This window comes from Vanellus vanellus (genome assembly GCF_965231255.1).
Source record: "Vanellus vanellus genome assembly, chromosome: 26".
NCBI classification, from domain to species: Eukaryota; Metazoa; Chordata; class Aves; order Charadriiformes; family Charadriidae; genus Vanellus; species Vanellus vanellus.
The window spans coordinates 2,511,454-2,580,710 of NC_138931.1; the positions used below are offsets into that span (position 1 = coordinate 2,511,454).

Genomic DNA, 69,257 nt, shown 5'->3' on the forward strand with positions numbered 1-69,257 from the left:
CCCCGGGACGGGACTGGGGGCAAAGGTGATGCCCGGGCAGGTGGGCGGCCCCCACCCCGCCCCATAGCTCTGCCCCATAAAGCCGCGGAGGACCGCCGGGGCCGCCCCCTCCGTCCTCCCCGGTCCTCCCGCTGCAGCCCAGCCCGGTCCGGCCCCCGCTGCGCTTCCCCCCACCTCCCGGTCCCCCTCCCCGCCCCCCCCCCCCCCCAGCCCCGGGATGATACGCCGTCGCGGAGCCTTCAGCCTGGAGCCGCTCCGCGGCCGCGGTGAGTCGGTGGTCCCCGGGAATATGGGGGACCCCAGCGGGTCCCCGGGGGGTGGGCTGGATTGGGGAGGGGGGTCCGCGGTGGTCCCGCGGGGTCCCCATCCTGCAAAGTTCGTGTTGGAGAGGATTCTCACGGGGTCCCTGGTTAGTGCTGTCTGTGCTGGAGGGGGTCCCTGGCACCCCCCAGTTAGTGCTGGCTGTGCTGGAGGGGGGTTCTGGTGGTCCCTGGCACCCCCCAGTTAGTGCTGTCTGTGCTGGAGGGGGTCCCTGGCACCCCCCAGTTAGTGCTGTCTGTGCTGGAGGGGGGTTCTGGTGGTCCCTGGCACCCCCCAGTTAGTGCTGTCTGTGCTGGAGGGGGTCCCTGGCACCCCCCAGTTAGTGCTGGCTGTGCTGGAGGGGGGTTCTGGTGGTCCCTGGCACCCCCCAGTTAGTGCTGTCTGTGCTGGAGGGGGGTTCTGGTGGTCCCTGGCACCCCCCAGTTAGTGCTGTCTGTGCTGGAGGGGGTCCCTGGCACCCCCCAGTTAGTGCTGTCTGTGCTGGAGGGGGGTTCTGGTGGTCCCTGGCACCCCCCAGTTAGTGCTGTCTGTGCTGGAGGGGGTCCCTGGCACCCCCCAGTTAGTGCTGTCTGTGCTGGAGGGGGGTTCTGGTGGTCCCTGGCACCCCTCAGTGCTGTCTGTGCTGGAGGGGGACCTGGGGCTCCATGGCACCCCCTAATTTGTGGTGTCTGTGCTATAGGGGGTCTCTGGACCCCCAGTTTGTGCCCCCCCCTCCCCCACTAAGGGGGGCTCAGAGTGCTGGCTGTGCTGGGAATTCAAACCAGGTTTTGCCTTCCAGTGTTTGGGCTGATGGGACTGTGCCTGCACTGGGGTTGAGCCACTGCGTCCCCACATGCGGTGTGGGGGTCCCAGAAACCCACAGCCCATCTCTACGTGCTCAGGCTGGGATGAACACCCCCCCACCCCCAGCAGCAAAGCCTGGGAGGTACCGGGGGTCTGAGCTGGATCTGTGGACTCAGGGGGACCCCAAGCACGGCGCCAGCCCCCATGGGGGAGGTTTGAGCTCTCCTGGTGATGGAGGGACCCCCCGCACCCCCCATTCTGGTGAGGTTCCAAGCCCCGGTGGTGGTGTGGAAGCCGTGGCCAGGAGCAAAGTAACCCCTCGGCACGTGGGGCTGTCCCCCGCAGCCCCCACAACCTGTGGAAATTCGGTGTGTGGGAGCGGGGCTGCCGGCAGCCGGCCGTGCCGGGGCGGAGGGGCCACCCCACGGCATTGCTGGCATTCATGCGGCCGCTGAACGGCGGGATTGTCCACCGGGCACCCGTGACCTCCCGGTGCCGGCTCGCGTGCCGTGGGGGCACCGGCCTTGCCAGCCCACCAGGGATGCGTGGTGAGTGGTTCCAGCCCCGGTTGAAGCGGTGTGGGCGGGAATTGGGGAGCAGCGGGGACCCCCCTGGCTGGTGAATTCGGTCCAAGCCGGATCCCTGAGCGGGGTTTCCCAAAAGCGGTGGGATCCGTGCGGCACCCGGCTGTCTGCCGACAGCCTGCCGGTGCCCAGACAACCCTCTCGCCTTCCCGGTTGGGGTGGGAAGGGAGCCCTTAACCACCGGCCCAGCCAGTATCGCTGATCCCAAATCCTGAAAGGAACCAGTTGGGAACCAGTCCTGTAATGAGGTGCCTCTGGATACAGGGCCCCCGTCGCCGGTTGGGGTGGCTATAAAAGGGAGTGCCGGGACGCGCGCCCGGCAGTCGGCTCCGGCTCTCGGCGATGTGGGGTGGCTCCCGCGCCGTCTGGAAGAGGAGGTTCAGCTGCTGTGAGTGTGTGGGGCGAGGGGGGAGGTCCAGGAGCCTCCGAGCAGGGGCTTGCTGGGGGGGGTGGGCAGCTCTGCACCCCAAATCGAGAGCAGGGAGGGTGCCAAAGCTTCGCTCCCCCCCCTCCCCGAGCCCTCTGCCGTGGTCTGGCCGGGAAGGGAGGTGAGCACCCGTGCGAGGAGGGCTGAGACCCCCCCACCGCCGCGCTTGCAATCCCACCCGGAGCTGCAGGGTGATGGTAGGCGCATCCCACCCGGTGATACCCCCCACGCTGCGGGGACAAGCGTGAGGAGCTGGTGGTCCCCAGGCCCGGGGGGAGGACGGACCCCGTGGCCCCGCTGCGTCCTGGGTCAGCCGGAACCGAGCCGGAGTGGGGTGCAGGGAGAGCAGCCGCTCATGCAGCCCCGGCCAGGTCGGGGTGAGGATGGTGGGTGCTCCCCCGGCACCTCAGCAGCGCAGGGAGGGGGGAGGGAGGATGGGGCTGGGCGCGGGGACATGTTTTTGGGGAGCAGCGATAACGCACTGCCGTCATACGAGCATCCCCAGCACAGGGCAGGGCTGTGGGGACCCTCCGGAGAGGGGTCCCCAGGCCGGAGGTGGGGGGCTGTAACTGCACGGCGGTGGGGAGAGCAGCCTCGGGCACGGTTGGAGCTGCTGTGGGGTGGCTCGGGGGGGGCTGGGAGGGGTGGGGGGGCTCATGCCTGGGCATGCAGGGGTGGCGAACACCCTGCCCTGCCACCCAAATCCGACACCTCCCTCGCCCCGCAGATGGTCCCTGGGAGACGGCGGAGAGCTGCGTGGTGCGCACCTCCGCCAGCGTCTACCGGCGGCTACAGGAGAGCCCGCGGCAGCCCCTGGGGGGGATGAGCACCTGGGGACCCCCCCCACCGCCACCCCTCTCCCACGGCAGCCCCCCGGCCAGCGGGCGGCTCCTCAAGTCGGAGTCGGAGGACTCCGGGGTGGAGATGGCCAGCAACGAGCACTCGCCCTCCACCCCGCTGGGCTCCGAGAGCAGCTTTTCCCTCGACGGCTTCCCACCGGAGAAGAGCCCCCCGGCAGAGGAACCGGGCACCGAGCCCCCCCGGCCACCCCGCAGCCGCTCGGCCAGCAAGAAGCTGGTGCAGGCGGCGCAGCGTAGCAGGAGGCAGCGCGTGCCGGGACGCTGCCTGCGACAGCTCGGCCGGCGCAGCGCCAGCGCGGCAGACCTGCGGGCAGAGCCGGCGAGGGACCCCCAGGAACCGGAGGAAGCCGGCACGGAGGACCCCGAGGGAGCAGTGGGTTCCAGGGAAGAAGCGGCTGCGGCTGGGGGGGCTCAGCCAACCGGCAGGTCTGGACCCCCCGTTTGCCCGCAGGCTGTGCCGGAGGCGATGCTGCCCGTGCCGGGGCAAGGGTTGCGGTACCTAGAGCACGTCTGCCAGATGCTGGAGCGCCTGGCCCGGTTGCAGCAGGACAACCGGCTCCTCCGGCAGCAGGCGGTGGATGCCCAACGCACCCGCCCTGACACCACGGTGAGGGCCGGGAGAGGATGGGGTGCAGGGATGTATATGGGGGTGCTGGGGGGGGGGATGGTGTGTGTGTGTGTCCCAGCTCACACCCTGCCCCTCCTCACCCACAGCCCACCCAGGAGCCCCCAGGGCACAATCCGGCGGTGTGGAGGGGTGAGCGGTTCCGGCCGCGCTCCTGCTCGGATAGCCAAGCACCAGGTGAGCAGGGCGGGATTACGGGGATGGCGGGACCATGCCTGGACGGACCCCCCCCACCGGCTTTGTCATCCCACATTCCCCCCACACACACACCTTTCCCCATGCAGCGCGTGACCCTGAGCCGTGCCGGCGGAGGTGGGGGCACTCAGCCAGCTCCCCCAGCCTGCTGGACCCCTCCGAGAGCGGGGTGGGCGCCCCGGCACCGGAGAAGGTATAGGGACCGGGGTGAGGTGGGTGGAGGGGTCCCGGAGGTATGTGTGTGTGACCCCCCCACCCGCTGACGACCACCTCTCCCCGGCAGGACGGCCGCTCGCACTGGGGGCGGGTGAAGGTGCTGCTCACCCGCCTGACCCGCCGCTCGCTGCGGGGCGGCCGCTGCAGGTAGGGCCGAAGAAGGGGGTCCCACCGCCGCCGCCGCCCCTGGATGGAGGAGCTGCGCCGCACCTATTGCATCACACCCCACCGTATGACGTCACGCCCAGCCGGGGCCGGTCCCCGGCCCGGCGCCGCCTCTTCCCCCCCACACACACCTCTTTTTTTCCCACCCCCCAATAAAGCCTTTTCACTGCCACAGAGGCGGCTCTTGGCGAGGTGATGTGCTGTTGCGCGGTGGCGTCACTCTCCTCAACCCGGCGTGACGTCACGCCGGGACGCGTCACGGCCGCATCACTTCCGATGGCTTTTCCGCCCCTTTTGTCCTCCCGGTCCCGCTCCCACCGCCCGGTTCAAGCGCACCCCATCCCCCCGGGTCTTCCCCCTGAGCCCCCTCCCAGGTCAGCTCCGGGGGGGTCCTGCTGCCCCGGGGGGGGGGGGGGTAAAACTTGTTCTTCCCCCCCCCCCCCCCCCCCCCCGACCACCCTGCTGAGCCCCCCGCTCCCCGCCGAGCTGCTGCGGGTGGGGAGGGGGCGTCCGGGGAGAGGGGGGAGTCCCCGCCGTCGGGGGGGTGGGGAGGATGCTCTCCCGGTCGCACCACTGGGGGGGGGGGAGGGAGAAGGTGGTCTTCCTCGGGGTGGTCACCAGCCTGCAGGAGCGGTTGGGGTGGTGGACCGGGAGGTCTTCTTTCCAGCTCAGGTGAGGAGGGGGCCGGGCGGAGGAGGGGGGATGCTATGGCGCGGTGTTTGGGTGCTGATGGAGCCCCTCATGGTGCCGTCGGGGCTGCGTGGCGAAGGGCCGGGTACCACAGAGGGAGGGAAAGATGCTGGTGAAAGCTCCCTGCAGCCCCGGCCGGGCGTTCTCCAACCAGGTGCCCCGTTATCCCACCATCCCCGCCTCTTCCCGGGGGATTTCCTACCGTGATTTCGTTTTTTTTTCTCTTCCCAGCGGCGTATCCCGCAGCCTCTCCCGAGAACCCCCCCACACACACCCCCCCGGCACCGCTCCCGCCTGTCCCATCCCTGGGCAGCAGCAGAGCATCCTCGGAGCTCCAACGCAGCTCCTGCTCCATCCTCCCGCATCCCGCCGCTCCTTCCCGGGAAACGTGAGTGCTCCTCCGCAACGTGGGGGGACGGATCCGGGCACCGGGGGGGCGGTGTGGGGGGATGTCTCTGGCAGCGACCCCGGGGAAGGCTGGCTGGGAGCACAGCGTGATGAGGGGATGCTGTAGGTCTTTAGGTTTTCTGGAGCAGACTCACCCCTGGGTGATGCCATGGGGTCTTACGACCTTCGTTCCCCCCCTCCCCAGCGGTGAACCCCTTCCCATCACCCCCATCCTCTCACCTGAGCCATCTTGGGGAGATGCATGGGGTGAGGACCGACGGGCAGATGGAATGACAGGGATGTGTGTCCCTGCTGTGGGGTGGGCATCTGGGCGGCCCCCTCCCCTGCCGCCCTGTGCCGCCTGTGCCTTTCGGAGCTCTAAACACTCACCTGGGCCAGGCACTAAGACACGGGACCCGTCCCTGCTGGGTGCTCTGGCCACGTAGTGATTTTTTTGGGGGGTGATATTTGTGGTCAGAGAGGATCTCTCAGGTTTCCGTGCAGGGCAGCCACCTCTGTGCTCCCACACCCCGTGCACGCAGCGTGCTGCCCGGGTCAGCCCACTCCGAGCAAGCCCAAACGCCCTCGGCGTGGTTCTCTGCCTCCAGCCCCTTCTGCGACGCCGGGGAGATGCTACGGCAGCACCCGGCTGCCCCGTGGCTTCTGCCACCTCCGCCTGGGCTGCCTGGATGCCTTCCCCCCGGCCGGTGGTACCCCAGCTGCATCCCTGGTGGCTGACCCCGAGGAAGATGCTGAGGCCGCTCCGGATGAGGCCGATTCTGCTTTCAGGGCCAAGGTGAGGAGGAGGAAGGTCTGCTCTCAGCGCAGGGGCCTGTGGCTGTCTCAACCCCCGGATGACCTGGAGCAAGGGAAGGCTGCTGAGCACCCAAGGAAGAAAATCCAGATGCGGACCCAGGTGTGTGCTGGACTTGGCAGCCCTGGTTAATTCACCCAGTTTGGGGGGAAAGCCCTTAGGTTTGGTGGTATGTTCTCACCTGCATTTAATGCTGGACTGGTTGTGGGATGGCATCTGCAAAACCTGGCCGTGTCCCCTGGGCGCCTTGTCCCCAGGGGGGATGGGGGCTTTGAGGAGGAGGAAGGCGGACAGTCGGGATGCTGCGATGCGACCGGGCTCACCGCCTGTCTCTGCCTAGTTGCTGCCGGGGAGGAAAGAGGACGAAGCTGTGCTCGGCGGCGGGGAACGGTCCCCATCACGGGATGGCCCCATCCTGAGGCTGAGCCCACGGTCCCGGTGCGCGCGGCCATTCGCACGGCACAAACTGGGCTGCACCCGAGTGGCCGCACGATGCGGTGAGTGCCACCAGCTCCAGCGCCTCTGAGCGGCGGCATCCCTTCCCTCCGCTTTTTGGAGGTCCAAGTGCTGACGTGCTTCACTCGGTGGTGCTCCAGAAATCAAGGCTGAGCGTGCACCGCATTGTAGAGTTAATTTTCCCTTTCTGCAAGCTCTCCCTGTTAACGTTGGGATCTTGTGGGTGGTACGAGAAACCGGTAATTATCCACTTTTACTACAGAAGATGGAGTCGTTCTCCCCAGCCCGGTGCGCAGAGTGCGCAGCGTGCGTCCCCCGCCGGCGTGCGGTCCCAGCCCCGGCGGAGGGCTGCTTGTTCAGGAGCGGGTTTTCCGGGCGAGAGGAGGGTTTGCACCGCTGGGAACGCTCGGGTTAAGTCTCCATCGGTAAAAATCCCTCTCTTGAACGCGGGGACGGCAGGAGGAGCTGGCGGCACGGAGCAGGAGCAGGGCTTTGCCGAGCAGCTCTGGGGCTGCAGGGTGGAAGGATGGGGGCACGCGTTGGACGCAGGAGCGGCAGGTTGGGGGGGATTAGGCGTTTGGGGAGGGCTGGTGGCCCCGCACGGGGGTGACACAGCGATGCAGACGAAGCCACAAGGGAAGCAAGGCAGATTTAGGAGAGCCCAGGTAGGCTTTAATCCAGCAGTGAGGACTGCGGCATCTCCGGGCCACGGAGCAGCCGGCCAAGAGGCAGCGCGGAGCTGCTGCCCGCCCAGGGCACCGCAGAACGCCCCTGCGGGGCCGTCACAGCCCTTTGCCCACTCAGGAGGTGGCACAAGGGTCTGGCAGGGCTCAGGTCCCCGCACGCCGCCCAGGGAAGAGCACGGCCCTCGCTGGGGCGCATGGGCTCGGCTCCTCGCATGACAGTTATATATAGCATCCCTGCTCCGGGTAACCGTGGCAACTGATTTTATTTTGCTTAAACCTGGCCCGGCATGTGATGTGGTTGGGAAGGAACAGCTGAGGGGAGATGAAGTTCTCCGTGCCGGGTGCTGGGGGAGGCGGTTTGGCTCAGTCCCAGCGGCGACTATAGGGGACCCGGGTGCGGGCTGGGCAGGGGACGCTCTCGGGCATCGCTGGGGGCTCGCTCTGTGTCCCTGCAAATGGCCCTGCTGGGGACAGTCACCAGCCTTTCCATCACCTCTCAGGGGCTCTCTGGTCCCATCCCCTTCATTCCCATCTTCACAGCCTCCCTGCTGGCAAGCGGGAAGGTTTTATGGCCGTCCAGCTCCCTGCTGGGCTTCCCGGGGCACCCCTCACCGTCGTTCTCCGCCATTGTCCAGTTTGCCAAATTCAAGTAATGGTTGGGAGGTGGTGGTGATGGTTTTCCTTCCTTTCCTCTTCCCTCCCCTGGAGGAGTGGGAAGCCTCGTGCCAGCCCAAGGCGGAGACGGGACCTTTGCTGCTTCCATCGCCGGAGGAGAAGCCCACCATGCGGCGCCCAGCACGGTGATGCCGGGTGCTGTGCCAGCTTGGATGGCCCAAAAAGGTGGTTTCACTTCTGTAGGCGCTTGGACAGGGCTGTGTTTCGGAGAAGGTGAGGTCCCACTCTGGGTGACAGCTCCCGGCACCTTCTCTTCCCTCCCCCACCTAAACAGGGCGGATTTTAGCAGGAGATGGATGTCCCCGAGCAGCAAGCGGCTGCCACGGGTACCACCGAGCTTCTGCTGGAGCCCGGGGAAGCAGGGGGCAGGCTGCCTGCTCCGACATCCCCCTCTTCACCCTGCTGGAGTGCAGGGGGCGGTGGGAGACGCTCTCCTCCCCGGTAGGCTCGGCACAGCCTGGGCGGGCAGGTCCCCTGTGCCCCTCTCCCTCCCCGGAGTGGCGGTGACGGTGGCTGAGCTCTTCCAAGCGATGCTGTGGCGGGATTTTTGGCTATAAGCACTACAAGGCGCTGCTGGCCCGGCCGGAGAAGGAAAAGCCGCTGGAGATCAGGACCCTGGAGCTAAGGGCTGCAGAGGAGGAGGAGGCCGAGCAGATGTAGGTACGTAGCCGGGAGGAATCCGGTGTCCCTGGTGCGATTCCGCACATCCCGGGGACCCTCGGCGCAGCCTGTACCCCGCTCCGCATCGCCGGGGTTTTGGGGAGCTCGGCCACTCCCATCCCAAGTGCAGGGCTGCGTTTCAGCAGCCCAAAGGCTCCGGACCCAAGCGCTGTCCTGCCCCTGGATGCTCTCCCTTTGTGCACTTCCATTTGAATTCCTGCGGCTACCTGCAGCCGAAGGGAAGAGGAGCGCTTCGGTGGGCGTAGGGATGATGGGGTATGGCGGAGTTTGAGCTGTTGGCAATCGTACGGTGGGTGATGAGTCGTTCTTGTCCCAGTAAACCCCCCTCTGCCGCCTCCTGCCGTGGCCCAGGTCTCCCACAACATCACGGTGCTCAACCTGGGGAAGCCGCTGGAGAAAGCAGAGGAGCCAACTCTACCTGGAGAACAAAATCCATGCGCCGGAGGTCATCCTGGGTAAGCCGGAGTGAGACGTGCCGGGACGTGAGGGGTTCCCTCTTTGCGAGCTGCCCATCACCCCCCTCTCCTCTCTTCTAGACTAATGACTACTTCGACGAAGAACCGGCATCCAGCTGATCTGCACCAGGAGAGAGCGAAGTCCCTGCCCGCAGCGGGGTCACGGATGGTGGCAAGGTCCCCGTGAGCCTGTTCCAGCCCGGCCATCTCCATGCGGAGCCAGGGCAGCCGTAGGGATGCGCAGCGTTTTGCTCTGAGCGGTTGTTTGTGTTTAATGGAAACCTCTTAAGTGGGAAATGTGCGTATGGGACACAGGGCACGGGCCACCTCGCTGCTCTGAGCTGGACACACAAGTTGGGGACAGACTGGCTCGTTTAGGATGGGGGGACCCAAACAGGGCGGCTGGTGCTCGCTGTGCTGGCAGCTTGCAGGGGGGGGGAAGGGTCTCTGGGTGCCGCCGTGCCCGTAGCCGGTTTTTTGGCTGCGGTTACCAGCTCTGGGCCCCGCCAGCCCCATAACTGCTTCCCAACCCCTTGTCCCGTGCAGCAGCATCTCATCCCGGGACGCGGAGGGCAGCGGCGAGAGCTCCCGCAGCCTCTCCGTATGCCGCAAGGCGCCAACTCAGCACCTAATTCACCCTGTTCAACCATAAAAAAAATTGCATTTCTCGTGCTTTGCTGCAGCCGGTTCCTTTCTGCGTCTCTTCGGGGGCCGTTCAATCCCCCTTTTCCCTTTCCCACCCCCCTCCAGCCCCTCTAATACCTTTCTTAAAATTACACCCCAAAACCAATAGTGTTCTGCTGTAGCCGGGGGGGGGGGGGGGGGGGGGGGGGGGGGGGGGGGGGCTGGGGGTCGTGCCAGCCCACGGGGGGGGGTGTTGTGTGTGTGTGTGTCCCTTCGTGGGTTGTCCCCCCCCGGTGCGGCAGTGCTGGCAGGCGGCGGCAGAGGGCGGCAGCAGCCCGGCCGTGGCCCCCGCGGACCCGCACACAGACCCCCCCGCCTGCGCTGCCAAAAACTTTATTGGAGGAAGAGCAGCGGAGCCCCCACGTGGGTGTCGTCCCCCCCCACCCCCATCCCACCACCCCCAGGAACCGATGGGGTGGCTACAGTCCACTCCGCCTGTGGACCCCCCCCCCCCCATCCCGGGCTTCCCCCCTGTATTTCCCTTTTGCATTCCCCCCCCCCCCCTTCTTCTGCTATGGGGTCTTGGACCCCCCCTATAGCGCTCGGTGGGTGCCTATGCACACATTGCATTACAGATGTGCACACCACCACCACCACCCCCCCCCCAGGCAGATGTGCACCCCCCCCAGCTGTGGGGCAGAGGCACTTTGTGCCGTTTCTATTTAAAACGGGGCAGATTCAGAGCGCAGCATCACTCCATGCTCTGGGCGGGAAGCATCACGCTCTCCTGACGCCCCAAAAAATGGGATTTGAATGATTTACCCTCCTTCGGAGGGGGGTGGGGGGGTGGGGGGTGCGCACGCGCTACTGGGTGTCTAAGGCACAAAATGAATGGCCCGGCAGCAGCCGCAGGAGTGACTCGGTCCTCCTGCCAGAAAGGCAAGGTCTCTGGGCCCGATCCGGACCTGGAGTGGGTGCGGGGAGTTTTGGGGTGTTGCTGTGTGACGGGGCATCGTTGGGGGCCTGGGAAGGGCCGGCAGCACCCAGCCCGCCCCCCCACTTTCAGCTGAGCGGGATGGCTCGCTTTCCTGCTCCACCGCAACCCCCTATTTACGGCAAAGCCTGGCTGCGGGGACGGGGGGGGGGGGGCAGAGACGATCCAGACGCTGCCTTCCAAAAATGGGTGGTGGTGGGGGTGACCCCTGTTGTGCCTCCCACCCCATCCCCAGGCAATACCTTGTCCTGGCAGGAGGGCAGAGCCGTGGGGGCAAAGGGAGCAGCCAGTGGCTAAAGCCCCCCGAGTCCATCCCCGGGAGGGAGGGAGGAGGTGGGGAGCTGCAGGAGCCGGGGAGGGGGGAGGTCCCCAGCCCCTTCCCCATCGTCAGCATCCCGCTGCAGCGCTCAGTCGTCGGCCACGATGGACAAAGCCCGCAGCTCGCTCAGCTTGGCGTCGTTCTCCTGCTCCCGCTGCTCATCGCTCAAGCCGGGCCGGTCGATCTGCGCCGTCAGGTCCCCAAAAATCTTGTGCATCTCCGTGTAGTAGACAACCTAGGGTGGGGGGAAAAGATGGGGGCGAGTGGGGCTGGGGGGGGGGGGATGGGGGTTTGTGTGTGTGTGTGTCTCCTTCCCCACCTCTCCATGAGAGCCAAGAGGTGCGGCGTGCCCGAGCCAGCCCCTCGCCTCAGCGGTTCTGTTTCTAAAATAGCTTCCTCCCATGTGTTAATACCACCCCCTTAGATTATTACAACTCAACACATTTTAATAACACGCTGCCCTTCTCTGCTCGCTTCCCATCTGGGGAGCTGCGTGCACGGGGCTGCCGCCGGCACCCAGCACCGCCGTGCAGCCGTGGGGCCCCGTGCCACAGCCGGGCTGTCCCTCGCCTGTCCCCGGTGGCACCGGTGGCACCGGCACCGGGACGAGCCTGCCCACGCCGCCGTGCACCGCAACAGGTCTCTGCTCCCCGGGGCAGGGGCACGGCGAGCGCGGCGAGCATCACGCCTGGCAGCGCCATCCCCTGCATGAAGCAAGGGGGAGGGAGGAGGGGGGTGTGTGTGTTTTAATAATGTGCTAATTAGCACCGCCAATTAACTCCGGCAGCGAGCAGCGCTTCCCGGAGTGGGAGCCAGTGGGTCAAGCTCAGGCAGATGGCACCGGGCTGCCTGCTCGGGCGCGGGCCCTCGGCGAAGGAGAGCCGCGGTGCCCGGCAGGCGCTGGCAAGCGAGCCCTGCCTGCGGGAGCCCCCAGCGCTGCGGGCAGGGTGGCAGCGACAGCTCCCCCCCCCCACCCCCCCAGCTCAGAGCGCTACTGTCCCCACGGGAGGAGGGCGATGGGGATGCCATGCCTGGGTATTCCCCCCTTCACACCCCCAGCTCTGGTGGGGAGGCACAGGAAAGCGTTACCCCCAGGGCCGGATGGTGCTAGCGTTGCCCCCATTTCACAGATGGGTACAGGCGAGGCTCGGTGGGCACCCGGGGGCCGGCCCCAGCATCTCCAGCAGCGCTGGTGCGGAGACACGCACAGTCTCCATGGAGACCGGCTCCCCTAATCTTGCTCAAAATGATGCTTATTTTTGGGCAGGGCCAAGGGGAGATGCTGGGGACCCGTGTGCCTTTGCCAGCTGCCTGCACGCAGCCCCCCCCCCCGGTTCCATCCATACCAGGGTGCAGCGGGGGCTGCTCCGGGGCTGGGTCTCCCCACGCAGCGGGTGCTGGGTGATTCAGCATCAATGCTCATTTACACAGTGACTAACGAACCCCGCTCGGCGGCGGCGGCGGCGGGGCCAAGCGGGCAGGAATGAGGGCATGAACCACCCCCGCCCCCCCACCACCACCAGCCCATTGCAGCCCCCTCCACCGAACCACGGTCCCACAACCAGCTCACCCCCAAAGCATCCTCCCCGCCGGCTGCAGCCCCAGTCCCACGCCAGCATGAGATGCTGCCCTGAGCGGCGCGTGAAGAAAACACCCGCCACCACCATCACCCCGCGGCAATGCCACGGGTGAGCGCGGTCCCCGGAGGGAGGGCTGTGAAGCCGGGCACCGGAGCAGCCCTCCATGTCCCTTGTCCCCAGCCCGGCATCGGATGGGCTCAGTTCATTCCAACATGACCAAGTGACACTGCCAATTCCGGCACAGAAAAGGCACCGGCACGTTGAGACCAGTCTCCAGGGGACGGCAGGGCTGGAGGCAGCTACGTGCAGCCAGGGGGGGGGTTGTTGCCCCCACCCCACCCCGAGGATTGCCCCCCTGAGCCCCGGGCACGACAGCATCCACAGCAGCATCTCCGCCGTATTGAACGGGCAAAGCAGAGCGAATATTTTGGTCGCTGCTCCCCCCCACCATCGCCCACGTGCCGCAGCCATCGAGCCCTTCCTGCGGGAGACAGCGGGTCCCCCAGGGCCCAGCGGGTCTCCTTGGGGATGCTCTTCTCCCCCAGTAGGACCCAGTGCCTAACCATTAGGCAGTCATCTGGGGCGCCGGCATGTGTCTCCATCCGAGTCTCCTGTGCTTTAGCAACGAGATCCCACAGGCATTGATCCCCCCGATGCTTTTCTCCCATTGAAATATGGGTGAAAACCATCACTGCCTCTATGGGGGTGGGGGGGGGGTGGGATGCACCCCAAACCGACGGGCGTTGACAGCCCCGGCAGCGGGGGGCCCCGTGGCACCGCAGGCAGCTCGCCCCACGGTCACCGTCACGGTACCCCGCGCCTGCCGGCAGCTCAGTACTTTTCCAGCTATGGATACCATATGCTCCGTCCCCGTCCCATCAAATCCCATCTCCAACTCGCCTTTGAGACCGCGCCAACGGCCCCGAGTCCACCTGTCTTGAACTAATTCTGTTTCGGGACACCGTGTTCCCCTGATTTTCTATAGATCGCGTTTACAATGCCACAGCCGGGCGGCAGCAGCGTGTGTGTGTTTCTGTCAGCCCTACACAAAACAAAAGCCCGGGGTCGCTGCCAGGGCTGGAGTGCAGCAGCTCGCCCCAGCGCTGCCCCACAGACAGTTCCGCCTCCCAAACCCCATCTTTTTTCCCCCGTTTCATTAAAAACCAGAGGAGTATCGTGTTTTCTAGCTGGCAAATAAAGCGCAAAGCGGGAAGGAAGTGCTGTTCACGCACTCGCACCAGCGACGGAGCTCCAAATCTCCCCCTTTCATCTTCATGTGGCCACTTCAAAGTCCCCCCAGCCAGGGAAATATTTGCCTCTGTTGGCTTGGCCCAGGCACGTGGGTGGACAGAAGTATTCGGTGTTGAATGTTACAGCCTCTGCAAGCTCGGGACATGTCACGCCGTCAGGAGACACCCGGCACCGGGGCTGGCGGCCAAGCTGTGCCATGGGAACCCAGCCGCCCAGCCAGAAGGTCTCGGAGGGTCTCCTTGGGTCAAAGCCATAAAGCTGCTGCTCCGGAGCTGGTTTGAAGCGGGGTCCTTCCCTTTGCCACGGCACGGCTTGTTGCCAGCAAGGCAGCCGGTCCGTGCATCGCCACGCTGGCCGGTGCCGCTTGTCACACACTTGTCTCACTTTAACCCCCCACCTCGGCTTTCTCCGGGGCTAAAAAAATAGGGAAAACTACACCGTTTTGTACCCGGGGCTGACTTTGAACGGTGGGTCTGACCCGGGGACACGCGAGCCCAGAGTCACGGCCCCCGGCACGGTGCCAGCCGCCGGCGGCCAAGGGCAGAGCCGACCCCAGCCTCCCAGTCCCCCGCCATCCTTTTCCTCGAGGGATGTGCGCTCGAGCCCCGTCGGCCAACCATCGCTCCTAGAGGTACCGGCAGAAGGGGCCGAAAATAGAAATTCCACTGGGTACCGCGAAACCCCCGAGATGCTGAAAAAAGAGAGGTACGGAGGGAGAGGTAACCCGGCAAGCAGCAGCGGGATGAATGGGGCTGGCCGGGGGGGGGGCGGCAGCACAGCTCGACCCCGTTCACATACCTCTCATGGCTGGCTCACACCTGGGATTGTTGGGATAGGGATGGGGATGGTCCCGGCATCACCGCCGCAGCCCCCCGGCTGCCTTCCCCTGCCCAGGTCCCTGCAGGTGAGCAGCCGCGGCGGTGAGTCAGGGCTCCCGGGTGCTATTCCTGGCTCGCCACTGACTCATTAAGTTACCTTCAGCAAGCCACTTCCCTTTTCTTTTTTATTTCAGCCACCTGCGATGGGGGAAACGCTGCGCAGCCACCGGGCAAGAGCTCCAGAATGGGGGGGGGGGGGGGACGATGGGGGGGACGGGACACAGACGACACAGCCTGAGCCCAGTCTGGGCACAAAGGAGTAATTAGGGGAGTGCCGAGCGCTCCTCTCAGCAGCGGAGATGCCGTGGTGCCGGTGCATCCCTCCCCGCGGGTGGAAGGATGCAGCCAGCACTGGGGAAGAGGGATGCAGCTCCCGTGTAGGTTGGCGGAGAGGGCGGGATGTGACATGCTTTAGCATCCATCTGGGACCAGGTTCAGCCTAGCCGAGGGGACACGCATCAGCTTTGCTGTGACGCCGCTTCTTGGGCATTCAAACCGAGATTTCGCTCGCCTTTCCTAACAAAAATCCTCACCTGGAGAGAGGCGGGGCAGACGGCCAAGAAAAAATAATAGAAGATTCCCAAGGAAGAAGAGGGAAAACAGCAAACGGCCCCGGCACCAGCACCCTGCCGCTGCCCGCTCGCACCTCCCGGTGCCCCCAGCGCATCATCGAACCGCTACGGTTGGAAGAGACCTTTAAGCTCATCAAGTCCAACTGTTGACCACCACTAAACCACGTCCCCGGTCCATCTACCCATTTTTTAACCCCCCCCCAGGGCTGGCGACTCAAGCCCTTCCCTGGGCAGCCTGTTCCAGTGCTTGACTGCATCATTCCACTCGTGGGGAGGGATGCACCGGCACTTTGGGGGAAGAAATTTTCCCTAATATCCATCCCAACCCCCCCCCCCGGCGCAACTTGAGGCCGTTTGCTCTTGTCCTATCGCCTGTTCCTTGGGAGAAGAGACATCGCTGCCCCCCCGGGGTGCTGCCACCCGCTCGCCCCGAGGTCCCGCCGAGGCAGGAGCCGGCCGGGAGCCAGCACGAGCCGAGCGAGGGACATGGTGGCCAAGGACAGAGGGGCAAAGCCGCTCTCTATGGAAACTGCCAGCGGCTCGCAAACACCCAGACACGGGCAGGCGGCATTCGGGTTTCAAGGTCTCAGCCAAACGACCCACCCACAGCGGGAGAGGGTTTGCTGGGGGGGGGGGGGGTGGGGTGGGGAGGGCAAAAAGGGCCAGCGAGACTTTGCGGTGGCTCCAGGGAGTCTGGTTATTTCGGCAGCGATGGCTGGAACAGGGAGCCCCGCGCGCCCGATTGCTAAGGGAACAGCAAGAACAGCATCCCCAGCACCCACCCAGGCGGCGGCAGGGTGCATCGGCACCATCTGGTAGGTGAATCAGCCTGCAGACAACTTGCTGGCAGCTCTGCGGTGAAGATTCCCCCCCCCCCCGGCCCCTCACCCCCCCTCCAAAAAAAAAAAATAGTCGGAGGTGAGATGAAACGTGTGCTCTTTGCACCTCCCTGCAGCCACCCCGCCGCACCTCGTGTCGCTCCGGCGGCTCCCTTCCGAAAAAATACACTGTAGGAAAACACCCGCGTGATTTCGCTCCCCACCCCTACTCTTGAAGCTGGACCACCCCGTGCTCCCGGGCACGACGTCTGCCTGCCCCCGGATGCCAAAAAGTTCCCAACTGGATGAGATTCCCCGTTACCGTTCCTCCCCAGCCTCAAGAAAAGGGCGAGAGAGTAGAAGGAAGATGGAGGAGGAGCGGCAGCACGGCGCGGAGGGGAGCCGGAGGATGGAAATTCAAGCAGGCTGTGGTTTATTTAGGCCACCCCCTTCCTGCAAATCCTCGGTGTGGAGATTACACAGCAGCCGCCTCTATCGCTGCCAGCGCGCACCGGCTCTTGCTTGCCGAGCCTTAAGACGAGCCCTGAGCATCTCATACCCTCAAACAAGATCCAACCCTGAGCTCAGGACTGTAACGCAAAGAGACGACGTACCCAGACGGATAAAGCCACCAAATGCCAGCGGCTGATGCGTAACCAGGGCTTGAACCACCTCACGCAGGTAATACCATGGGACAGGACGTCATACGCGCACCAGGAGTGACCTCGATATGAGGCAAATCCATATAAAAAAGTAAAAACTCACCTCCGGCCGTCCTTTCTACCCGACAGCCAACCCCGCATCGCCGCAGGTACCGGCAGACCTGCTCTTCTGCCAGGACAAGGTCCAAGGGTTACCTGCCCAGTGTCCCACCAGTCCCACCACTGCTCCCCGTGCCCTCTCACCGCTCGGTAATTAAATCGCCGGAGGGAACGGCATTTTGGGCAGAGGATCGCTGCGTGTTACCCACGTATAACGCTCAGGGCGAGAAGGAGCCTTGCTCTAAGAGCAATTCACCCCCAGGCGGGACCCCAGATGCTCCGGGGTGAGGACGCCCACCCAAGGGACACCTGGCAGTGCCCGGCTGATGGGGGACAGCATCTCACCTGCGCCCGGACCAGCGACTCAAAGCTGGGTTTGAAGTAATCGATGCGGCTGCTATAAAACTTGGGCATTTCCTCCAGGAGCTGCTTGTTTTTGGCTTCAAAGTCCTCCTTCACCGGCCTCAGCTCTTCACGGGCCTGGGAAAGGAGAGAGGATGGAGTCAGACAGCTGGAAAAATGCCCTTCCCTTGGGCAGACCTGCAGAGAGGCCACCCCAGGCCAGCAGACTGCTCTGCTCTGACCCGAGGACAACCAGTGACCACCTAAGAGAGCCTGGTGGGACCCAAGCGACCAGCTAACGGAGCCTGGTGGGACCTATACAACCATCCAGTGGAGCCTGGTGGGACCCAAGTGATCAGCTAAGAGAACCTGGTGGGACCCAGGTGACCATCCAGTGGAGCCTGGTGGGACCCAAGTGATCAGCTAAGAGAACCTGGTGGGACCCAGGTGACCATCCAGTGGAGCCTGGTGGGACCCAAGTGATCAGCTAAGAGAACCTGGTAGGACCCAAGTGACCAGTTAATTGAACCTGATGGGACCCATGTGACCCTCCAGTGGAGCCCAAGCTCTGACCCTGGACCATGGGGAAAGCCATGGGGCACCTCAGAGCCTGCTGCAGAGATCACAAGCCAGCCGGTCTTCTCTCCTTCAGAAGAACAGGGACAAAACCCAACCCCAAAGCTCAGCCAGGCTGGAGAACATTCCCATCCACGGCTGTGTCCCCTCGCCCTGCCATTCCCAAGAGCATCGCCAGAGGATCCTGCCCCCACCGTCATTTTCGCCCATGACCTTCAGCTCAGCGCGTCCAACTGGCTTCTTTAAACAGAAGCGTGGGGAGAAAGGGAAATGTCTCTGAGATGGTGTGGAAAAGGGCAGGAGGGGGTGGGCTGTGAAATATTAGACCGGTTCAAGTCTGCCACTTAATCCCGGTGCCATTCCGACGGGAGGGGGGGGGGGGACGCGAGAGAAAGCCATCGAGCCCAGCCCAGCCGCGGCGCCCGTCCCGCTCCCGGGGACAACACGCCGGAGCGATGGGACGGACAAAGCCTTAAATCATATCAGGCTTAAGTGGGTCTGAGACGAAAAGGAGCAAATTCATCATCTGCCATGAAACAAGGAGCGTTTAGATTCCCGGGGGGGGGGGGGGGGGGGGAATTCAGGTGGGGCACCAAATAGGAGAAGACTTTGAGCAAACGGCTCTGAGGGGAAGATGCGAATTTGCAGCTCAATAAAACCACCTGGATGAGATCAGGCTATTTCCCATCAAATCTGTGGACCCCTCCAATGCCGCGGGTGCAGCATTGCTTAAGGCTCCCGCAGGCGTTTACGCGCACGCAGTGGTTAGTTAAGATTAATTTTTTTTTTTTTTTTGGGGGGGGGGGGGAAGGGGAGGAATTAGATGACACAGAAGTTCATTAAGGGGAAAAAAAAAAAATAATATATGAAATAACTAAAACCTGCTTAATCACCAGGACAAAAGCATTCGCCTTTTTCCAGCCACAGCTTTAGTCAGGGAGGCTAAGCGAAGTAAGCGGCTTACTATTAAATCGGAGGTCTCTTTTGTTAAGGCTGATAGGGCTATTCTTTAAGGCAAAACTTAATTTTTGTGGGGAAAGCCATCAGAAAATGCAGGTTCTTTGCCGCCGAGAACGCCAACCGTTCCTTCGAGGATCAAGCCACGTTCTGCAGGAGCGACAGATTTGGGGAGAAACGCCGGTGTAGATTTAATTAAAAAAAAAAAATATTACGGTTTTGCTAAAATTTAGGGGAGAGAAAAGAATCTGGCAAAGCTTCCTGTTAACCAATTACTGCAATTTTCCAAGACGAATTTTGGTAACAGGTGGCAAACGTAAAGCCTCGAATCGCTCTGATCTTCCCCCTTTTTCCCATCCAGCTGCTTGCTCAGGCGGGGAGGTCTGGGGAGGGGGGGGAACCCCCACACACCCCCCCCCCACACACCCCCCTCCCCATGCGACGACTTCAGCGCGGGCCGCCCCTCCGAGCGCCCCCAGCTCCCGCGGCTTTTAGGCCGTTTTATTTCGGAAAAGCGCCTTTCCCCCTTCGCCGAGCGCTCCAATTCACCTTCCTCTCGTCGAGCGCCCGTGCGCGGCAATTTTACAGAACATCCAAAACGTTCCGTTTCATGGCATGGATGTCAAACGCCAGGAGAAAAGCCCTTCCCGAGTTTTCCCGGTGACTCCGGTGGGATTTGGGGTCCGCCAGCGTCTCGGTACCTGGTGCAGCTTGGCGAGGACGGGGCCGGTCCTCTCCTTCTCCTCGTATTTCTCCACCTTGGACTGCAGGCGCTTGTAGTCCTGCAGCGTTTGCTCCCGTCGCTTCACTGCCATGTTCAGGCTGGGGAACACGCTGCTGAACCTGGCGGAAAGACGGGAAAGGGTTTTTTGGGGTTTTTTTTGGGGGTGGGATATCTCGATCGGACGCAGCATCCAAGGCAAACTCCCCGCCAAAAGTTCCCGAATAATTCAGGATTCAGAGCAAAGCCACCCGGGGGTTTAAAACAGAGCCCCGTCCAAACACAAAAGCTTTTCACGGCGGTCCTCCAAGAGGTTGGAAGAAAGGATTAAGTCACATATAACGATTCGGGAAGCCTTTGCCAGGACAGGGTGTTTGAGAGGAGAGCTAGAAGCACATGCTTGGGGTTGGGTGGTTTGGGTTTTGGTTTTTTTTTTTGTGGTTTGTTTTTTGGTTTTTTGGTTTTTTTTTTTGTGAAGGTCAATTCACTTGTCCAAGGGTGTGTTTTTAAATAATAATAATGATAAAAACGGAGCCAATTTTGCGAAGCCTGCTAAAAGTACTTTGGAAGGTCCCAACCTGCTTCTGAGCTCTCCCGCCAGCCCGTCTGCTTTTCCCATTAGTTCTGTATTTTTAACAGTTTTCCAGCTGCTGCGGCCGAGAACAGGGAGAGCCGCCTTATCTGGGACGGGGCACGGAAGCCGCTGCCGAAAACAAAGCCGTTAACTCCACCGAGCAAACCGAAAAGGAAAAATAAACAACTTCTCCCCCATATAGCGTTGGCGAATGGTATTTCCCCAATACCGCGTTCGGAAAAAGGAAGGAGCGGGGTGAGGAGTTGAATCGCGAGTCCAGGAAAAATAAATACGAAGGGGAAAATAAATATTAACTGCAGCAACCTGTGCTTTTTCAGGCCATTTTCTGGGGTTGCGAAGCGAGGTTTGCCCAGCTGAAGAGGAGCTCTGTACCCCACACAGAAGGATTAACGGCAGCCAACAATTAGCCAGGCTACGGGAAGATTCATATTATTAAAATGTGTTACAAATTGAGGAAACATGAACATCTGACGGCGAAGACAAGAGAGAATATTTTCGAATGCGACAGAAGAGGGAAAGGCAGAAACTGGCGCATTGCTCTTGTCTCCCAAATTTCACTAAATCAAATTATACCGGTGGGGACCGCGCTGGTGCCGGGCTGTGGGTTCGTAGGAAACGGGTCACGGTACCGCCGGGTATATTAATTTAATCTCCACAAATTATAGGGTCATTTTCGGGGGGGGGGGGGGAGGGGGGAGGGCAAGACCAGGAACCGGTCATGAAAAATGTGTCTAAACCGCCTGGTGACGATTTTCCCTCCTGAGAGGTAAGCAAACAGCTTTCTGATCTCTTTGAATTGGACAAAAAAAAAAAACAACAACCAAAACCACCTATAATCCAGGCCGGGGCCAGGAAGAAACCCACAAATCTCACTTTAATTTGCTTTAGACGTAATCAGATGCAGGGCTAATACACAGGCGTTTGGGTTCAAACAAAACCACGGGCATCCGCAGCCCTGCACAGCCGGTCCGTGCCCTATTAAAAAAAAAAAAAAAAAGAATAAAATCTCATTTTCCGACACCGCTCTCACCCCGGAGGGTGTTAATAATGTGCCGTGGTGGTGGTGGTGGGGGGGGCAGAGGCAAAGCTTTCGTCCCTGAGCCCTAAGGACAAGTGCCAGAAGCGAGGGGGAAGGGGAAACGTGCGTCCAAGCATTGACGTTGGAGCATTTATAGGTGTCTGTCGGAGCATCCCTCGAGGGGTGCGCATCCCGGCTGAGGATAAGCGGGGCCGGCTGCGGGCGGCCACCTCCCCCCCCCCCCCCCCTCTCTCTCCTCTCCCAACGATATCCTCCTCCTGACGGCGACGACTGCGAAGAGGACGATGATGCAGTCGGGGCCGCGGCAGCGGGAGGGACCTGCGAAAGTCATCAGGGAGCTCGCCCAGCGTGGCCCTGCCGCCCAGCAGATGCTGCAGCCCCGCACATTGCTTTTTATGGTAACCTTCGCGCACCGCTCCCTATCATATTGAAATGCCGCGGCAGCGGATGGGTCCCGCCTGCCCCGAGCTCCGAGCGTGGACTCCCCGTCTCCCCGGGGCTACGGGTTGCTGCTAAAATAGCCCCCTCCCTCGACATGGGGTCCAAAAATACGCCCTGAGAGGGCGAGGGGGAAATAGGGATGGGCAGTGCGGGCTGCAGGGAGGAAGGGAAGGGGTACCCGGGTTGGGAGGTCTCCCCGGTATATGACAGCACAGAGGTTCTTTGCCAACGGCGCACACTCGGTGTCAGCAGCTGGCGGTTGCAGCTTCTGCAGGAATTTCTCCCAATTATTAACGAGCTGGCAACGGAAAGGGAGGAACCCCTCAGGCCAGCGGCTCTCGGCTTTATTTTTGTGTTATATCCCTTTGGATATATATCCCATGTATATCCCCATACGGGGTGGGGTTGGAAAGGGCGCACGACCTCTTACCTCTCTGCATCACACCCAAAAGCGGGGCAGGAGGATGGTGCAGCTCGCCAAGGACGACGGGGGCGAGCTGAGCTGCTCCTCCTCGACACGCTGCTCCTCCTCGACGTGCCTCCAGGCCTGGGAAACGTCGGAGGAGACGGCTTGGGGCTGGGAAATCCTCCCTTCCCCGGGTGCGCAGGGAGGCAGCGCACCAAACGCTGAGCCGCGGCCGTCCCCTCCGGCGGTGCCAAGCCACCAGCGTGGCCTGGATGCGGCCGCCGCTGCCCGCGCATCCCTCCGCTCTTGGAAGATGCGTATCAAGAAGACGCCTCCGAAGCGCTAAGCCCCCCGGCGGTACCCACCGCCAGCTCGTAAACGGCGTTTTTTTCCACCGGCCCGGCTTTCGAGCCCTCTCTCTCTCGCACGCTCTCCCGTGCTCGGCGCTTCCACGGCGCTGGTACCTTCAAAGAGCCGCGAGACACCAGAGAATTCGCGCGCAGCCATTTACGTCGTACAAACTCGCCACCGCAGGGGAAGAGCGAACCCTTTGGCTCAGAAACGCAGCAACTGAGAACGCAGAGGACGACCAGCGACACAGTTTCCATTCACTTTGAAGTTAAATCTGGTTTTAAAATGGAAAAAGGCTTGATTTTTTTAGTCGTCCCCCCCCCCACACACACCCCTTTTTTGTTCCTAATATCAACTCGGTGCGATTTTGCAGCCCGTACTGGAAGGACACTGTACTCCGGCAGCGCTTTTAAAAAAAAAAAAAAAAAATAGCTAGAGCGCTGGATCTGAAGAGGCTGTTACCGTGTAGGCACAGCAACTACTGTCTCACCAGGACTTTTAATGCATAGATCATACGCTGCGTTTCAGAGAAGGGAGGGGGGTGCAGCTCAACTCCACAAGCTGCCGTTAATAAAACGCACCGTGCCGGCTCCCGGGCTCCAACCCACCTTCCCGCAGCCCCGGCTCCAGCTGGAAACATCAGCGTTAAGCGATGGGATGCTGTGGGATGCGCTCGGGGCGGGGGGGACACCTCGACCCACCCCCCTGAGATGCTCGAGGGGGTCTGAAGGGCTGTGAGCAGCAAAGGCGGAACCCGCTCGAGTGTTCCCTGAGCGGCCGCAGCGTGGGGATTTCTTAAGTCGTTCGCAAACCCCACGGGGCGGCTGAGGTTGTCTTGGCGCGGTGGTCCTTCACTGCCGGCACCAGCGGGACGGACTGGGACAGCCGTGGTTCCTCCAGGCACTGCCAGAGTGGCGGCCGAGCTCTCCCCGTGAGTCCCCCTCGGTTTAATTTTCACGCAGGATTAGCTCAGCTCAAGCAGGGAAGGATGCTCCTTCCTTGGCCTGATCTGGATTGAGGCGAAGCTGCCTCCAGCTCCTGCAGGAATTACTCCGTGCGAATTCCCTGCCGCCCCAGCAGCTCTGAAATTGCCCCCGAGTTCACAGAGAAGCGGGTTTCTTGCCCGCGTCGAAGTCCTGCCCCTTTTTTTTTTCTCCCCCTGTGTACAGAAACAGGATCTCGAGCCAAGTGCCAGGGGTGGTAAACACCCGCGACGGGGGACAGGGAGATACGGGCTCCACCGCGGCCGAGTTATTCTGATGACTTAATAAATTGCTGCGTTTCACACGTCACCCCAGCGCCTTCGCAAATATCTCGCGCATCTTATTTACAAAGGCTCCTCGGGGGAAAGCCTGGCAGAAGGGCTGCCTGCAAACCCTCCAAAAGCTCCTGCCCTCCACGCACACATCCTTCAGTCTCCCGAGCCCCGCAAGAACAGCCCTCCGAGGATCCCAAAGCTTTTCCGAAGCCTTTGGCTGAGCACCGCAGACCCTCCTGGCAGCCGCGGCGCCAGCAGACAAGGGACGTCATCGGTGCCACGGGTGGCGAGCGACACCCCAAACAGCATCCCCCCACTCCGGAAACCAAATCTGAACAACCCAACCCGGAATTTTTAGCATTTTAGCGGGACCAGGGAAGCCCCACAAGCGAATGCGGGTCGTTTCAACCAACCATTCCCCAGGCGCACGCAGCGAGGGCAACGATTCCTCCTGCTGCAAAGTGCTGCGAGCAGCACGGATGAAAAGCCCTATAGCAGATGTGGGTATTTATTGATAAGCCCGGCACCATCCTCCTCCGTACGCTCCACCCAGCCCCTGCTTTTGTCGGGGATGAGAGGGTCTGACAGCCGTAACCACTCACAAATCCCCAGGACCGCCCTCTCTTACTCGATACTTTCTTTTTTTTTTTTTTTTTTCTTAATACAAAGCAAAGAAAAACGAAGCCGACTTAAAAGAAAATTCGGCGGGTACGGTGCTAAAAAGCACAGAGCAGGAGTGAAGGTAAAACAGCAGCACAGGGCATTAGAGCCCCCGCCACGAAAGCAGCTTGCAGAATAAGCCGCCGTTGTTCCCTGTCACTTTTTAGGCAAGGCTGCTGAGAGGGGATTACAGCACAGGCGGCTTAAGAGGAGCAGGTGAGGGGAGATACGCAGGGATAACTAAAAGAAAATACAAATTACCGTCTCCCTGCTGCTGGGGGGGGAGGGAGGGAAGAGGGGGAACATACTGGTGAACTCCTCTTAGGATGACAGTTTACCCTCGGAAAAAAAAAAAAAAAAAACAAAACCATAAATCACCCGATTCTCTGAATTATAAATCATGTTGCCAGCTCGTCTCCACACCAGCCTCCCATCAGCTTCCCATAATTAAAGGCCGGGGCTGGAGAGACAGAGCCACGGAAGATAAAAGTGCCACCAGGATTCCCGTCGCTGCCGGATGCGTTCGTTAGTCAGCCCAGCTGACAAGGCTGGGGCTTGAAAACTGAAAACTTCTCTCCTTCTCCGGCGGGAGGCTGCCGGCGAGCGGCTCCTCGCGGCGATGCCCGAGGACCATCCCATCACCTCCTCTCCCGCAGCGAGGTCCCACAGCAGCCCATCTTCATCTCTCCCTCTCCACCCCCGATGTATCCCCGATGCTCATCCTGCGGCGCCCGCCAGCCCCCATTTTTCGTGTCGGCAATGCGAAAGGGGTGCTAGAGCTTTGGCGCGGGGAAAAATAACGGGAAAAACCTTTATTTCTCCCCATTTGCAAGTGCCTCAAGCACTCTCGTTGGCAGCCCCGTGAGCTGGACTAGGCTGGCACGCAGGCGCGCTCTTCCCTACGGCATTATTTTAGGGACGAGGACTTGGATAACGAAAGCAGGCAGGGTCTACGGCTGGCACCGGACAGGGGAAAAAGAAATAACGGAGCTGGGGGGTGCGGGATGCAAAAGAAAGCGACGGTGGATGAGATGAGGAGGAAATTTGGAGAGGCGCAAGGGTGGCTCAGCGCGAGGCCGAAGCATCTGGGCTATGTCGGGGGATGCCTGCCATTCCTCAGCCCGTGCCCACACGTCCGTCGTGGGCCCGTCCACCCACCAGGAAGGGGGAAATTAAAACCAGCCCTTCCGACTAGAGCGAAAAGGAACAGAAACGAAGACGACGGTAGAAAAAAGCAGCGAGCGGGGGGATTAGGCTGAGCGCCCCGCGCGCGGCGGGAGGGGGCCAGGCAGCCATGTGGCTAGCTTTGTGCACGAAATCCTCATTAGGGGCTCGTTAAGGACATGAAAGCGGCTTTTCCTGCTTCCGGTCCCCAGCACCCCTGGGGCTGCTCCCGGCCCCGGTGATCTGCCTGGGGAGGAAAGGCGGCTGGAGGGTTCACGTTAATGGCAGGGTTATGGGAAGAAGACGACGACCCCCCCCCGGCCCGTAGATGCCGAGCGCTGGTTGCTATCATGGAATCTCAGAATAGTTTGGGTTGGGAGGGAGCTTGAAGGCCACCCAGTGCCACCCCCTGCCCCGGGCAGGGCCACCTCCCCCCAGCCCAGGTTGCTCCCAGCCCCGTCCAACCCAGCCTTGAACCCCTCCAGGGATGGGGCAGCCACAGCTCCTCAGGGCACCCTGCGCCGGGGGCTCACCGCCCTCACAGTACAGGATTCCTTCTGAATATCTCATCTCCATCTCTCCTCTTCCAATGTAAAACCATTCCCCCTCATCCCATGGCTCCCCTCCCTGACCCAGAGTCCCCCCCCAGCTCTCCTGCAGCCCCTTTAGGCACTGGAAGGGGCTCTGAGGTCTCCCCGGAGCCTTCTCTTCTCCAGGCTGACCCCCCCACCTCTCCCAGCCCGTCCTCCCAGCAGAGGGGCTCCAGCCCTCCCAGCAGCTCCGTGCCCTATCGCCGGTTTATATTTGCTGACGTACAGCTCTAATTGAATGTATACATCAATCTGCTCCTGGACGGCACCTCTGGGACCTCCCGCTGCGGTGTCACCCAGCCCCGGCTGATGGCACCCCGGCGGCGGCAGCACCGTTGTGTCACCCCTGCCAAACCCCCTCCCCGTCCCGCAGCAGCAGGACCATGCTCCCAGCCAAGGGGAGGGTACCGCGCCAGGGTGACCCCGACATCCCGATGCTCAGGGAGGGGCAGACAGCTCGAGTTCGTTAACTCAAGACCCCGCCGCAAGGAAAATCGGCTCCAAACGCAGAAGGCATTAAAGCCCGTGAATCTCCAAACCACCTGGCTTATTTAAGCCGCTTCCTTCCTTCGACACTGACACACAATATGTAACGCTGAGATGACAGAACACCATCTATCACCATCCCCGACCCAGCCAATACTCCTCACCCAAGCCAGAGTGAAGAACTGGAAGAGTGAAGTGAAAACCAGCTGTTTGTCTCCCCCCTTCTTGCCCCAAATCCGCCGATCTGCTGTGAATTTACGCAGGCATCTCCCGAAGAAGAGAGCAGATCCCTCCCGACCTTTCCCAGCCACCCCAGCTCCTCGCCCAACCCACACGCCGAAATATGCAATATTCTCATTAGAACTTTGCTCCTTCCCTGAAGTCAAACGAGTGATTCCCAGCCAATGGCTTCCTGGGGCCCAAAAAGCAAAATCTCTGAACAACCCTCCGTCCCCAGAAGCAGAAGGATTTAAACAATATGAGCCACCGCCCCCCTCTAAATCTACTACCGCTTTCTTCTACATGGTTTAACAAATTCTCCAATATTTGTCTGAAACCTACGATCCCCGGACAACTGAATGGAGATTTTACTGCACATGTGCCTCCGATTACGATATATTACCACTAATGATAATTGCCTGGATTATACTTATCTCTTTCTTTGGCTAATAAACTATAAAAGACCACCAGTGAAGATGTAATAAAGTGCAGCTGTTGCAGCAAAAGCCTTTTTTCTAGGTCAAAGCAAGTTTGGGAGAGGCTGGGGAAGGCTGTCTCTGCGAGGGGAAGCGATACCTAACTGGAAATGAGGAGAGCTCCTCAAGGCAGCTTTCATTAATCTGAAACTTTTATCCCAGAACCGTTGCCGGGGTTCATCTGCCAGCAGGACAAGGAGAGGTGCAAGCTCTGCATTTCTCTCCTGCATCTCATTAGCTTCAAAATGGACCCGTGGGCTCCTCCAAAATGTTCCCGGCTGCACGGCTCGGCCGCGCGCGTACCTACGCTCGCGGAGAGGCAGAAAAGAGGGGACGGAAAGGAACGTTTTTCGCTCGGCGTGGAGACGCAGCCTCGGCGAGGAGGAAACGTCAGCCGTTTAAGAGCAGGCAGCGACTGTTCGCGGGTACCAAAGGGCAGGAAGGGGAACAGGAACCCCACCATATCCAAGTCCAATGAAAATTTAGGAAATTTTAGCCATCCAAGGCCGGAAAGCAGCCAAGGATGCCGAAGGAAACCCCCGTAACGCTTAACTACGGACCGGACCGCTAACGGGCGAGCTGAGCGTTACACCTTGGGAGACCAAACCTCCCAGCGAAGGCGCTCCCCGGCACCGCGCTGGTGCCACGGAGGAACAAACCACCTGCCCCCGCGTCCTGCAAAACTCCACCGTTTCCCCAGTGTTTCCCTGATCTCGCATAGCTGCCTCCAACCCAAAGCGAGAGGAACGGGGTTCTTCCCCTTCTGTACCCCGGCGGCGTCTACAGCATCCCGAGGCAAATGCCGCACAAACGCAGAATACGACGTCGGCAACGTGGAAATGGCTTTATTGTCTTGGACTAAGAGCCCCATACACCGCCCAGGGTTTAAAACGCAGGGCGAGGTTTGCAGGGAAAGGGATTATCTTTCATTTCATCAGCTAACACAAGTTGGGGGAGAGAAAAAAAAAAAAAACCCAAAAAACAACAAACCCACAAAACTCCAGGAAGATTTCAGAGACTCAAGCCCTTCTTCCAATTTTAACAGAATGCTGGAAGAAAAAGTTAATGTATCTTTCATGAGGACAATCTAGATAATAAGCAACACAATTCCACAGCACAAGCCTGGGATTTTTTTCTATCTTTCTTTCTTTCTTTCTTTCTTTTTTTCTAAATAATCAAGAATTTCTGGTCGCGGATAGACGACCAAGGTAAAACTTGAGTCACCAAACATCCCCCGGATAGAAACACAGCATAACCTCATGCGCTAAGTGGTATACGCGATTTTACTTTCAGATTTGGGCAGAAACAACAACTTAAGGAAAAAAAAAAACAAAACCAACCAAACCACCCTGTGTCAAACCTAAACTAAAATTGTTATTCAGCAATTTGCAACACTTACTGTCATATTAAAGTCATTTTATTTTATTTTCGCTCGCTTGCTCTGTTCTGGTAACAAAATAGCAAATCTCAGGATTTCAGAAGACATTTGGTACAGCAACCGAAGCACTCCTTAAACATTTAGGGGGTAGAGCCTGTGACACCGGTAATGGCTGCTAACGCCGGTGGAAATTGTGCAGACAGAGGGGAATTGCACCAGATGAGACCGAGGTGACAAAATTGCCGCGGTGCCGAGGCATGACTGAGCCCCGACGCACGGCACCAGTTAGCAAGAACGGGGGGGAAATAAGGAAATCTGCTGCCAGAATAATACTGTCAGCAGCTCCGGCTCTCGCTCTCTGATAAGGATTCCTCTCCACGCCGGGCACGGTGCGGAGCGAGGTCCGGCTCCGGCACGCTCCCCGCCACCTCTCCTCCCGGTGACAGGGTGGCTCTCGGCGTCACTCTGCAGTGGAGTCCACTCCACGCGCAGCCTGCGCACCCTTCCGACCGGGCTTTTCCTGCAGAGGTTTGGCAAGACTTTCTCCGGGGTCTGAGACATCCCGTTACCAGCCCGGGATGGGAGATGCCGGCGTTTTTCTGTCCGTACTTCCCACCTGCTCACTGCCTAGCTACGGCGGCTCTGTAACGTCTCTCTCTTTCCTGCATGGATACATTATTTATACACATGAAAGAACTTTCCCTAAAAGCAAGCTTCTACGTTTTTTTAATCTAGAAAACTTCCAAAGGAAATAAACTTTTGTTCAAACACGTAAATACTCCCCACCCTGAGCCGGCGGGCACCGTTTGTGCCTGCTGCCCGCAGGGGAGCTCCCCAGTCGATTTTTCCCCTTTGGATGGAGCAAAGTGTCAGTTGTCACCAACGCGTAAAGGGAGAGGAGCTGGACGCTTTAATGCATTCAGCATCGCTCATCTCGGGTGTTCTTTAAAGCAGAGATAAAGACACCTGGCAGGGTAAGACACAGGAGGTCTCTGCCCTCCTCACAGAGCACGGACTCAGCTAACCCACCCCACCTCTCCGTGCCCCAGCTGGAAAGCGAGGAAGATGCCATTTTGGCACAGGGACGTGAATTATTACCTCTTTAGGAAGGGCTGATTTCTAAGCTGACAACGTCTCTCTCGATGATACACATCCCTAAAGTACACGGTTATGACAAACGCTCGATATGGCTCATAAGACAACGTTGGTACTTACTTTTTCAAAGGCTCTATGACTGTCTTTTGGATCTGATTCACCTGTTGAAAGCAAAAGGGATGATTATATGTCAGGCTTGTTGAAAAAGCCTGTTTGCACAACGATACATGTTTGCACAGTGCCTACCATAGGACGATGTGGGCTTCCGAGCACAACCACGATGCCCTTTAACCAAAAAATAGCAAACTTCTCCCATGTGCTCGGGATGAGCTGCGATCCCCAGTACAACCAGTCAGAAGAAGAGTGGGATTATAGAGAAACTCATATGGGAAGCGTCTTGGGGATGATGACAAAAGGGAAGGAGGGTCTGTCTGGAAGGGCGAGACATCACCAGCACCCCAGCACACCCCAGTGTCCCCCTCTTCAGCCAAACCCACGTTCACCTTCTCCTGGTTGAAAGAGTCCATCCTCTTCATGGCGGTGTCGAAGGCCGTAACCATCTCCAGAAAGCCGGGCTCCTGTTCACACAGGGGGTTGGACAGCAGGTCCGAAGAGATTTTGACAGCCGACTTGGACATGGCTGCGGGCAACGGGAGCAGAGAACATGCAAAGGAAAGCAGAGAGGGTCACATCCCAGCGGCCGCCTGGTGGGACGGCCACCCATCCCCAGGCTGGCTCCTGCATCCGCAAAGGGTGACCGCGGGCAAAAATCAGGGACTTCAGCCACCGAGGAGGGCTTAGCGCAACTTTCCAGGAAGATATTCAACATTGGTTGAGAGAAAAGAAAGGAAGAGCCACCAGTTCATTCACGTAAACACCCAGAGAACTGTTTTTATATAAGTTAAGTCTGAAGCACTCCGATGTACGGCTTGTGATGTTGCCAGAAATAATACCAGACTAACAAAAGCACTGTTCTCTTAAAAAAATGTAGATGGGTTTTTTAACACGTCTTTTCTCGACAGACTATTAAGTGTCACTCTCAGTCTCACTACAGCTCTTCCACAATGAGAAAAATCACAGTCCATTAAGTCTTTCAAATGGCTTTACAAAAATATATATTTGAAGTGGATTTAGTGCTGGTGGAAAAGGACCAGACTGACAGGACTGGAAGACGAGTTTTTCTCTTTTACTCTCAAAATAGGCACTACCCGAGCAGTAGAGACACAAGCTGGCTAAGCACTTTCCCTCAATGAGCCTAAATTTTCTGCCTGTGGAGACCGACCCACCCAAGCCAGGGGAAAAGGCAAAGGCTGAAGTCCCTTCAGACCCTGCGACTGTCACCACGAAATCCAGAAACACCAGGTCACACGCTGACGGGCTTCAGTTCCTGCCTCACCGAGCACTTTTGCTTGTTTTCCATCTGACACATCTCTCTTCCTATCCACACACTTGGTCTTCAAAGGGAAAATTAAATCCCTATGGCAGGACCACTACAAAAAAAGCAAGAAAATAGCTAAGGTACAGAATGGAAAAAAAAAACCCAAAAGATGAATGAAAAGGCAAGCATCAATACAAATGGGAATAAAGAAGAAAAAAGGAAAGTCCTGGGTGCTAAATAAAAAAAATAAAGAGAGTTCTTTTTCGTCAGCACTGTTGCTGGAAGTTATTCCAGTTTAAGATCAGAAAGCCAGATGCTTTAGCCGTGCTACAGATGAGCTTTGGAAAGACTCCTACTGTACTCACTCAGATATTAAAAGTTAAAGTCATCTGAATAATGGGGCTTAAGATCATAAATCAAGGGGTTAAACATTCTGATTTAAAGGTTACACACAATTATACGGAGAGCTCAGAAGCTAAATAGCCGGGAAGCTCAACACAGAACGAGACACTGACTATGGAATAACAAAGCTACCGTATCCGTCTATTATCCAAACATTAAGGGTTTCGGCATTTAAACCTTTAAACAGATGGGATATAATCCATATGTGTGACCACATCTGAGGAAGGATTTGTGCCAAAATGGGACGGAGTTAAGAATGGCAGAACTCCTTCAGCTGGAAGAAAAATTAGTTTCCCTTCATAAGGAGAGGACTGACAGTGTACTGTAACGAGGGGAGCTGCGGCGAGCAGCGGTGTCACGCCGAGAGGCCAAAAACCGGGGCTTTTCAGGCACGTTCAGCCAGATTTTGGGCAAGGCACTTCCCCTCACCTGTATGGCTCTGAAAAAGCAGCCACGGTGGGCTCTGCAGTTCCCAAGGCAGCTTTGCAGACCCCAGCAAACGCTGCGTCCCCAAAGGCACGCAGAGCGCCGGGACCTGGGGACAGCATCGCCCAGTCCCACCTCCACGTGCTCCCGTGGTGGTGGGCCCCGTCTTCAAACTCAACAGGGACATCGCTGAAGTAGGAGGGGAGAAGAGAGAAAGAGGGGAGAAAGAAAGAGAGGGGAGAGAGAAAGAGGGGAGAGAGAAAGAGGGGAGAAAGAGAAAGAGGGGAGAAAGAGAAAGAGGGGAGAAAGAGAAAGAGGGGAGAAAGAGAAAGAGGGGAGAAAGAGAAAGAGGGGAGAAAGAGAAAGAGGGGAGAAAGAAAGAAAGAGGGGAGAAAGAAAGAAAGAGGGGAGAAAGAAAGAAAGAGGGGAGAAAGAAAGAAAGAGGGGAGAAAGAAAGAAAGAGGGGAAAGAAAGAAAGAGAGGAGCATCGCCTGCCCCTTGGGGTGGGCTTCAGGAGGGTCTGTACTGCACATAAAGCACACAGGACACGACTCCAGCTAAAGGAGGTGACTTTAGAGAGTCGCTGCTCGTTCGCATAGCGATAAAAGCAGTGGAGAACAGCCAGGCACGCTCCAGAGAGCAAAACTGAGCCACGGTGAGCCAGCACGTCACCTGCATCTCATTTCAAAAGCAGAGCTTTTGTCTCCAATTAAAGAACGTCCTCCTGCTCCTTAAGATCATATTTTGTCTGGAAAGGGGGTTAGTGATCTTCAGGCACAGTACAGAGAGTGCTGCTAATAACCCGTGCCCCGTTCCCAGCCACGCTGCCGCAGCTGGCAGGGCAGCGGCTGAGCCTCGCAGGAGCGTTTTCGTGCAGATGGAGGAATCGGTCTCATTTTGAGCCCAGTCTTTTTTTTTTTTTTTTTGGCAGAAGGTGGAGACTGGAGACTGCAGCCACCAGGTCCAGTTTGCTTGGGGGTGTTTGCAGGCAGTGAATAATCAACCCCCTCGGCACAGAGGTACAGTGGAAGAAATAAGACGTTCAGGAGGACACAACAACACTGATACACTGCCATCCTCGTTGGATATCAGAGCTGGATGAGGGCTGAGCAAGCACAGCTATCTCCTCTTGGGAACGGGCACTGCCAGGTGAGGACAGGGGTCCTGAGTGCTTGATCAGATCTACCTCCTTTGCCTTCAGCCATCCCTCAGCAGACCACATTCAAAATCTTCCCTCGCACTCATGATTTCATGCCTTTAAATGAGAAATCAGATCTTACTGGATCTGGCCAAGGCTCATTTGTGACTCTGCCATGTAGCAGAACGGAAAAAGAAAGTCCTCCCACAGCTCCTCTGGGACTTGAAATGCTCCATATAAACAACGCCCACTGCAAGGGAGGGGAGGGGAATCCTTAACGAGGAAAAACTTACCAAGGATCCCTGACAATGACCAAAGTCTCCAGAAAGGGCAGTTTTCACCCTGGAAAGGAGTCCTGGCAGCGCCGGTTACTGGTGCCTTTCCCACCGCCCTCCCTGTGCAAGCGCACGCGCGTGCCAGCAGGGCTCTGGGAAGGGTGGGAGAGCGCAGGCAAGAGCCGGGATGCGTGTTTGTGTCTGGCAACATCCGAGCGTGCACACACACATACACACAGGTGAGAGAGCCTGTATGATGGGAAGCCCCAAATTTGCCAGCCCTCCCGCTGGCAAAGCGCCCGGTTGGGGCTCCTTCCCACTCCCTCTGCCCCTCTGTGAACCGAACTCCCACGAGATGAGTGTTGGACCAGTCCAGCCCACACCTGTTTGCGCTGGTGCATCTGCTTTGGCTCCGGAGCTGTGGGGGCCCGGTACAAATAGGGACTACAAACCACATGCTGAGAAAAACCATCTGTGTTTAAAACAGCTCTTTGCTGCATGTTTCTGCAGGCTGCCCTGCTCGGTTCAATAACCGGCATCCACCGAATCCGCTTCTCCGGATCGCTCCGTCTTCTCCTCTCTCCCACGTTCGTTTAAAGCCTGCGCCACGTGGTGCGGTCACACCGGTTTCCTACTAGAGAAGCTATGAATGGAGCGGGCAGGGGCTGCCCTGCCTTGGGAGGGGACACCTGAAGGGCAGATGTCACCCGGCGCAGGCAGCTGCGGCGGTAAGCGCAGAGATGATTTGTTTATTGCTTCCTCCATCGCCCACTGCCACGAGGTCAAGCCAAAGCAAGCAGGCACCGAGGGAACGAGCGGGGTTATTCCTGAATGAGAGCTGCTAGGTCAGCAGTTCCTGCGTGAAACGCGTACGGCGAGTCCTACGTGGGGCTCTGCAGACCCCCCCCCCAAAACCTCATCCCACCCTCCTTCGGCTTCACATAGCGTAAGACGCCCTCGACTGAAGTAGGTGAATATGCATTGCTCAACACAATAGGCTCAGCTGGAGACTGCTCCTGCCTGTCTAACATGTGAACTGGAATACATACTCCTCTTTTTCGGCTGCAGAAACCGAGGGGAAGAAAAGAAAGTGACTTGTCCAAGGCCACACAGCGAGCCGCAGCTCCAGAGATAGGGACTAAGCCCGTAACACACTTTCTGTTCCCTTGGTTGAGATACCGCTCGGCAGCCCTCGTGCAGATGGCCTTGTAACTAAGCAAACTGAGTGGGACTGAGATCTAGATTTGTTTTCCAGACTTGTCACAGATTACTCATGTGGTCTTGAGAAAGTCACTTCATCTCTTTGTGGCCAAGTTCACAGTCTATGTATCCTACAGTCACATACCCAAGTCCGCATCTGTGCTTTTCTTCATATCCTTCTGAAGTTTTTTGGTCTGATCTTCCAATCTGAAAGATGGAAGAACAAGGCAAAGTCTGAATCTTGGAAAGAAACAAACCGAAGTGTATCATACATGCAACAAATCATTTACGGGCTGAATATGCTGGCTTCTGTTGTGAGTTAAAAATATCCAGGCAAGGCTCTACGAAGTTCAGCGCTGCCCAACCTTTTCTGGTTGTTTTCAGATGATTTTCAACCTTTTCAGGTTGGTAATCTCTTATTCAGAGTCACATATTTTCTTAGCTCCTTGTACTTACCACAAATGGTAAAGCCAAATGCTTCCAGATGATAAGTGTGAGCTTATGTCACACAGTCAGTATGGTAAAACCAATATTTGTCCTCAGAGGTGTTGAGCTGTTTGGTGACCCCACAGTTTTCCGGCAATTTTACACTCTTTTACTTTAGAGCTGCCATAATCTGCAAACCTCATCCCCACTGCAAATATTTCTTAGGACACCTTTGAACGCCCAGCCGCCAGAGAAACTCGGAAGAATTAGAAATTACAGGGCAGCGAGTGATTTGCTGGGAAGAGCATAACTGGCTAAAATTTCCTGGGAAGATGGAATAAGAGGGCACAACAGAGAAGTATGCTACTCTTCCTGTTCTACCAGTGTGGTTGATACTTACTGCTGAAGCTTTCCATATTCCCTTTCAAAGTCTCTCTCCACCTGTGGAAAGAAGAGATGGAAATCAGTTCAAAGCCACTGCGGCAGAGCCTGGAGTGGCAACTACCTCTGCAGGGAAACCTGTCCTCGGGAAATGCCTACGTGAACCCAGGGAAGCGCAAGCTGCAGCTATAATGGGAGTTACGCTTCAAAAGTAAATGAAGTCTTGGGTTTTGGTGTTTGGTTTTTTTTTTTTTTTTTCCTCCAGACTCTCTTAGAGCAAAAGACACTGCCACCAACTGCGTCAGCTCATTCCAAGGATGTGCTCCAGCACATGAATTGGAAGCTGACGGAGTAAATGGGAATGCCTTAAAAGCAGAGAGATCGCAACTTAGCGCGCACCGACACAGGCGCCCACAGCTCCGCTCGGCACCGGCGGGGGACGAGACCGCTTTCTCTTCCAGAGCCTCTTCCAGAGCCTTCTCCTCCAGCAGCGTGCTGCAAAGGAGCCCTGCGGTGGCTCTGCCCGTGCCTGGCTGCCAGACCCCCCCCCCAGCCCCTCTCTCCTTCCCCATCCTCAACAGGATGGGGTTTTTCTCCCCCCAAACCCCTCAAAGCCATTACTGAGCCCTCCAGTCTCCTTATTATTCACCCCTTCCATACTCTCCTTATTCCTGCAATAGCTCCCTTCGATGGAATACTTCGCCCGCAGCAGCGGTCCAAGCGGGCTGCGGCACCTCGCAAAGGGAGGAGAAACAACCCGCGCTGGCGAAGAGCGCAGAGCTAAAGAACAGCCTTCTCCTGATGCGACATCAATGACTGCGCTTCCTCCTACTTGCTATCTGGCAGCAAATCTCCAGTGATACGAGATATTTTAAGGAACTTTCCTTCCATGCTGACTGTTTTAACACACACTTAAACATTCATTCCACACCTCGGCGACCAAATAAGCAAATGGATTTCAATTGACCAGCCAAGAGTAAATACATGCGCTTTTGTTGTCATGGGATCAAAACTGGGTTCATTTGTGTTGTCAAGCTACCATGCTATTAAGGAAATGCTAAATGTTGCAAGCAGCCAGGACTAGAAGGATCCAAAGGTTTGTTCCAAACCTTCACGCCGTCCTCGGGATTTCAAACCCAGGCTCGATGTAACAGCATTACATGAAACCAGAACGCTTAACAGGGACATTTCAATCAAAATCGCCATTAAAATACCAGTATTTTAAGATGGAGCCCGGTAACCCCAGTTTTCTTGAAACCTCCTTTCCTAAATATCTTTTTTGGTCTGCCTTTTCAGCCACGCTTGAACCCCGCAGCGCCGCAAGCAGCCCGATCCGAAGGCAGCCGGTGCCCGGCGCAGCGAGCGTGCCGAATTTCATCCCCCATCCCCGGCGGACAGCTGTCCACACCATCAGCTCCCACCATCCGGGGGATGCGTGCTGGCTCTCCCTGCCGACGAAAAACCTCCGCCCAGCTCCGACTCCCTTTCGCGCTGCTAAAAATGGGCGCTGGAGAACGGGCAGGGGGAGCAGTGTGGGGGCAGCTCACACGACTTGTGCCCGGTTCACAGTTCTGCAGAAATCCGCAGCAGCTGGTGCCTGGAGGTCAGGTAACCGGCACATAGTAAAAAAAAAAAAAAAAAAAAAAAAAAAAATCGCCCTCCGTTTCTATGGCTGTTCCGGCTGCTAAAATAACCAGGGAGTATTGCACTCTATTTATATGCCTTATGTGTGAATTGTTTTGGTTGCAAAACCAGAGAGGGTTGGGCACGACTCAAAAATATGTCCTTTGAAGGCTGGTGGTATCGGTGCCCTGGAGTGGAGCTCCAGCGCTCTCCACGTTCGGGAGGATCTTCCTTGTGTCTGCTCAGCAACCAGTTCCTCCGAGAACCGGCGGGTTTGGCCTCGAAATTCAACTACCCGCAACGACCCGCGGTATCTGCCCCTTCCCTTTTGCCGTTCGATTCCCCCATCGCCGCGCAACGAGCGGAGATGAGCAAAAGGCATCATCACCTAAGGCAAAACTCCCCCCACCCTGCGACCCTCCGGGTGATGCGAACCCCCAAATCTTCCTGGGCTTCCAAGCTTCCCCGAAACACCCAACCCCGCTCAGCCCGCGCGCTTTCTACGTTTATGATGGAGGTGAATCTACGAGGCGGCACTTCAGCCTGACTCACATCTCCAGTGCCATCTATGCAGCGACAGCTGCCCAAGGATTGCTCTTATTTTTCACGCCCACAGTAGCAACTGGCTACCAGTCATCGCAGCCTGCAGGCTGGCGTAGCCCTCCCAGTCATCCGCCGCTCTCGTTTGCGGCGCGGGAGCCCGGATCCACGACACAAGCGGCGAGGAGCAGGGCCCCCCGTGCAGCAGGCAGAGGAGATGCCGCTCTCACGTGCTGCCACCGTGCAGATTCCCAGGCGGCGGCGGCGGCGGCGGCGGCTCAGGGGAGTGCGAGGAGGACAAGCTGAGAGCAAGCCAAGCGCGTTTTGCAGAGCACACAGTAATTCCCGCTCCCAGGGGCGATCATCAATGGCCGCACGCACCCGACACTTACGGCAAAAGGCAATGGATAGGATTATCACGTTAAGAGTAACGAGAACGAGAAGTACAGGCAAGAAAATTACTATATCCCGAAGGGAAGTTTCCGTAATATTAAAATAACCCCACTTTCTCTGCAGCCTCTCTGAAAACTCAAAATCAAAACGTGTTTCTGTATTGAACGCTTTTTCTTCTAGGCATACGGGCTAGTTAATGCAAGATGGCACGTCTCTGGGTTTTTATTTAAATCTACATAAAGAACGACGAGTTCTTAAAAGCACTGAAATAAAACAACGTTCTTCTTTTTCACCCAGTTTTTTTTGTTTGCAAACACTGGGCCTTCCACCTGCGATAACATCCCTCCCGCTTTAAGGGCAATATCATAATCGACACCATGGTTACAAGGCAACGAAGCAAGACCAAAGCCAACACTACAAAGAGATGGAAATAAGGGACTGTGATGAACCTTCTTATTCCCCTGAGGTTAATTTCTTTTCCTGGAGGAGGAGGACGAGCTGATTTCTACATGTTCCAGTGGTCTCAGCCTCTTCGTGGGTCTTGGGAAAAAGAGGAAAGCATACGCTTCCTCCTCCCTCTTCTCCAAAAGAAAAAAAAAAAAAAGAAACCCTTATAATTAGGCCAGAAATTCTGCTATAACCTGGAACTTCTGCTGAGCTTTTGCCATCCCATCAAGCAAGAGGAGATTCAAGGCAAGTAAAGTGGGTGAACGCTCGCTCTGCGCCTGAGAGCGGAGCCCTGAGCCGACGCAAGGCTGCAGAGCGCGGGTGTACCCGGGGCTTCACCACCCCGCAAGCTCTCCAAACGCCCGCCTAGCAAGAAAGTTTCAAGACAGGCTGCTGAGGTGGCAGGCTAAAAGGGAAAAAGGATGCACCTCTGAACCGCGGAGACTGGTTACATCCCGCTGAAGATGGAAGGAAGAGAGCGAAAATGAGTATAATTCTTTAACTGGCGCCACTTGATTTCACCCCACCGTTTCTGCGACATTTACTCCGTTATTTTGGCATTTCCAGCTCGCTGGTGGAGCCCGATGGAAAGGCGCTGCCGGTCGGCAGCTGCAGTGGAATCCTCCTGCTCATGGAGCTCCTCCGTCCGACATCCCTGGGGAAGGCAGAGCTGCTGGGATGAGTCAAGGAAGGGAGGTTTGGCAGGCGTGCGGGCCCACAGCTCAGGTCTCCGCGCCCTGCCAAGCTGACTCACCCGAGGTTAGCCAGCGAGGAGGAGGAAGGCGAACCATCTGAGTCAGCCCAGGCCAGAGCGCTGCCGAGGCAGGGAGGGAGGAAAGGGTAAAACCTGGGTGACGGGAAGGGGCTTGTGCACCGGGCTGCCTTGTCCCAAGAGGGGATGAGAGCTGGCGGGCTCCTCCAGCCTCCCACCCGGCTCCGCGCCCCGTGGGGACATGTGGCCGGCTCTTCTTCCCGGCTACCTGCCGGCTCGGATAACCCAAGCCCCGGTGAAGAGCAGGGTACAACCTCGGGGTGACGCAGATGAACTTCAGCGAGCTGGAGCTGCAAGAGAGCTCGGAAGACAACCGCAGCTCTGGTTCCAGCGTAACCTCTGCTCGGACCGAAGTTGTCCCGGGGGAGGGAAGAACATCTCTGCTGTAAGAGGCTTCATCGCCGCATCGGATTTGAGCAATAAACATTCTGCAGAGAGATATAATTCTAACAGGTTTAACTCCTATCACTGGGCATTAGTTTAATTGGGCCGTGTTACTGTGTCCTCTGCGGCTCCGCTGACAGCAGGTCCTTCTCTGCGCATTAGATCCTCCCACCCGGCTCCCGGCCTCTCGGCAAGCCCGGTGACAGCTGCTCTTTTCAGGGGAGAGGAGGGGAGAGATTACGCCGTCTGGAATTGGATTTGCCCAGGTTAAGGTGGAAACAAAGCAGAGGCATGTCTGGGGGGCGGGAGATCACTTCAGTTCACCCGCCGATATTTTCTACGGGGGTTTTCCTTCTACCTGAAGAGCTAAACTGTGGCTGACACCATGCCCTTCTTCAAAGGATCAGAAGCGAGTGGGCATAGGGAGTCATGACTAATTCCCTCTGCAGCCCAGGCAAATTGCTTTTCAGTACAACTGCCGGCCTAGATTTGACACCAGCCCCAGCATCGTTTCATCAAGAAAAGAGGCTCGCTGGTGAGCGAAGCCTCCCTCGGCGAAGCGAGTCTCCCCTCTCCTGCGCTCGAGTTACACGCCTCATGGCGAGCCGAACAAGCGAGATCCTAACAAACACTTGCTTTTTTTTTTTTCCTTTTCTTTTCTTCCTCCCCCCTCCTCCTCTTTTGTGGTCCGATCTCTGTGAGTGGGAGATCCTCTACCCGCAACCACTTCCCTTCTGATCGGCTTGGGATGCAGCCCTGGAGATGCCCCACCTTCCCGCTTCCTGCGGCGGGCTCCAGAGGCCAACATCTGGAATATCACAGACCTCGGCTGCTACCGCTGTTCCCAAAAAGCCCGCACAGATGGTGCGTCTCAGCCTGCAACTGGGAGGTGAAGTTGGGGGCCTCGAGCTCGCTAAAGCTACAAAGCAGCCCCGACGCTTCCCCAGCACGACGCTGGCCGCCTCGCTCCCAGGGGAGATCGGTGGTTTCCTGCCGTTTGTTCTTCTTTGAAGAGCTGCACTTTACACTTACTGTGAGGTTGCGAAGCTTTGGGTTTCCTGTTTTCTGCTTTCCACGTATCCGCTGCCCGGAGAGGATCAGCATCATCGTCAACACACGGCAAGTGGAAGCCATTTAAAAATCGGCATCCGACTCCGAGCTACTGAGCCCTCGACGCAAAAAACTCGTTCTTCTTCTTGGGGGAGCTGAGGAGGAGGGGGAAGAAAGGAAGAAAGGAAAGAAGGAAGGGAGGAAGGAAAGGGAAAAGGCCTGGAAACGCTCGCGCTGCTGAATGAACCTCTGCCTGCCGGATATTCTGAGCTGTTCTATTTAATACACACACACACACACACATATATATATAAAAGCAATGCCTGCCAACTGCCTGAGAACAGCACATACCAGCAGCTCAGGGGAAGGCAAGCTCTCAAAGGTGCAACCGTTCATCCGCACCGAGCCCAAGCTCCTGCCGCAGCCCGGGGACGGCTGATTTCAGCAGCTACGGAGCACGGTGCAGGGGAGACAGGGGTCTTTCAGACAAACCTCTCGCAACACCAAACCCAGCAGGAGCAGAGGGAAACAGGCAAGAGCTGGCAAGAGAGAAAATATAGTCAACTTGGATGTGAGAACGGGTGGGATGGAGACGTCCAAGAAAGCTGGCCAAGACACCCAGAGCTGCAGAGCAGTTGGTTCTTGCAACAGCCTGGAAGGACACCGGTGTTGGAAACACCGGGGAAGAGGATGAGAGGCAAAATCTTGCGGAGCGAAGCAATGCGGGGTCTCCCGAACCGAACGGGAATGGGCGTGAAGACGTGAGGCTGGTGGGTCGCCTCTCCCAGGGCACCGCAGGCAGCAGCACCAGCCCCTGGGAAAAGGGCAGCTGAAGAGATGTAAAACCCATTGAAGGATTTTATCAGTCCTTGTCTTCATCGCCTGCCTGGCTTAAATTTTGTACTGACAGTTTGGAGCCGTTACAGAAAATTGCTGCTCTACGGCAGCAGACAACTACCAAATCCTTTAAAATAAAACATGACAATCAAGCCATAAAGGGAGTGGCAGAATTAGCCCTCTGTCTCCAGGGGAAAATGTCATGTCCCAAGGAGAAACCCCCGTAAACACGAGTGCCCACGCATCCTGAGGAATTAGCCGCGCTGAGTGTCCCAGAGAGGAAGGATCAGAGATGCTCGTCTGTTCAAGGGATTAGGTCACCAATGCCGTTACAAAGACAAGGTCTCCACCGTGCTCGCTGTGGGGGTACTTATTTTAGAGCAGGTATGCAGGTTAGTTTTCAGGGACGGCTACTGTGAGGTCCCACAGCTTTTTTTTGCACGGGACAAAGGCAAAGACCATCTGCTTAAGGAGGGAAAATACCACAGCCAGCTGCAAGCAACAGCACTTGGGATAGGAGTCTCAAATACACGAGAATACAAAATGCTTTTTTAATTTGCTTTTAAAGCAAATGCTGTGCAGCACAAATTAATTCACGCCCGAGCACTAAGCATCTCAGCTTATAAGCCTTTCTTTGGAAACAGTTATATTCAGCGATCTGAACCACTCCTCCTCCTCCATCTGCTCAGAAAGGATGAACAAACAAGCCATTGCTGAAAGAAGGAAGGAAGGAAGGAAGCCCGTTCAGCCATCTCCGAGGAAAACTGTGCCAGACCAAAAGAGCTCTTCCCCTCAACCCCCCCACCCCCCAAAAAAAATCCCCAACAAAAAAAAGAAAAAAAAAAAAAAAAGAGAGAGAAACAGATCCCAAACCAAAATACTCTCCCCGGTTGGGGCTCCCCCTCACTCCTCGCACGAGGAACCGAGCGCTGGTCACACGCGGCAACAGGTTCTGCTCGCTCACATCTCCCTCCCACGCGCGCGCACACGCACACGCTCGCAAAATGGGACGAGTCAAAGTGCCGGCTTGACTCATCAGCCACATGATCAAAGGCTGGATCTAAAAAGGGGGAACTGGTTTACTCACTGTCTTGGGTACAATCTGTTTCTTGGGCTGCCCGATCTTGAACGGTATCCTGGAAAAAGAGAGAAGAGGGAACGTGTAAGCAAGCGATGCTGGCCTCAAACAGCCCAGCCCCACGGGTCTCATCCTCGGTGATGGGTTTTGGGGTGAGCAGGGCTCGTCCCGGGGCAGCAGCACCCCTTTTCATGCAGCGTGCTCCCCCTCCGAGAGCCGACGTCTCCCCCGAGGTCAGCACCTCCATCTCCAGCCCCCCCTTTCCCCTCCCTCCCACTGTCCTAGTAAGGCAAATAAATGCAATGGATGCTCCAGGCGTTCCTTGGCAAAAGAAGCGGCTGAAGAACACGCTATGTTTAAAAACAAATCAGAAGGGGAGGGAAAAAAAAAAAGTAAAAAAAAAAAATAAATAACAAACCCTGTAAATATTTAGAAAGAGGATATTAAAAAAAGTAACAACCCGAGTGTCTGGAGCTGTGAGCTGCTTCAAAGGATTTCTCTGATACAACAGCTGTAGGAGCGGCTCACCTGCCAGCAGAACAGCCTTCATTCTTAAAATCTTTAATATGGTTGCTAGTAAAATCTGGGTTACCTGAATGATTTTCCCCACGCGAGCTAGCTCAAAGGTGAAGAGTACTCAAAATAAATTACACAACATATGTAAGGGTGGCTGGGTCAGATGGTTACAGCCATGCAGCCGTCCTGAAAATAATTGGATTTCTTTCACCTATCAGTATAATAAAAATCCAGGAATTCAACTGCTGCTTTCAATGTATTTAATTAAGTTAAAGAAGTGCTGCTTGGTTAAAGCATCTCATCCAAAATCTCTTTTTCTGCAGAAAACGTTGGGAGATTTTGGATGAGATGCTTTAACCAAGCAGCATGTCTAGAACTGAAAAGAAAAGATTGGTCTCATAGTGAAATAGGAGATGCTTACAGCTCACCAGTCGGCATCCCATCCCAAATCCGCACCAGGCGCTTCCCGGGAAGATGCCCGAGTCCCCTCTTGGACCAGTCCAAATTCCCACATTGTTTCTTTCTGTTTCTCTGTTCTTTCTCATCGGCTTTACCTACAAGATCTCCCACACCGGCACCGTTATAACACTGCTCGATCGCACCACCGGAACCCCAGAGAACACCGTATTAGCCTGACGTGATCGGCATCGACCTATTTGGCAGCAGCCTTACCCTTTCTTTTAGTGAGTAACGGTCCCGAAGTCCCATTTTATTTCTTCTCGCGGTTCACCACTATAATATTCTACACCAAAAGCAATGCTATGCCATTTTCCGCTTGCAAATTAAAGAAAACACGCTGGCAGAAAACTATTTGACCACCGACTCTAAAAGGGTTGGAAAAACAGTATGTCTTAAAGGCCAGAACACGAGAAGCGACGATGACCGATTTATTGCTGCAGACCCCCAGCCAGGAGCAAGGCCACGCGATGGGAGAAAGCGCCTGCGCCCGAGCGACGCGCCGTCCACCCGGACGAAGCAAAACCAAGATTATCCACCAACCCGATCCCTCCCGGCCCCGCTCCTGCCCATCTTTGCCGCTGTTTTCAAACCAACGGTGTAATTAGCCACCGGTAATAAGCCGGGGCTGCAACCCGCGCGTACCTCCCGAGCGGCTCAGGGAGCACAAGCCAACCTGAGTCACCAGGTTTAAATTTAAATTTTTCTGGAGAACTTCCTGTTTATGGTTCTCCGGTCGGACCGATATAATTTTAGGTTGTTAACCCTTTCCAGCTCCTGTGGCAAGCCCGGCAGCCGTGAATCACACTTCTTTTATAAACAAACACTCGTCTGGTATATAATTACCCTGTCAATAACTGGGGGTGTGGTGCTTTACAGGAAAAAAAGCAAAAAAAAAAAAGGATTTTTTTTTCTTTGTGTTTTCTTACATGGGTCAAATATAAACCCAAATGAGGCACCTCCCGTACTCTCGCAGGCACAGGCTGTCCCATCCGCAGCCAGGTGCCGTCACTCGATGTTTTTGGAAGTGATGGCATCGACCTACCTCGGTGGAAGGAGGAGAAAAAGATGTGGTCTTTACCCAGAGGAGTGAGTTACCCCCAAAAAAACCAGCTTGCCTGACGAGCCACGGTGGCTTCTGGGCAACCTCCGGCAGCGTTGGGGCAAGCGCGGGGTTCAAGCTGGAGCTAGGCTGGTTCCTAGCGGGTAAGCACAATTAAAACGGCGATTAAAGCATTACCTGCACACAATCTTCCCCCCTCCCTTGTCAGGTCAAGCCTGCCGAGGCGGGTTATTCAGAGAAGCAATCCCGACCATCGCTTGCTGGCAAGCTGGGTTAAATCAAGGCAATTCTGGTAATAAAAGAGGGATGCGGGGAACGGGCAGGGCAAAGCCGGGAATCGGGATGGGTTGGGTACCACTGAGCCAGCAGCGCAGGCAGCAGCCGAGGGGAAGGCAGTGGGGAGCACAGGGGGTCCCGTCCCGTCCCCCATCTCCGCTGCACCGCAGAGGGGAAAGGGGAAAAAAAAATCCCAGTTACTTTCTTCCAGAACAAAAGAAAGTCACTGGAGCACTTCACAACGCCGCAAATACACTTTGAAGCAGTAAATATCTCTATTAGCATCGTGATGCCAGTTGGTTAATTATGTCTGTCTTGGTAAAACCTCTAAAAAATAACCCCGTGCAAGTAATGTCTATACACCAATTTTTTTTTGCTGTTGTTGCTATTTTACAATTTGAGATAATCTTCTTGCTTTCTGAGTCTTCGCCTTTTAATATGGTTCTGTGAGAAGGGGGGCAAAAAAAAATAAGAAAAAGACGCAGAAGCAGGAACAAAAGCAGTAAGGAAGAAAAAAAGGATGAGAGGTAGGGATCTTATCCGAGCTTTTAAAACAAATGGATACACCCTGCGCTTCGAAATGCGATGGCAATGAGGATTTTTGCCCCTCCGTGAGTCAGCGTCCCAGCCTGCGAAATGGGGGGGGGGGCGACACAACACGTGCCTGATACAGCAGCGTTACAACCATTTTTCTTAAATTAAGAGCCACTGGGTGTTTTATTCTGTTTAGAAAACATACGATGGGCATAATGCAAATAAGTTGGAGACGGGTCGCTATCTTTTCCTGCCATGGATTACTGGCGTGGCACGGTTATCACCGTTACCCTAAAAGCCGAGCACGGGTCTATAGACGCCAAAGACAAACCAGAATCAGTGCATTTTTTCAATCTCTCATTTCTGCTGAGCGAGAGAAAGCTGGGGTTGTGTTTGGGGTGTGAAATCCCTTGAAATCCCGTTCCTGAAGAGCGCGAGCGCGCTGAGTCACAGCCGGAGCGTTCCCACCCCGGTCCCCCCCGCGCCGCAGGGCTGGGGGAGCATCCCGGCCCCCGGCCTGGATCAGCCACCCGTACCCCTCCGGGGAGGTCACCGGGAGTTTGGGAAAGCGGTAGGGTTCAGCTGGGAGGGAGGAGGGTGAAACACTGCAGGGAGGAGGTGGGAAGAACTTAAAGTAGGAAAAAAAGTGTGGGTGGAGAGATTCCTGCAAGCTTCTACTCGGGGATGCTCAGGAACCCCAGGGAGGGGAAGGTGGGAGAAGCTGTGGCTAATTTTCTCTGAAGTTTCCCCAGCAATGTCATATATTTACTTGGCTTTTCCATGTGCAAACCCAGGGCCACACACCAAAGCAGCTAATTCTCCTCTGGATGCACAGGAGAGTTGCAAACAAACCTCGCAGGCAGGGGGGGAATACAGCTCAATGAGGTCTGCGGGGAGCTGGAGTTTAAAACATGTAGCTCCCCCTCCCACTCTCCACCAGTCCCCTGAAACGAAGGCACACAGGAATTGCCGGCGTGAATCAGACTAAATCATTGCTAATTTAGGGAGGCGATGGTCCTTTTGCCGCGTTGGACCGAGCAGGACACCAAACCTCGGCTCCATCCTCAGCCAGAGCGGGCGGCGGGGAGGCTGGGGAGCCCGGCCGGTGTTTGGAGCACATGCAGGGGATAAATAACGGGTGGATGAGACCCTTTCCCCCGTAGCACATCACAGAACATCGCTTCACAACCCCTAATCAGGTCCCAGAAGACCCCTCGCAGATAAGCAAGGGATAAGCACCAAGCGTTGTCACCCACAGCTGATAACCCGCAGGCCCTGGGGATGCCGAGCCAAATTGCTCGCTGCCGAACCAGGGCTGGGGAGGGAAGGAAGGACACGGACAGACGGACGGACACACGGCACGCGAGGGAAGGGGCAGGGAGAGGTGAAGCCGTGGCACTGTGCTCGCTCACACCGCCTTTTGGAGGTTAATTACCCAGACATTTGGGAGAAGTGAGGCCGAGTCTCTGGCGACCGCGCACCATCAGAACCACTATTTCTGCCACGGGCGGTGTTTGCCAGGGACCCGCGGGTCCAAACGTGGTATGAACCGGTGGTAACGACCAGTTTTTAATCGGTAACACCACCACCGTCAGACCACTGACTAAATTCATGTTTTGTGAAAAGCGCCTGCTTCCCGTGGAAAGTTTCAGGGTTTTGGGGTTGGTTTCCCCCCCCTCCATCGAAACCCCAAGTGCCAGCAAGCCGGCGCTGCCTGGATTTCTGCCAGAGCTCCTCACTCTTTGAATTTCCACCAAAAATCTCAATCCTTTCACCGGAAAGAAACCTCTCTCTGCCTGCAGGCAGGAGGATGACACCCGGCCTCCCGCGATGGGTGACCCCAACCCACTGAGGCCCGTCTTCCCAAAGATTTTAGCACGTGGCGTGCCGAGGGCTTCTACAAAACCATCCATTTATACCTGATGGCCCTAAGCCACCCCAGAAATTCCCCCTGCGAGACGCAGGGGCCCTTCCCCAAGCCCTGCTCTGCTCGGTGGCCGGTCCTTCCCTTAGCCCAGGTTGTGCCAAGCTCTTCCGTCGGGAGAGGACTCGGCTGGAGGTGTACTTGCAGCCAGGAGACCTGTGCGTTCACGGGACCGGCTGCTATCCAGGAGAGAACAAAGCGTTCCTGCAAACATCAAGAGGAAGGTCAGGGAGCATCCAAGGAAGGATGCGAACGTGGAGGTAATAACTTCCACTTTCTCGTTACCATCATCGAGCAAGCTTTCCATAAAGCGACACGGGAAAGCCAAGGTACCCTGGAAGTTCAAGGGCAGCTGCGACCACCATCAGTATGAAGCAGAAGTAATTATCTCATTAGCGTTCCTGAGTCCTAACAAGTGCTGAAGGCAGCCTGCACAGGACCCGAGGAGAGGCAAGGCTGGCAGGGCGCACGTGCAAACCAAGCCTGGGCACCCGGACCACGGGTCTCAGGACTTCGGGCTTCCTAAAAAAACACCAAAAGCTGCAAATCCGTGGCCATGTGGGCTGCCCCAGTGCCGGGGAGGAGGGGATCCCAGCACTGCCCAGGTGAGAAAGGCACGAAGGCACACGCGGGTTAGGCATTAATCTCGAGCATCGCTCCGGATGCCTCGCTGTACTACATCGTGTCCATGGAAACTGCATGCACCGTCCCACCCCGCTCCCCCCGCCTCGCAGGAACTCATAGCAACCGCTCCAAACACAGCGCGAAGGCAAAAAAAGGAAAAAATTATTCAAACGGATCACAAACAGCTTATGTCGAGGGAGACTCTGCGCCAAATTCTGGTTTGGGTTTTCTCTTCGGTGGAGACGAGAGGGGAGGTCACGGGGCGGCGAGGGGCAGGGAGAGGAGCGACGTGGGGATACGGTCCCTCGGAAATAAACGCATCCATCCCCGCAGGCGCGCGCTCCCTCCTGCCTTTCGACCCCATCCCTATGAACTTGTAGGCATTAAGCCACAAATGGATGGTCAGGGCGAGCCCCTGCGGCAGGGGAGAAGGGAAAAAAGAAGATGTAAACATCCATGTTATGTTGGTTTAGGTCGGCGCAGGGAAACAAGGCACCTTCCTCAACTTCGGCAGCGGAGAGGTGCGCGCAGACGGCGAGCTCTTCGGAGCAGGAGCTGCTCCTATCTCTGCATCTCGCACAGAGCCAAGCGCGGTGTCAGTGTTAAGCAAATCAAAAATAATGTCAGAATCTACTCTCCCACCCATTCCAAGATGAGCATGAAAAAAATAATGATATTTTACTCACCCATCAAAAGAAAATTACTCACGCCAGGCGCGTGGGCGAGCAGAATTTTGCAAGGCTGTTTTAGGCCCTGACTATGCTACAAAAATATCCATTTTAAGCATGGTTGTGAAACGCGGTTGTGGCTCAACTGTAACACTGTTTTTTAGCTACCTGTACAAAGAAGGCGGAAAAAAAAATAATAATTAAGAAACAACCATGTGCTAATCGCACTCCGAGGACCATGCCAGGCGCTGCGATCTCCCACCGTGGTGGAGGATGCGGCGCGCGGCTCTCGCCGGCTGCTCCAGCCCGGGAGATGCTGCGGCAAGCCCAGGTGCCGGCACTGCCCGGCTTGCAGAAGGGCACGCCGGTGTTTCGGTTTCGCTGCGATAATACCTCTGGGATGCGCAAACCGCCTTGCACGGGTGCTACACGCGGCAGCGCCGCGCAGGGAGGTGTTTGGGAGCTCACCGCTTTGGTATCCAGTTGCTTCATCCAATCTAATTTTATCCCGTGCTCATCTCCAAATCCCGGTATCGTTGAAACCCGGAGAGAAGGGGGAGCGTTGCCATTGACCACGATGGGAGCGCAATTTGGGCTCCGAAAAATATCAATATTGATTCACTGGAAAGAAAACGGCGCCTTGGTCTGTGTTTGCATCGCACCTGCCCAACGTGGTCACAGCACAGCTCCAAAACACGGAAAACAAAATGAATAACCAACAAACCTACTATTACACTACAGCCCGGCTACGCCTGCCACCGCCCCGCACCCCCCTCTTCCCTTCCTAGCAGGCGTGAATCCATCCAGCCGGCCGGCCTCTCCGAGACAGGCGGCCCAACTCCAGCCTCCTCTTCCTCGCCTCCGTCCCCAAATATTTCAGAAAACACATTCACATTAACTCTGGATTGCATCCGATAAAGACCTGGGGAGTTCAATATCGCACAACCATACAGTTCCACTCCCAACTTTAAATCGATGCCAGCTCCTTAGTCCACTTAGCGAGCGATCCCTGCCAAGAGGCATATGGTTTAGCAGTCCGGCTACGGCAACCCCCCATGCAGACCAATAATACGCTGCAGTGCAACACGAAAACACGTGCTTCACACTGCCTCACTATCAACATTTGCTTAACATATTTTTTCTCCCAGTAAATACCAGCTGTTGCAGCGGTGCCGAGAGGCAGCACTCGCAGAGCGAGCTGTCGCGCTACTAAAACCCCCTTCCCGTTTGGAAAATCACCTGCAGGAGCTGGGAAAGCAAAAGAGGAGGTATTTGGGAGGCTGGTTGTGAGCTGCAACAACATTTGGTTTTTATGCGGTTCCACGAACCTTAAAAAAATCCCTTAGGTGGTCACAAATTAAACACTTGCGGGAATTGAGGGTGATACAGTAAAATCACTCTGTTTCTCTTTAATTTTTTTTTAAAAGGAGTGATGGCCAAGGTAATCACTGGAGTATTTTGCCCTCTCTCCTCCAAAACGCAGGGCCGCAGGTGAGCGGTGAGGAAGAGGGGGATACGGACACGTTCGAGAGACCCCAAACCACAGCCCAAAAGCCTAAAGGAAGCCACCGAGCTCCGCCAAGATTTAGAAAACATCTCATCTGTCCATGCAAGGCTGTTTCCCAAAACAAGCCTACTCCTGCTCTAAATAAAGCTTAGCCTAGAAAGACAGCACTGCCTAGTTGCCTAGGCACAGGAATCGGGAATTTGGGGGTTTAATCCAGCTTCTGTCACCAGCGGGTTATGCTTTGCTCTCTGGAGCAAAGTCTTCCTGCGTCGGTCGCTGTGTTCCCAGTCCCGGCGCAGCGCAGGGAGCTCTGACCCACCAAGCACTCGCAAAGAGCGAGGGAAAGCAAAGAATTAACCACGCACAACTCAACAAGGCATTTACCATCCCGCTTGCAAACAGCCTCGTGGCCCTTTAATCTCTAGGGATCTCACACGGGCCTTGGCAAAAAATTAATTAAGGTAACGAGTGTACAGAAGCGAAACTGGAGGCAGAGTTACGTGCTGCTTCCCCAGCGTGATCTGCAGGACAGAGCTGAGGATGAAGCTCCATCCCCTTGATTGGCCGCAATAGCCGACCCCTACCAAAAAGGGGTTTTAACCAACGCCCCGGGTTTAACGGTACCCGTTGCCGGAGAGAGACACACGTGCAAACTAAGCACACACGCTCTGCTGCACAAAGCGACCTCCCGCCCCGCTGGGCTGGAACAAAGCTCGCTCCCTCCGCGGGGACGGCAGAGCAGCAGCATCAGGGCTGGACATGTTTTACTGTGACGTTTGAGGAGCAGGGCACGACCCCGGCACACACGCCGGCATTTGTTACTGCTGCGCGCTGCCAGCGGGAGCGTAACCCCTCGCTGCGGCAGCGAGGCGGACGTCACGCCGAGCCCGGCCCTGCCAGCCAGGCGCTGAACTTCGCCCCCCGCCCCGTGAATAGGGCAATTCATCCGAGGCGGGAATTATCAGCCAGGAGGGTCAGCCGGCCAGGCCGAACTGAGAGCGATTGTGTCTCTGACACGCTGCCGGGTGCGAGCCCCTCGCGTTCACGCGTAAGCGGAGCCACGACACGCCGAAGGACTGACGCTGCTGGAGAAGAAAGAGGAGACTCAGATTTCAGCAGAGTACCAAGTCCCCCTCCATCCTTCCGGCAATGACCTTTTATTCCTCCCCAGCAAAAGGCAAAAGCACTCAATCTCTCAGCAAAAGCCACGTGTATCGCAGGGAAGCCACCAGACGCCATAAGCTGCGGTCCCCAGGCGAGGTGCCCGGGAGCAGCGTGGCCGGATGGACACTGGAAAGCACAGAGGGGAAGCATTGTTACCCTGCACCCAAATTACTCCACATCCATCATGGGAAGAGGATATTTATTTCTTACATTTTCAGCCCTGCGGCCCCTCCCGGAGCAGGTTTCTTCCACCAGGTTGAGCTTTCCAAAGGCAGTCCCTGGGTCATGCTGCCCGCAGAGCGCCCGAGGGCAGCCCGGGCAAAAGGTGGCTCTGAGACCCTCGTTACCCAACGCTGTCTATAATCATGGCTGCTCCGAGATGAGTAAAGCAGAACAAAAATTAACTCAGCGGATAAGCGTGTATTTTTAACCAAAAGGCCCCATTTTAATAGGTACCTGTGTGTGCGTCATTATATTGTTGAAGTACGTTTCCAGACCACAACTTCCCCCACTCGCAACCCAAAAAAATCTTCAGTTTTCACCATGTGCCTGCCCTGGCAAACTCAGCCCGAGAGCGTCAGGCAAGGGGAAGGCCTTTTGCTCCTTAAACCATCACATCCTTCATCGCTCATAACGGCGCTGGCTCTATGGGACCATCCAGGATGAGAAATCGCGCACGGCAGTCAAGATCAATTTCTAATATAATTAGTCTAAATAAGTGGCGGGGAGATGCGCAGAAGCAGCATGCCAAAGACACCGTGGGATCCAAACTGAGCCTTTCACAAGTCTGATTCAAACACACGTGGGAACTTTGTTTGGTTTTTTTTTGTAGGTGTTTTTTTTTTTTTTTTAAACAAAAAGCTTTAATGGCGTTGAAGGCAGTTTTACAGCGTTTCAGCCCCACGGAGCTGCCGCAGACTTCTGGAGACCCCCGACACCGAACCCTTTGCCCTGCAGCAGCGCCTGGGTGCAGGGAGGTGGGAGGGCAGGGGGGCGAAGGGGCTCAGCTGGTGGTCCCCGTACCCAGGATGCAGGCCGGGCCCACCGTGGCCTGGGGAAGGGACGGGCAGCAGCTGCCAGGGACACGGGCCATTAAACACCCACATACTGTGTATGTGCCTACAGACACAGCTTCGGGGCAGCTACACCGGGGCCAAGCTTGGCCAGAACAGGAGCAAAGCCCAGCCAGCACTGGGGAACCTCCTGGGGCAGCACTGGGGCTAGCTCAAGGACCAGCACCAGGGACAAACCCAGCCAGCACCAGGGCCCGCTTGGGGCCGGCACTGGGCCAAGCTCGGGGCCCCTGCTGGACCAGCACCGGGGCCCGCTTGGGGCCGGCACCGGGGCCAAGCTCGGGGCCCGCTTGGGGCCGGCACCGGGGCCAAGCTCGGGGCCCGCTTGGGGCCGGCACCGGGGCCAAGCTCGGGGCCCGCTTGGGGCCGGCACCGGGGCCAAGCTCGGGGCCCAAGCCCGACCAACACCAGGGCTCACTTGGGGCCAGCACCGGGGCCAAGCTCGGGGCCCCCGCCGGGCCAGCACCGGGGCCAAGCTCGGGGCCCCCGCCGGGCCAGCACCGGGGCCCAGCTCGGGTCCAAACACGACCAACACCAGGGCCTCCGCCGGTCCAGCCCCACGACCCTCTCAGGGCCAGCCCTAGGCCTCCCCTAGGCCGCCAGACCCGGTAGCGCCCGCGGTGAGAAGCCGGGGCCTGGCGGGCCGAGCGCCGCCGCGGGCTGTGCCGTGCCTCGGGGCCGATGGCGAGCCGCAGAGACCGGTCCCAGGGGCCGGGGGTCCTGCGGCGGCGGGGCGCGGGGTAGCACGGCGCGGCCGGGCCGAGCCCGGGGATCCCGCACTCACCAGCTCATGATCCCCCGCCGCCCCGCGCCGCTCCCGGAAGTGCCGCCGCCGTCGCCCCGCCCCTTCCGGTAGCGCCGCCACTGAGCGCGGAGGGGGGGGGGGGCGTTAACCCGCCGCGTGCCGCGCCGGGGGGTGTGTGGGAGTGTGTGACGTCGGGGAGGGGCGTGACGTCACGGGGCAGGGTAGGGGGGACTGGAGCCGTGTCCGGAGGGGGAAACCGGGGAGTAAAACGCTTTAAAATCCGCCGGTTTCGGTGCAAACCCTGGGAACGGGGCGGGGGGAGGGGGGGGGAAGTAAAACCACTGCGGACCCCCAAAACCGGGAACACCGGGGGAGGGGAGGGGGTGTCCGGGAGCACCCCAGGGTGGGCGAGGGCAGGGGGAGGGGGTGACGAGGAGCACCCCGGGGTGGGTGAGGGGAGGGGGTGGCCAGGAGCACCCCGGGGTGGGCGAGGGCGAGGGAAGGGGGTGATCGGGAGCACCCCGGGGTGGGCGAGGGGAGGGGGTGCGCAGGGACACCCCAGGGTGGGTGATGTCGGGGGGAGGGGGTGCCCAGGAGCGCCCCGGGGTGGGCGAGGGGCAGGGCTGCCGCAGCCGAGGGGATCCGGGGGAAAGGCAGCCGGGATGCGCGGCACATTTGGAAGGGTGGGAGCACCCAGTTTTGGGGAGAAACACCACCCCCACCCCCCTCCCCAGCTCCAGGAGGCTGGACAGGGGTGGGGCGGGGGCAGCGAAACCATTTTGGCGACCAAAAAAGCACCCCCCTGGTCCCCAGTGCTGTCCCCAGCAGCCACCATTAGCCCCCACCAGCCCTGACCCGGGGGGCAGTGGGACAAAGCAGCCCCCCCGCCCTGAACTCTGGGTGCCCTCGGACCCCCATCGCCAACCCCTGGGTGACATCCCGGCGGTCCCGGTGACAGCGGGCTGGTGACAGCACATGCCACCGCACGGGGCCGAGGGGAGGAGGCCCGGGACTGGCGCCAAGGGGTGGCTTTATCAATTAGCAGGTGGAGGTAAACAGCGCGGTAATTACAGCCAGGGAGGATGATGGCTAAACTGGGAAGGTGTTACCGACACCGGTGAGGACAGGGGATTAGCCGAAACGGAGCGGGGGGGTGGGGTGGGTGGGCAGAGCTGGGTGGGCAACCAGGGGGGGCTGAGGCGTGGGTGGAAGAGGAAGGATGGAGTGAGGCCGGTGCCGGGAAGGGTTTTGCCGGCGGTTCCTGCTGCCCGCTGGGACACGCTGCTGCTCCCGGTCACCATCGTCCCCACCGATGCCCCGTGATGGCACCTCGGGGCGCAGGGGATGCGGTGGGGAAGGGCTGGAGGTAGAACTGGGACAAACAGGTCCTGGCATCTGGGCGTCCGGATGGCCACGGGGCTTGGGGAGCACCTTCCATGGAGGCTCTGTCCTGTGTGTCACCCTGTCCCGGGCATGTGCCAGGGCAGCGAGTCTGGGCCCTTCGTCCGAAACTCTCTGGGGAAAGCAGAGGTGGGACCCGCCAGCCCGACCAGGGATGGGGAGGAAGGGAGGGACAGATCCGCATGGTGCTGGCACAGGGCAGGACACGAGAGTCGGGTGCTCCAGAAACCATCCAGACCTTCTGCAGAAGATGTCTCCTGCCGGGGCAACATGAGAGGCCGAGCTGGTGGACGGAGGCTGAGAAGATCAAGGAGGGATCCCACCAACGTCTGTGGCATCAAGATCTACCAGCTGCAAACCAGGAGCTTCTGGGTGCGGGTCCTCGTCACTCCCATCCCCGGGGACGGGGTCTCAGTTCTTGGTGCTCCTCCTCAGAAGCAAATCCCATCCCGTGGAGAGCTCTTGGGTTTCAACAACAGTTTGCAAAGCCCCGAAGACCCTCAGCAGAGAGGAGCGAGGTGTTGGTGGCCTCCTCGGGAACCCGGAGCCACCGTGGAGAAGGGAAAGGCAGCAAGTTGTGTTGAGCTGGTACGTGACTGGCAAGCCCTTCCCTCCTCCCCAGAACACAGATAGCCCAGAACGGGGATGGAAAGTGCCGTGTTTCCGTAGCAACCAACATTTTCGTGCAAGGTGCTGCACGCACTCCACGCGTTTTGCCACCCAAGGGTGCTCCTCACCTTCCTGCTCCGTGCAGGGGGGGGGTTCTGCCCAGTGGGACGCCTGTGCCCAGGTGGCAGAGTGGGTCCCCAGTCGGGCACTGGGGCCACGATGCCCCATTGCCCCGTTGACACCTGGTGGGCTCCTTCCCTCCTTCTCCTCACCCGCAGTGAAGGAGCCCAAAGCGTTGGAGCAATGTTGGGTGGCTCCTCGCCGTGGCACGGTGATGCCAGCGTGGCACCTCCCGGCAGCCTTTGCCGTGCCACCACCTGCCCATGCCCACCATCTCCAACATCATCCAGCACGAGCCACCAGTGGAGATGGCCGCGACCACCACCACCACCACAGCCCCCTCAGGCGATGCTGGGGCCCGCGGTGGCTCTCCCCGTGCCATCGGCTGTGACCACGGTGACTCCAGCTCCTACCCATCCACCTCAGCTTGTCTGAGCCGCACAAGGGGACACCGCAGGGACCGATGGCTCCAAAACCAACATGCAGCCCCCGATCGCTGCGGGACCTCCGAGATGCTCGGAGCACCCAGGGAAGGGCAGCCCCGGCTCACCCACGACCCGACACTGCGGACGGCCGCCCCCAACACCCCTCCTGCCCCAAACTGAATCCGGCAGCCGCTCCGGCCTCGTCTTAATGGTCACCAAAGGCTCAACCACCCGGGAATCCACTCGGGGACGCAGGAGCCCACCCCACGCAGTGCCTGTGGGCTCCAAAGCCGATTCCACACAACGCCACGAGGTCCCGTCTCCGGATAGGAGTGCCGCGAGTCACCAGGCAGCCACCCCGGGCACCGTCTGCCCCCGGCTTCTCCCCGAAATTAAAGCCGGAGAGCTCAGCGAAACCCCGGGGACGAGCAGAGCTGCCCTGGCCTGGCGGGAGCAGCAGCTCCTCCGGGACCCGGATAAGGATACAAATCGAAAGATGGGAAATTTGACGGCGATGGCGATACCTCCACACCCCGGGAACATCGAGAAAGGCCATGGCACCAACGCCAGCCGCCAGCGAGCCGGGGGGAAAGGGGAAGCTTGGGGGATGCTCGTGCTCCAGCCCAACAGAGCCGGACCACGGGGACCACGGGGACCTCCAGCATCCTCCAGCCTTCACCTCCAGCACGGTCCCTGCTCCAGGAGAGCCAGGGCTCCGTCCCCATCCCCGGGGAAGGATTTAACCATCGCGGGCCACCACCCGTGCGCCCACTCTCCGAACATCCAAGCGCCTCGTCCCGCTCCGTCTCCCCACCCGTCCCTCGTGCCGGTACAAGCGCCGGCTCCGAAACCCGGCGGGTTATTTTTAACCCGGGCGACCCAGCGCGGCAAAAATCCCCTCTCCGCTCTGTACCTGGGGCGATTTGGGCGGCGAAAGGCGCGGGGGCATTACCGGCTGAAGCGGCGCGATCCTCTTTCGCCCAACCGTTATCCGACAGACGCAACCCGGCGAAAGCCGCCGGCAAAATGGTGACGGGGTCAAGGCGGCGGCGGCGGCGGCGGTACCGGTGGGGAAAAAAAAATAAGACGCAAGGTCAAGGGCAAGCCAAGGATGCGGTGGTTTTTGGGACACACACACACATTTCGGGGTGCGCTCCGTCCCCGGGCAGCTGGGAAAAGGGGGGGACACGAGGACGGAGCCGGTCGCCTTCGGGGTCACCCAGCGTCCTGGCCAGCTGGTCTCGGCACGCCGTCCTGCGAACAGAACTGAAGGAGAGGGGGGGCTGAGAAAAGGCTGGGTTATTTTAAAATAATAATAATAATAATAATAATAATAATAAAAAAAAATCATACAAAAAAAATTAATAATTTAAGAAAATACAACACTAGAAAAAAAAAACATACAAACAGGTTTCGAAGTCGCCCGTAAAGAGGCACAGCGCCCACCGTCCTACACATTTCAAGCCATTTTAACACCCCCCTTACATATTAGAGACGACTTTTTTTTTTTTTTTTTTCCAAACCAACATAGATCTTTCTTTAAGCAAGGTAAAATAAAGATATTTACTACAGATTTTGATTGTCAGCAAACACAATATATTTACTGCATTAGCATTTGCTCACAGTGCAAATGGTACAACAATACATCAGTTCAATATTTCTGATTTTTTCCCTTAAAAATGCTGTATGCATTAACTATCATATTTGCATTACAACATGACAAATGAGCAAATGAAATGTGTGTGAAAATTATCACCTTTTCACAATATCAAGCATAATTTTTTTTTTAACCTTAGTATAAGGTACTATAAATCCAAGAAATAAAAACATCCACAAAATATATTACATCTGGTATGATTTTTTTTTTCTCTAAGTACTCAACTTTATACAAAAGTCTTTCAAAAAATATCATTCCCTTAGGTTTGTGTGGTTAAACCTGATTGTGGTTTTTTTTTTTGTTCCTTTCGGTTCACATAAATTAGACTGCATTCTTTCTCTTCTCTTTATTTTTTGTACGTTTTTAATGTTTTTTTTTTTTTTTTCACATGCAGACATCAAACCTGGATAGCACGACCTTTTGGCAACAAAGATTTTTTTTTTTAAAGTCATTATTATTTTTGCTTAGTTTAGCTTAAATGTCTGAGCACAGTTTTATTAAAACAAAAGAAGAAAAAAATCAGAGCAGTCATGCAATGACATGCACATACCAGAAGGAGAAAGAAAAAAAAAAATAAAATAGAGGACTAATTGATTTTTCTCCTCCGTAGTTGGTTGGTTGTTTTAAAGTGACCAAATAAAATAAAATAAAAATATCTCACATTATAAAAAGTATTCAGCAAAATACTGGGGTGTTTTTTGTTTTTGTTTTGTTTTTTTTTTTTTCTGCATTTCTGTAAAGAATTTCCCTTCTGCTGGGAAAAAAAAAAAAAAAAAAAAAGAAAAGAAAAGAAAAAAAAAAAAACAACAAACAAACCCAAAAGCCGCTGCCGGGACATCGCTCCCCGCCGCCCCCCCCACCCCCCCAAGTTGCGGGGGACCCGCAGAGCCGCCCCCCGCCCCGCCAGCCCGGCCTGGGGGGGGCCGAGCCCGCTTACCTCCGCCGCGGGGAACCGGTGCTGGGGCGGGACACACACACACACACACACCACACACACACACACACACACACAGAGGGAACCAGAGGGGTGGGGGGGGGACACAAGGGGGGGTGGGATCCAGGCCCAGCCAGGCAGAGGGGAGCCGGGTGGGCTCCATCCATCCACCCCCACCCGGACGGGCCGGATCCAGGCGAGCTCAGCCCCCGGGGGGAGCCGGGCGAGGGGGGGGGTAGGGGAAGGGGGGGGGGGGGCGCATCCAGGAGGGCCCGATCCTGACCAACCCAATCCCTGGAGAACCGGGTGGGTCGGATCCAGGAGGGCCCGATCCTGAGTAACACAGCCCCTGGAGAACCGGGTGCGTTGGATCCAGGTCAACCGGGATCCCGGGGATCTACATCCCGGATCCGGGCCGAGCCGGATGCGGGAGAGCCCGGGAGATGCGGGGTGCGGGAGAGCCGGGATCCGGGCGGGCTGGGAGCCGGGAAAACCGGATCCGAACAATCCGGGTCTGGGCAATCCGCGTACGGGCAGGCGGGATCCGGGTAGTGCGGGTAATCCGGGTGCGGGAAACAGGGATCCGGGCACCGGGGGTGCGGGAAACAGGGATCTGGGTGAGCCGGGACTCGGGCGAGGAGGGTGCGGGTAGCCAGGACCCCGGCGATGCGGGGCCGGACAATCCGGGTGCGGGAAAGCGGGACCCCGGCGATGCGGGTCCGGGTAATCCGGGTGCGGGTCAGCCCAGATGCGGGCAATCCGGGTGCGGGCAAGCCAGCCCCAGGCAGCGCAGGTCCGGGCAGTGCGGGTCCCATCGATCCAAGTGCAGGCAGGATCCGGGTGCGGTCCGGCTTAATCCCGTGGACCCGTGCAGCACAGCCCTCCCCCCCCCCCCGCCCCGGCATCCTGAACCGGGTGGGGGGAAGAAGCCCCCCCCTCCCGCCCCCCCGCCTCCCGGAGCGGTGCGGAGGGCAGGAAAAAAGACGGGGTGCCACCGCGCCGCTGCCTGCGGTCCCTCAAGCGCACGTGGTGACGGCGGGGGCGAGGGCGACGGGGGGCGAGGTGGTGGCGGCAGCGGCGGCGGGGGGTGCGGCGGGGGGCTGCCCGGCCGAACCCTTCTCGGCCTTCTTCTCCTTCTGCTTGAGGTGGATCTTGGCGTGCCGCTTGCGCTCGTCGGAGCGGGCGAACTTGCGGCCGCAGAACTCGCAGGCGAAGGGTTTCTCGCCGGTGTGGGTGCGGATGTGGGTGGTGAGGTGGTCGCTGCGGCTGAAGCTCCGCATGCAGATGCGGCACTGGAAGGGCTTGTGGCCCGTGTGGATGCGGAGGTGGCGGGTGAGCTCGTCGGAGCGGGAGAAGCGACGGTCGCAACCCTCGGCGGGGCAGGCGTGGGGCCGCTCGTGGAGCGGCGTCTTGCTGGGCCGGTTGGGATACTTGCGGGGTCGGATGGGCTTGAGGGTGAGGGGCGGCTGCGGCAGCCCCCCGAAACCCGGGTGGATCTGCTTGTCCTTGAAGGCCTTGATGGTCTCCAGCGGGGTGATGGGGGGCGGGTTGACGCGGATGGGGTCCAAGCTCTGGAAGGGTTTGTGCTCCGTGATGGTGCCCATGTCGTTGGGGTGGTGGTAGAGGTTATAGTCTGGGATCATGGGGAAGAGGTTGCTGTCCAAGGCGGGTTTGGCCGCCTGGTAATCCTGGGGGGAGTAGGTGAGACCGGGGTTGCTCTGGGGGTCGTGGAAGGAGACGGGCTCCGGGTAGAGGTCACTGCAGGAGGAGTAGGGCGGCAGCGCGGGGTACATCTGGTCCACCTCGCCCTGCGGCGGCCCCATGCTGCCCGCCGAGCTCTGCGTGCTGGTGAGCGCGCCCGAGGACGGCGGCACCCCCAGGATGCCGGCGCTCATCAGGCTGATGATGTTGTCCTGGCACCAGTTGGAGGGTGAGTCGAAAGCGAATTTCCCCAGGTAGGTGACAGTCTTGTTGCCCGGGGCGGGTTGAAAAGTCCCCGAATAGGAGGACAGTTCCTGACCGGCCTTTTCGTTCGCTAAGCCAATGTCCATAACATTATCTGCAAAGTGCGAGAGAAGCGGGCCAGGGTGAGCCGGGAGGGCCGCACCGCCCCGGGCCGGGGGGGGACCACCGGGGATGCTCCGGGCCCCCCTCACCCCCGCCCCGCTCCCTCCTACCCCTCGCTGCTCCCCCTCCCACCCCCCCCAAAACACACCCCCCCGCGGCGCTGGCTACCGGGGGTCCCGGCGACGCGGGGCCGGGCTGCCTCCCCCGCCGCCCCCGGGACTGCCCCGGGGAGGGGGGGACGGGACGGACACACACACCGGGCCGGGGGAAGGAGGTACCTGCGGTTACAGGTAGGCTTCCTCCCCGTCCAGCCCCCGGTTGCGGCCGCCGACGCCGTTACCGACTCGCCGCCTTCCCTGCGCCGAGCCCCGGCGAGGAGAAACACGAGGGGGAAGGAGGGGTGTGTGGGGGGGATGTGTTTAGCCCGGGACACGCGGGGAGCCCCCTCCCCGCCCTCGGCGCTCACCTGAGCCCCCCCCCCCCCGTGTGTGTGTGTGTGTAACCCCCTCCCTCCCCAAACCCCGCGCTCCGGCAAAGTCGGCCCCGCGTCCCGGGGAGCCCACGCCGCCGCTGCGGGGCCGGTGGAGCCGGGGACGGGGAAGGAAGATGGGAGGGGGGGGGGGCGGCCGCCACGGCCACGCGTGTCCGCGGCGCCTCCGCACCCGCGCGGATCCCGCTGCGGGCGGGGAGGTGGTGGTGTGTGCGTGTGGGGGGGGGCTGTCCGTGTCCCCCCCGTGTCTCCCACCCCCCCTCCACCGTGTCCTCCTCTCCCCACGGAGCCCGGCCGCCGTCCCCGTACCTGCGGCGGCGGCTCGGCAGCAGCGCTGCAGCGATCGGCGCGGAGACACGGCGAGGAAAGGGGGTGGGTGGGTGCGGGGGGGGGGTTGGGGGGGAGAACGGGGACGACGGGGACGACGCCGCTCCCCAGCCCCAGCTCTTCCCTTCCCTCCCGAAGCTCCATGACACCCTACCCACAGCGTCCTCCTCCTCGCCCCACCGGCTCCCCCCACCCCATCCTTCTCCCCATTTTCCTTCTCTCCCCCCCCACCCCCCCCCCCCCACCCCCTCTTACCTGCAGCCATCTGGTTGTAGTGAGCCACCGAGTCGCTGCTGCTGGAGAAGATATTCAAAGAGTTGGGGATCTCCTCTGGGTACAGATTGTCAGGCAATTGGTTCATCAAAGTGTTCATGGTCCCCGGCAGCTTCTCCAGTAGTTTGCCTGTCATAGCACTGGAGGAAAAGGCTGATTCAACGTGGCTCCGAGCTCAGCTCCCGAGGAAACAACATCCGAGTGGCAAATCCGTGCGAGGGAAATCATGCAAGAGAAAAAGTTGGGGCGGGGGCGGGGGGGGGGGGGGGACCGGGGAGGAGGAGGGGGGGGGGGGGGGGGAGCCGGGGGTGGCCGCGGAGGAGGGGGCGCGGGGAGGGGAGGGGGGTGGGGTGGGTGGGGGTGCGGTCCTCCGTGGGTCCCTGGTGGTGTTTCCTCGAGGGGGGGGGGGGGATCTGGCTGGCAGATGTGGTTGTAGAAGCGGGTGGGAGGATTTAACCCCTCCTCTCGCTCGCTCTCCTCGCTCCCGTTCCCCCGGTCCCCCGGTCCCCGGCCCCGCTCCCTCCCGCGCTCGGCTCCGCTCGCAGGTTCCCTCGCTGCCGCCCGACTGCTCCGCCGGGGACTCCGCAGCCCATTTATCCGGGCGGCGGGAGCGCTCCGTGACGTAGCTGCCCATATATGGACAGACAAAGCCGAGCCGAGGCCGAGACGTCACAATGGAAGCTCCGCACAATGGAACATTAGAAAGCAGGAAGCGGGGCCGGCGAGCGCGGTACCGGGCAACGGGGAGTGCGGTACCGGGTACACTGCACCGGGCAACCTGTACCGGCTACCGGGCACCGGGCATCGGGCAACCTGTACCGGGCATCGGGCAACCTGCACCTGCTACCGGGCAACCTGCACCGGGCATCGGGCACGGGCCACAGGGCACCGGGCACGGCGCACCCTGCATCGGCCACCGGGGACCTTGCACCGGGCACCCTGAACCGGGTACCGGGCACCGGGCGCGGGTCCCTCCCTCCGCACTCGCACGCCACCGGCCGAGCCATGCCGTGTGTGTGTCCCCCGCTCCGGTCCCCCCCGCCCCCCCCCCCCCCCGGGGAGAGTCGGTGGCGGCGGCTCCAGCCCTGCCTGCCCGGCTCGCTCTCCGCACCGGGAAGGAGCGGGGGCGCGGGGCAGCCCGCCCCCGCCGTGCCGGTCCCTGCGTCCTCCCCCGGCGATGCTCAGCGACAGGCTCCTACCGGGGGATTTTTATCCCCCCTTCTCCCGGGAAAGCAGAAGGGGCGGCGGTGGAGGGGGGGACGACGACGACCCCCTGGCCACAACCCCCATCCCGCAGCCCAGGAGGAGAAGCGGGATGGGAGATGTGCGGGGAAAAGCACAGCGAGAGGAGCTCGGTGGGGAGGAGAAGGGTCAGCGGGGAAGGCGCTGGAGCTGCCGAAGCCTCAAATTCCTTCCCGAGCTGGTGGTGACAGAGGAGATGGCTCTGCACCCAAACTGCCCCCTCCCCGCGCCCCGGGTCCCGTGGAGAACAGTGCTTTGAATACTTTAAAACAGGTAACACTTGTTGGTCGCCTGTGATTTTAACCTCACCTCCCCCCCCCCCCCCCCCCCCCCCTTAAAAGTTTGGCACTTCCAAGGCGTCAGTAATTAGGTGGTTTCGTGCTAAGTGTGCCAACTGATGCTATCTTTAAAACCCTCCGAGTTATATAGCAAATGTATGGAAAAATGCTGTGTTGCAATAGCTCCACTTACCCAATTCCTGCAGGGCCGGCTTTGCAATGGGAGTGAAATCCGTGCTACGGGAGTGCTGCAGCTGGAGGGGACCGGGAACACTGCGGGGGGGGGGGGGGAACCGGGACCGGGAGGGGGCTGGGAAGGGAGCAGAGTGCCGGTGCTGCGAGGCCTGGGGGGACTTTGGCCCTGCGGTGCCAGCAGCTTCTGGGTTTGGGCTGTGGGGTGAGTGTGGGGGATGCTACGGGGGCGGGGGGTGGGCATGTACTGGGAGTGGGGGGCAGCGAGCCCCCGTGGTGGCCTGTTTGTGAGTGCGGGGAGGGGTGGTCCGTGTGCTGTTATACACTTCAGGCCCCCCCCAGCCACTTCAAGGCCCCCACCTATCCACTGCAGCCCCCCCATCAACTGCAGCCCCCTCATCCATTGCAGCCCCTCCATCCGTTGCAGTGACAGCCACCCATCACAGGACCCTGCTTTCATTGGAAACACCCCCCATCCTGTGCAGAGCCCCCCCATCCTGTGCAGAGCCCCTCCATCCCTCACAGCCCCCCCATCCTGTGCAGCCTCCATCCCTCCTTCGCAGACCTCTTCCATCCTTCACAGCCCCCCCATCCTGTGCAGACCCATCCTTTGCAGACCCCTTCCATCCTTCACAGCCCCCCCATCCTGTGCAGACCCTCCCATCCTTTGCAGACCCCTTCCATCCTTCATAGCCCCCCCATCCTTCACGGGCCCCCCACCCCTTGCAGCCCCCCTCCATCTGTCGCACCCTTATCACCCCCCATCCTTTGCAGGGCACCCCCTTCTATTTAACATCCCCCCCCCCCCCAATCTCACTCCTCTAGACGCATCCCCCCATCCCTTGCAGCCCCCACATCAGACACAGCAGCCCACACCCCGCCCCCCCTCCATCCCCCCGCCCGCCCCGCCCGTGGCCCGGCGCGGCCCGGGGGAGCGCGGCGGCGGCGGCGGCGGCGGCGGCGGGGGGGGGAGTAGCGGGGAACGGGGCGGTGGCGGCGGGCGGGCGGCCGAGGGGAAGCACCATACAAGGTCTGGATCCGGCCCCGCCTCCGCTGCCTTCTTTGGCGGCCGGTTCCGGCGCCCCCGGCGCTGGGGAGGTGCGGGGCGGACACGGGAGGACGGGGTGGGGGGACGGGCGACCCACCGCCCGCACATCCCCCCCATCCCCCGGGCAGCACCGCTCCGACACGGCGTGGGGGTCCCGCCGAGATCATCCCCCCCTTCTTTTTCCCCATTCCCACGGTCGGAGCGCGGCTGCATCCGCCGTGCTGGGGGATGCTGCGGGTCCCACGCTGCGTGCGCGGCTCCCACGGCCCCACGCAGAACAGAGCAGGGGCACCCCCCCCACCACCACCACTCCACCTCACCCCCAAAATCGAGCCACCCCTCCTCGGCAGCCTAGCGTGTCCAGCAACACCACCACCGCTCCTCTCCAGTTCCTCCAGACTTCCCAGTGGCCTCCTGACTTTATTGCTGGGCCTTATTGGCAGGCACCGGCGAGGCTTGCGTGTGGAAATTGCTGCACCGGAGCAAGCAGGCACTGGCCCGGCTCCTCGCCCCGCGACGGAGCATCCCGGCATCCCAGTGGGTGCCAGGCGTCCCAGCCCCGCGTTTGGCTCGTACCCACCCGTGTGGCTATCGGCCCCCCGCACCGTGGGCAGAGGGCTGACGGTGCCGCGGGAGTATGACGGTGCACCCGTACCCTCTCCTCACCCGTGTGGCATCTGCTCCCCGCCGGCAACGCGGTCGTCCCCCGCCGAATCCGGGCAGCCGGGGCTGCGGGCGCAGCGATAACGCCCCAAGCCCTCGCGGCGGGGTTTAAGCCTGGTTCAAAGCTCCTGAGTCATAAGGGCCCGGTTTAGCCGAGGAGCCGGGCTCGGCGGGAGGCGTGCCGCTAAACCCAGCCTGTGAGAACGGCCTCATCCCGCACGGCCACCGGCTCAGTTACTAATAGTGGTTTGATGCCAATTGATGGGGAACGGCCTTAAGCCAAAATAAACCGAGGGCAGCCTTAGGTTGGCGTGAAAACGGCTGCGCGTGGGGGTTGGACTGGCTTAGTTACAGCTCAGCTTAATGGGTCGGAGCGTCCCGAGTGGAGTAGTTTACCCAAAGGGAGTTAAAAAAAAAAAAAAAAAAGGATCTCACCTGGGATGCTCTGAATGGTTTTAAACTACGGCTTGGGCTGGATGGAGCCTGCAGCCGAGAGCTTTCGTTTATTTTGGTCATCCCAACACTTAGGCTCTGTGAACCCCATCCTGATCGGGGTGTTCCGGTAATGTAAATAACCACTGCTGGCACCAGTGATTTCGTAGCACAGATCCACGTGCATGAAATGCTGCAGCCCCTTCCTCAAAACCGCTGGGGAGTGTCCCACACCACAGCCCCTGCCTTTCGAAAGCTCTTCACGTTAATGAAGCGAGAGAGGCAGAGCTGGCTGAGCCTCCAGCTCGGCCCCTGAACCGGCTGCCTCGTTAGCCCCGGAGATAACGGGAGGAATAATGCCGTGACGCCCCAGGCAGGGTGGGCTGGGACCCATCCCCGTCCCCCCGCGCCTGGGCTGCGCAGAGGTCGGGACAAACCCTGACATTAATTAACGGTGTCCCAGCCAGGTTTAGCCCCGGTAATACCCACAGCAAGAAAGCGCCGAGACCCTCCATCTCCCGCTGCCCCCCCGTCCCCTTTAGTGCTGTGCGATGCTGGGAGCCGGAGACGTGCACCCATCCCCGTGCACGGCGTGCCGAAACCCCTCCGGCACGCTGCGGGGAACCGGGGCCGTGTCCCTCTGGGTGCTGTCAGGTGATGGGTGATTTCTCCCCGCTCCTCTCGGTCTTGTGACCGGGTCCCGTCACCCACCGGGTGATTCATGTGCCGTGAGCCCCGCAGGTGCACCGGGCTGTGCCGCGGCCGGGCCGAGAAGCCACGCTGCACGCCGGCTCTCCAGGGACCACCGGGGCTTTTAAAAGGGGAACTATTTGGGGTTTTTTTCACCTAATTAATGTCAGCATAAATGTACTTATAGGGAGGAGAACACCAGCCTGGTTTTCATGCCTCGTGGAGAGGCAAGTGGGATGCCCGTTCCCGTCGAAATCACGCCTAAACCTTGCTGGTGGTCTTGAGCCTTGCGCTGAGCTTGGCCAGGCTGAGGGACACGGAGAGACACTCATCACCCTCCCACCGTGGGGTTCGGTGTCTCGGGAGCTCTGGGAGACTCTGCACGGTGCTTGGCCGGGGGGCTCAGGTTCTGGGGACCCACCATGGGGTTCGGTGTCTCGGGAGCTCTGGGAGACTCTGCACGGTTCTTGGCCGGGGGGTTCAGGTTCTGGGGACCCACCACGGGGTTCGGTGTCTCGGGAGCTCTGGGAGACTCTGCACGGTGCTTGGCCGGGGGGCTCAGGTTCTGGGGACCCACCATGGTGGTGCCTCGGGTCCAGGACTACAGAGGACGTTCAGACACGAAGCCTGAGGCGCTTCCATTGCCAGAAGACGGAGGCTTTCCTCCCCGGCCCCTTGGGTTTGCTGTAGATGTAGATCTGGAGCTGGTAAGGTCACAGAGTCGTAAACAGAGTGTGGCTGGTGGGGACTTGAAAGGTCACCCACCTCCTACCCCCGGGCCTGACTGTGCCGGGGCCATACGCGTAGGCGGCTGCTTGGATGGTCGACGACACCGGCTCTTCTCGAGCGGCTCGGAGAAGGAGAACAAATAAACCCCAAGTCTTTCAGCCACCCCGACCGCGAGGTGGTGGGCGTCGCGGAGGTATCTGATGAAGCCGCCGAAGTTTCTCAGGGCTGCGAGTGTTTTGTTTGCAAGCGGTGAGGTTGCACGGGCGGGATGCGGTGCTTCGGGGGTGTCAGCTCCCTCTGGCAAACACCGGCGGCCCAGATGTGGCAGATGCTGCCTCGCCAGAAATTTATTCTCCGGGCAACGGCAGGGCCCGGAGGTGAGAGATGCTCAGCACCGGCAGGGATGGGATTCAGGGTAACGCGTAATTTCTGGAGGAGGAGAAACTTTCTCCGCTGCTGTTGGGTGTGGGAAATCCTCATTTCGGGCCAAACTTTGGCTGGGAGAACTTGAGCCAGGAGAAACTGCTGGGCAGCCTTCCTCATCCCGGACCAACACCCTCCCAGCACGGCCGGCGTCCTTCCACAACGCCGTCTCCCGCCTCACCTAGGTTTTCCTGATTTGCCTGTGAAAACTACACACCCTCCTCCTCCGGAAATATTCAGAAACACTCGCGCCGAAATATGCATGGCAAAGGAGACGGCCGCCTCCCTCCTCCCTCCCTCCTCTTTTGGGGGGTGAAGGGGACCCCGCAGGCAGAATTTGCTGCCCTGGGGCGTCGCTCCTCCTTTGCCGGGACGGTCCCAAAGGGCAAATCCCCGTGTGCCGCACCCCAGGGCGGCCGGTGCGGGGGAGCCAGGCAGCGGGGTCCCGCGGGAGCACCGTGGGTGGCCGCGGGAGGCTCTTTCCTGCCTCAGTTTCCCCTGTGGCAAGAGGGAGATGTCAGCCTCGCCTCACCCTGCGCAGCAGCGGTATGAAAAGGGGGTGGGGGTGGGGGAGGGGAAAGATGGAAGCCCTCTGGGGTGGAGGGGATCGGTGAGCCCACCCTGGGGCATCCCTGCACAGGAAAGTGGGTGCTGGGTGGCCGGGGTCTGTCCCTGAAGGTGGCAGCACTGGGAACGGGCTGGAGGGCAGGGAAGCACCCGCAGCAGCATCAGGTGTGGAGGGTGTTATTGGAGAGGGGGGGGGGGAAACTTTGCCTGCACCCCCTCCACTCCACCACCCCCACCACCACCAGGTCCCCACACCACCGCCGTCCCCTTCCCCGCGTCACCCTGGCGCTGCGGCAGCAAGGATGCGCCGACCCGCGCTGCGCCACCCCGAAGAGCATCCCACCATCTTCGGCTGCTTGCAGGTTGGTGGGTGACTCCGGCCGGCGGTGGCCAGGGGGCACGCTGCCGTACGCACCGGGGAGCCGGGAACCTCTGGATCATCTAAGTCCGAGCCAGGTTTTGGTTTGCAATCCCGGAGGTCTTTCCTGTTGTTATCCAGCCCGCAGCAGGGGAACAATAGCGGTGGTGGTTGGCGCAGTGTGACCCGGAGATAAGGAGACAGTGTGATTAGCCGGAAAACTAAATAGTAGGTCCGGAGTGAAAAGCGGTCCCAGGGGAGCAGCACCGCTGGGAACGAGGGGGTTTCCAGCCAGAGGATCACCGGCAAAGATCAGGCAGAGGGGTGGCAGAGATGGGGCTGCAAAGCCGGAGCTGACGTTACGGGACAAGAACGAACCTCGACGTGGTGGCCCTGGCCGGGAGCCCCGGGGTGACCGGGCAGTGCTGCGGCCCCAGCGAAGGGTTTGCAGAGATACCACAGAGGCTTTTTTTAACCTGAAACCAAGAAATAAAAGAGGAAACGGACACTTGCGTTTCGGCTCCGAGAACTGTGCCATGACACACCAGTCGGGAGACGTGAGCGGTTCCCTAATGGGAGAGGAGCTCGCGGCACAGCCAGCGCCAAAGCGCCGCAGAGGCTCTCCAAATCCACCGTATCCGACGGCAGCGCCGGAGAAGGGGCTCAGTCCCGTGTGAACGGGACACAGAGGCCGGAGAGCCGGAGCAGGGGGTGAATCCCGCGCCTGGCATGGTCGGGGTATCTGTCTCAGGATGCCGTGGGGATCCGAGGATGCCGAGGGGATGGATGTCCTCCTGGCTAGCCAAAACCGAGGGCTGCGCAGCCTGGGAAAGCGCTGCTCCCGAGGGCTGCAGGGCTTTGCTTTAACCACCGAAGGAGAAACTGGTGAGAGGCCAAAGGCGAGGGATCTGCACAACCATTGAAACCAGCCCGGGGGGAATTAGCCATTTCCTAGCAATGAGGAAATACGAGGTTAGCTGAGGACCTGCAGGGCTGCGAGGAGGGAATGGGAAGCGAGTCGCTACCGACAAGTGAGGACAAGCCGGCCGGGGGCTGCGGGCTGAGACCGTCCTCTGCCCGTGGTGCCGGCAGGAGAGGCTGGCAGAGCCAGAGCCGCCCAACCATCCAGCGCCTTCCACCACACCTCTGGATGCGAACCCCGAGAGGCATCTGCCTCACCCCGCAGGCAGCCGGGAGTAAACAGGGCACCCAGGCACGAACCGAGGACGACGGCCGCTTCTGGGCAGGAGCAAAGCTGGTGGGGCAGGACCACTGTATCAACAACCCTTTTTTTTTTTTTTTTTCTTCTTTTTTCTTTTTTTTTTTTTTTTTTTTTTTTCCCCTACCCAAGAGAGTTTGGGGCAAACCACATCTGAAGGTGCTCGTGCTCCCGGCGGAGCGGGTGAGGCTGTGAGCTTCCCACTGCCGCGGCTCCGCACGGACAAACCCAGCCCCAACCCG

At 58.9% G+C, this 69,257-nt stretch overlaps 3 protein-coding genes across 3 annotated transcripts; 1 reads left to right on the forward strand and 2 right to left on the reverse strand.

Moving 5' to 3' along the window:
- Positions 1–2,030: 2,030 nt before the first annotated feature.
- Positions 2,031–4,213, forward strand: LOC309681800 (uncharacterized protein C8orf58; the record flags this gene model as incomplete). The annotated part of the gene is made up of 6 exons (XM_082495765.1): positions 2,031–2,076; positions 2,843–3,348; positions 3,427–3,582; positions 3,699–3,777; positions 3,885–3,988; positions 4,079–4,213. The coding sequence occupies 6 exons, from the start codon at positions 2,031–2,033 to the stop codon at positions 4,160–4,162; spliced, it is 975 nt and encodes a 324-aa protein (XP_082351891.1). The 3' UTR covers positions 4,163–4,213.
- Positions 4,214–10,227: 6,014 nt separating this feature from the next.
- Positions 10,228–52,927, reverse strand: BIN3 (bridging integrator 3). Its single transcript, XM_082495770.1, has 9 exons — positions 52,911–52,927; positions 42,331–42,379; positions 35,217–35,257; positions 34,536–34,597; positions 30,075–30,211; positions 29,692–29,732; positions 19,394–19,535; positions 17,163–17,297; positions 10,228–11,192 (listed from the first exon to the last, which is right to left on the reverse strand). The coding sequence occupies exons 1-9, from the start codon at positions 52,916–52,918 to the stop codon at positions 11,046–11,048; spliced, it is 762 nt and encodes a 253-aa protein (XP_082351896.1). The 5' UTR covers positions 52,919–52,927; the 3' UTR covers positions 10,228–11,045.
- A 6,106-nt stretch (positions 52,928–59,033) lies between these two features.
- Positions 59,034–60,076, reverse strand: EGR3 (early growth response 3; the record flags this gene model as incomplete). Its single annotated transcript, XM_082495757.1, has 1 exon — positions 59,034–60,076. The coding sequence occupies exon 1, from the start codon at positions 60,066–60,068 to the stop codon at positions 59,034–59,036; it is 1,035 nt and encodes a 344-aa protein (XP_082351883.1). The 5' UTR covers positions 60,069–60,076.
- Positions 60,077–69,257: the final 9,181 nt, after the last annotated feature.

Bases quoted from the DNA above. Each gene is read 5' to 3' on its own strand.
- BIN3 (XM_082495770.1), bottom strand. The intron at 35,258-42,330 runs GTGAGTAAACCA...TTCTTTCCACAG, and splicing joins AACAGATTGTACCCAAGACA to GTGGAGAGAGACTTTGAAAG. The intron at 29,733-30,074 runs GTGAACGTGGGT...TGCTTTCAACAG, and splicing joins ACTCTTTCAACCAGGAGAAG to GTGAATCAGATCCAAAAGAC.